Here is a 72089-nt window from a genome sequence, read left to right on the forward strand (position 1 = left end):
ATATGCTTATAGCACTCATCATATTAACATCTCCTATGTACCTTTTTCCTAACTTTTAAGGAAGGTGTTTAACAATGAGTATTCCTAAAGAATTTCATTCTGGTAGTAACTGGAATTGTTTTATAAACAATCAAGGCAATAAGAAAAAGTTGAACATGTACCTATCATTGCACTAGAGAGAATATACTTGCCCTGAGATCTAATCTGACAAATAACTCAATACAGTCAGAATTCAGCTTAATTTCATTAATTACTCTCTGGCTATAACTGGCTTTTGTTGCAAAGAAGGAAAAAGAAACAAAATGCAAGCAACAAATTACAGATTGTTGCACCAACAATCAGTACAGAGCTAGTTTTCTACCATATTAAAAGCTACATCTGCACCATGTGTGTTATGTGTACGTGTTCCCTCCCAGCTGAGGATGTAATACCAGTGCTTCAATATGGTGCTAGACCAACATCCAGAGCCCAAACTGAGTTCAACACACAGTACAAACACAGCCCAAAGTAAATGTTTACCTTCCAGTCCCCCAAATTCACTCCCAAAGCTGTGAATTGTGTGAACATGAACTATCTCTGATATTCAGAGCATCCTGATAAAGCCTAAAGCACTGCAACCAATGGCCAGGCTACTGCCATTGCCATGTGGCCAACCTGAGAGGGCAGAGGGGCTCAGGTTTATTGAATTTGCCTATGAATTCAGACTTGCCCTTGCTGCACTTCACAAAGAAAATTCAAATTACCTAAATTGTGGCTGAGCACATTTACACAGGCAGTGGATGTAGTTCAGTTTGTTTCCAGTATTCTGAGATGGCAGTTAAGAACTCTGAATCAGGAGGTTATAAAACTTATGAGTCTTCAGTATAACAAGACAAATGCTTGTGAAGGAGACAGTGGAAGCTTCAAGCTTCCCCCTGTAAGGCTACTAACTCTTTGCAACCAGTTCAACCCAAAATTTTCCTAGGAGAGTAGCAAGTCAGATAAAATATTATAAAATGCCAATTATCACTATATAACTCATTCTTAAATGAATTCAAGTTACTGATAATATCTGGTCACAAAAAAGGACACCTGCAATGCTTCTTAGCCATTTTCTCCTCAGAAACACTCTAGAAAAGTAAAGCAAAAAACTAATGTGAAAGCTAGGATAGCTCACTGGGATTTCCATAATCCCCTTTCCTCTCCTTCCCATCTTAAAAGCATTGTTTTCGTGCTTGAAAACATCTGCTGAAGAGGATGATCCACAGAGCTTCAAGCCAATTCTCTCCAGAGGTCAGGGTGGGCTCAGCCCAGCTTCTTATTATTGTCTATATTTTAGAAATGAGATATCAGCTATATATAATAGACTAACTTAAAAAGTAGAAATATCAATATTTTGATTACAGCAATTTGATTATAATCAGGCTTTAGGCATTTTACAGCAGGGGAAATACTAAGCTTTCATTATGATAATTCTGTGGAATTTAGAGAGAAAGATCCATTCCCCAAGGACCTGTGAATTTATTCAACAAATGTTAGAGCAGCCCTCTGAACTCTAAAACCTGAGACCCTCTAAGTTTTCACATGTACTTATGATGCCTTTAATGGAATTTCACTGATGGAGGATAGCTCTTCAAAACTTCTTATTGTAGGACCAGAAGATGACAAAGGTCTTGAACTCCAGGGAAGCTATATACAAAAATGTTCATAAGTCAAACTGGAATTTCTCAGCCCTTTCCCAGTCCCACCACAAACAAAAAGTCTCACTTCTTCAACTTGTAATAACCTCTCTCATTTAGAAAACACACTTTGCAACAGATTTTGTGTATTTTAATGATTTCTAGTTCGTTTGTGTTCTACTTTCTGATCACACAAAAAAAGAGACATTCCTTCAGATTTTTAAGTTTTTGACAAAACTAATACTTGGGATGCACTGATAGACACATACAACTGGTAAGCCCTAAAAGGTGAAACCTGAGCACATTTTCCCAAGGAGGACATAATTAGATGCACAGAATGCTCTGTTCCCATGGTCCTGAAATCACAGTTACTTGATACACACCCTCCTATTTAAAGCAATTGCTCCCACTAAAAGAAAATACATACATATACAGTTAACCTACCCTTCTGCAGGCACCTGCCTCATCTTTTCTACTTCCAGCTGCATGAGTTTTCTGGGGGGAAAAGAAAGAGTTAAAAGAAAAACAGCCTAATCTCCACTCACACGTTTGTCAACTTCCCCAAAATAGCTGCAGAATTTAAGCATAGTATGCCATTTTCCTCCCTGACAGGTTAATCCATTTATTATTCATCCATTTAATGAAAATACCATGTCTCCATGCTAAGTACAAAACAAAACCTCCAACCACACTGGTTCTCTTTAAATCATATTAATAATCTTGCACAACTTGATTTGTCTTCGAATTCAGCTTCATTTTTAACTTCAAGTTAGGAGCAGGAAAAATATTTCTTCAGATTTCATATTGCTGCCTCTAGCCACATTTATGGAATGTTTTCTACAAAATTATCAGCATTTCATTACCTGCTTCTGCAACAGCCATGTATCTACTGTGAAAAGGTCACCCAAAAGTTAATGAACCTCATGCTTAGCCAAGCTGCTCTTCTCCAGTGGGACAGAAATTTTCAAGAAACTCTGCAAGGCTCATCTTGCAAAGTTTCCTGAATATGCTCTAAAAAAAAAAAAAAAAAGAATAGTTACTAAATCATGGAGCAAATCCATCTCCTTTTCACAGGCAACTGGCTCCATTAAGCTTTCTGCCAAAACATGGGGCTTGAGTTCTCAATGGCATTATTTTAAAGGGAAGCTGCACCAGGCCAGTCACAGAACTATTATGACCATTTAGCTATACAGAACAATCATGCTCCTTTTCAGGATTTAATTCTTCTGCAGGATTCCCAGTCTTGCCTGGAAACACCACTTTTAATACAACACATGTGGGGTTTTTGACAGATCAATCATATTAGAAAACTGGATTTGTGATCCATTCAGGTAGTATGCCTAGATCTTTCTCTCCCTCAGGCATTTCCTCATGATAACTGCTTCAAGTAAAGTAGAATTGAATAATATTTCATTTTGAACTTATGAAGGCCATCTCCTTTTATTCCAGTCCTCATTTCCATCCTGTATCTCAGCCTTTTCCTGTATGAACAGTGTTGCCCAACTCCAGCCAATCAGCATGGTCTCCTATGTTTCAAAGAAAGCATTAATGAAGGGAAGAAATAGGAATGGCCCCATGAACAATATGTGATTATCTCTCTGGTACTTCTTTCTCCTGCACTGATGACTGTTGCCATGGTCTCTACCTTCCAGTTCCCTCAGGCAGCCTCTACTCCAGCAGCTTTCACTTCAAGACCATACCAAAAATTTGCCTTTGTCAAGGGGTGACATGAGAGAAGTCCAGCACAATCTATTCTTTGGGACCCTCTTTTATTATACCTCACTTGTCTTTCTTAGGTCCTAATACCAGAGAAAAACCTGTGGCCATTTATTGCACATTTAGTTGGAGCTCACAACATTCTGAAACATCTTTGTGGAGCCTAACACTGTCTCAAAAATGAAATACTTCTGTGACTTAGATTTTGAATCCAAACTACTGCTTAAAAAGAACATGTGCCTGAACAAATTGCTAGGAAAAAGACAATGACAGGATGATGGTGAGGAGGATGGGGATGAGGATGAAGATTATTAAATTTTTTGAAGACAATTTCTTGTACCAAGGATTACATTTAAAAGGAAAATAAAAAATTAAGAAGAAAACAAAAAACATAAGGCAAACTGCAAAGGCAGTTGTTTTGGGATAGTTCTGCTTTGCATTACAGGCAAATTGCTCCAATAAGAAGAGGACGTTTTGTCTTTTACTCTCAGAGGAAATTATTACAGCACTAAATGTCTGTAAGCAACTACAAATAGAACAAGACTTGAGTTTAAGGACTGTTAACTCAACTGAATGCAAATTCAACTAGACTCTGCAGAGTCTGGATTTCATTCACTGATAACCAGAGTTCCCAGTTTAAGTGAACTCTGATTTCCACCTGCATCAGCCACTCAGTTCAAGCAATGTCATTTGCAAAAGAGACTATGCTGTCTAATGCTTTCAGCTCACAATTAGGAGCTGGTGTTTCCCAGCTAGATGAGTTTATAGAATTGAACAAAAGATATGTTTGATAAAAAGCCAGATTAGCAGCAAGGGAAAAATGTAATTGGACTAGACAGATAGATTGTTTGTTTGTTTTCTGTTTGTTTGCTTTTTTTAAGGAGGGAAGATGGAGAAAGCCAAATTAAGTTTGTAGAAGCTGTTAAAGCTTCTGGTGACCACCAAAAAAAGACTAGGCAAATCCAGAATATCTATAGGTCAAAAAATCCATGGTGTTTCTCATTGGCCCAGAGATGGTAACCTTGTCTATTATATGTCCTGTCAGTGCACCTCTCAGTTATTGGTTATTCCTGGATCTGAATTTACCAAAAAACAAAAAGCAAAAACAAACAAACAAAAAAATATATTAAAAAAAATTTAAAATAAAGCCTTTCTCTATGTTGTCTTTGAAACGTCCAGATTTCAGCCTAGTACAAAAAAAAAGAAATTAATCTGGAGTGGGAAAATGGTTCCTTCTCCTGCTGCTTTACCAAATCCCAGTCTCAGCCTTCGTGGAGGTTTCTCTGGGGCTTCAGCCAGGGTCACCAATTTCATGGTTTTCCCAACAGTAATATAGGATAACAGCTCCCAAAACAACTGAAAGCTAAGTGCTGTCTGAAGCACAACCTGGCTAGCACCTGCAGACATCTTAGGGCCAGGACTCATAGAGGAACAGTAGGGCTTGGCCAGGTTCAAGGCTTGAGGCACTGCAGAGGTGTGTGTGCATGACCACCACAACTCAGGCTGGAAGGGACCTCAGCAGCCCCCAACCTCCTTATCAAAGCTGGGTCAGCTGTGAGATCAGACCAGGCTGCTCAGGGATTCAGCTACTTGGGTCTTGAAAGCCTCCAAGGACAGAGACTTGTAGAACCTCTCTAGTCAAAATGTGCATTTAAAACATCTGTTGTTCAAGTGCTGCCTCAGAACAGCAGTTATGCCAGGGCTGAATATCCCACTGGTTTTAAGTCAGCAACCCTTCCTACTTATCTGTCTTGACAGGAGTCGTCACCATGGCATCCAAGCACCTGAAACAACTACCTAAGGAACAATACCAAAATTGCAAGGCAGCTCCCAGCACAGCTGTGAGAACTCAAGGACAACACAATACCCAGTGCATTTGCAGGCTGCCAAGGGCTAACAGGATGCTCTTATTTCTCTCTAAACATGGGTGATCCTGCTCCTGCATGAAACCTCCAGCTGCCTGCCTGTGGTGAAAGCCAGCAGCACTTCCCAGGCTGCCAGCAGATGCTCATGCATCATCACAAGCAGCACAGACATACCCAAGTGTAGGTGGAGCAATCAGGCAGGTCATAAACAAATCAGGTGGAGTTCCTAAATAAACCAAATCTCTTTGAGAAGTTACAATAGAAAATGTAATGACCTGCAGTTTTTCCTTATCTGCTGCTGTAACTACAAACTGCATAAAGCTCTGACTATATGTCTTTACTGGACAAAACTAATGTTTCACACTCTGCTTTTGACCACCAGACAGAATGAATCTGTGCAGGTTCATTTGTTCAGGTGGACTGCATGCCCCCAGCATAATTATTTAACTTAACTGTAACTTAATTTCCTAATAATCATCATCAAATTTCCTCAAGCTGCCAGAACACAGACTGTATTTAAATAGCAAATTCTAGGTATTAATAGTCCAGAGAAAATGGCAGTTAAACAATGAAAAACCTATTTTTCTCTTGACACAGCCAATAGACAAGCAATCACGGCATTTTAGCTTGCTCATGTATCTCAGACAGAAAGGCTAAGATCAAAATACCAGTCATGAAACGACTTTTACATATGTCCCTCTCAATTTCAAAAAGAAAGTCAAATATTCCACAAAGCTAAGGCAAAAAAAAAAAAAAAAGTAAAATTAGTATTCATTCATTTTCATATGAAACTGACTGCTGTAACATTTTGGTATGCAAAAGAGGTCTCAGAATGGGGCAGGGAGAGGGAATGTCAGTACTGAAAGAACCTTAGAGCTGCTTTGCAGCACTGCACTTACACAGCAGAGAGCTCAAGGACTTGCTGACCTTGGGTACAGTTACTGGCCAATTTTACCTCAAGGGAAGGACATTACATTGCTTGGACCTAATAGGTGAAGCAGACAATTAACAACAGGCATGGAAAATACCTGCTTCTTTTTTTCTCACTCCATTACCTGTTTACAAGATTAATTTAAAATATTAATAAGTAGCATTAAGTCTGGATGTTTGAACATGAAGTTTATGAGGTTTGAGTGCTGGCATATTAATTAATGTCTGTGGTTCACAGTACAAGATATGGTACACACAACTTGATTTACACAGCTGAGTTTTGAATTGTAGGAGTTTCTGTCTGTAACTGAGAGTTGGGAATAGGCAAGGAACAACTATGACTTATAAAGCAACAGGCTTTCTAAGTTCTGCTTTTAGAAAAACTTTGATGACTAAGTAAGCGTCCAAATGTTAAGAGAGATTTGGAATGAGATCTCTCCCGCTGCCAGCCACAACACGAGACGCAGAGCAGAGGCAGCTCTTTGAACACAGAGTTGGTGCTGCTGGGGCACAACTTTCCCAAAGTCTGCACAGAAAGTAGAGATTGCCACCTCCTGGCCGAGCCCAGGGCAGCGCCGGGGACTCGCAGAAACATCCAGGCTCCGTCGAAATTATGTATGGGGAACTTATAAATGCCTCAATCACAGAGGCAAGCTTCGAACCAGAGCTCTTAAATACCAAAGCTAATCACTGATGGATAATCTGGAGGAAATCAAGCTACATCAGAGCAGTGCCTCATACTTTAACAGGGAGACCAGGCAGCATTATATCATGCTGCTAATTCCTTTCCATGCTGTCAAAAGAATATATACTCAAGGAAAAACTTGTTTTGTTTTCTTTCTGAAACAAAACAGCCTATTCTAACAAGAGATGCATTGTACACAGTACTACAAGCATGAAAAAATTTAAAACCTGAAATATAAATTTTAATATTCTCTTTTCTTTTTTTTTTTTTCCCTTTTTTTCCCCCAGTTTTGGGTTTGGGGTTTTTTCATTCAGGGTTGAATTGAAAGAAAAATGTCGCATTTTTCCAGTCTGAAAAGGCAGTCTGATGTGCTCAGGGGCAATTGCAAGAGGCCACTGGACACTGCACCTGGCCTCATTTGGGTCTGAGAACACAGTCAAATCACACAAGGAAAATTAAAGCACATCTTTAGAGAGATTATTTTCATATTGCCCCAAAAGACCTTGTGTGGACTAGCACCATGTCAGCAGCACCCAACCTCTCATTAAACCATAGTGCAGGAGCCATGCTGAATTCCCCACTGCCCTAAGGAATCCCTCCCTTTCTCCCACAGGTCAGGAGCAGCTGGAGCCCAGCCCTGCAGGAAGGCTCTGGGGTGCTGTGTGCCCCCCAGCCCCTCAGTGAGAGCCAGCAGGGTGCCCTGGCAGCCCCAGGGCAAAGCCCACCCTGGGGAGCATCCAGCCCAGCCCAGCAGCCGGGCAGAGCAGGGACTGTCCTGCCGTGCCCAGCCTGCCCTGCCTCCCCTGGAGAGCTGCTGGGAGCAAGGCCAGGATGCTCAGGCCTCTGAGTGCATCCAGAGGGTGACAAAGCTGGGGAAAGGGCTGGAGGAATGTCCTGTGAGGAGTGGCTGAGGACTCAGGGCTTCTCTGGTTTGAGAAAAGGACACGGGGGGGGACCTCGTTGCTCTCTGCAGCTTCCTGAGGAGGGGAGATGGGGAGGGAAATGCCAATCTCTTCTCCCTGGGATCCAGTGACAGGACATGTGGGAATGGCTCAAAGTTGAGCCAGGGGAGGTTCAGACTGGACATTAGCCAGCATTTCTTTACCAAGAGAGTGACTGAACAGTGGAACAGGCTTCCCAGAGTGGTGGACAATGCCAGAAGCCTGTCAGGGTTTAAATGGCCTTTGGACAGGGCCCTAAACATGTTTAAAAACTTTTGTTCAGCCCTGAACTGGTAAGACAGTTGGAGAACAGATTTTTTGTTGGTCCCTTCCAACTGTTGTATTCTATTCTAGTCTAGACTATTCTGTTCAAAACTGTATTTTAAGCAAAACCAGGAGTTTCCAAATTGTCAGAAAATAATATATTATTGTGAAAAATATGTTGCTGCAATAATGCTCAAAGTGAAAAGAACTTTTCTGTGCTTCAAGCATAAGCATACATACTGAACCTGCTGGTTTCTAGCTGCTAAATTGTATTTATGATTTCTAAGCTAGTTACTTATTTTTTAAGTACATTATTTCCTACAGGTATGTATTGGCCATTCACTCAACTACTCTTGCACCCTCCTGCCCTCCTTCCTAGACAACAGACCCACAAAAGAAGCTGTTGATGTTTGTCTCAGAGTTGCCATTTTGCAGCAAGTGGCACACAAATCCCAAACTGGCTATTTTATATGTTGTTGATGAGGGCATAAGAATGCTGCCTGCTTCTTACAGAGAATGTGGGAACACTTTCCTCAACAACAAATTTAAATTTTCTGTACATTGGAGGGAATGTGCCCCTTTGTATAAATGTTGGAGAGCTTCTTTCACTAAAAACGAGGTTCAATCATATGTAGCTCTTGAGTTAAACAGGTGTCCTCAAAGGAAGACTTTGACATGGCATCTTGGGAAAGACACAAGGAGAAAAATCTAACAGACCTGTCATCCTGCAAAAAAAAAAAAAAAAGTGATGACCATTCTTATGGACTGGAAGAAATGGAATTATGTGGTCCTTGTTTGGGAAATAAAGACACTAGGCTGGAAAAAAAAAAAATCAACAGAACCAAGCCTGTACATCAGTAGAAAAAATAAAAATTGGCAATATATAGATCTGCAAATACTTTTGGTAGAGATAGTAGTATGCCTGAACAGTTTAAATTTTGTTACTTTATGTCAAACTGCAGGAACTGTGAAAAGAGAGTTAAATGAGAAAGCACAAGGAAATAAACAATTGGAAAATTTTAATGAGTTTTTCAGTCCTTTAAAAAACATGAAAGACTGCTGGAGATTTACAAATGAACAAAGGCAAGATAGAAAAGGAAATCAGGTGCATGTTAGTGGAGATAAGAGCAGCATGCAGCCAAATAGCAAATACTTAATGAAAATTTTCACCTCATTATGTTTAAACCTCGAAGAGAAACTTTGCTCTTTTACACTATCACAATATGAAGGCTAAAAGTAAAATTGTGCTTTTAGACTTTAAATAGATCATGACTCCCTACCAATTTTAATTAGGATGTTTCTGTTTATACAAATGTGTCTTTAGGGAGCTCGTATGAAGAATAGAATAAGCCTAGATGAATATATGGAATAATTTTGGTATCCATAACTTATGTTTTCCTTTGTCTGCCCAGGAGCAAAAGGAGCCAAAAATGCATAAAATTAATATTTTTAAATTACCAGAATCCCTGTTCATTTAATACACTATTTGCATTTTCCTAGCTTGCTCATATGCTAGTACAAATAGCCATCTTAAATAGCATTGCAAGTACACAGAGCAGTATCTCAACAATGTAATTGTGAGAAGCAAATTCTAGCTGCAGTTAAACTGGAGTTTAAAAAGATAGGGTGTGGGGAGAGAGAGAGGAAAAAGGAGAGGGAGGGAGGGAGGGAGGGAGGGAGGGAGGGAGGGAGGGAGGGAGGGAGGGAGGGAAGGAGGGAAGGAAGGTTGGTTCCATGAAATTCTTAGCAGGCTCTCTTTGCAATTTTGTAAAAGAATGAGAATCTGAGATTAGCTTTATAGAGGAAATAGATATTAGAGGCCCTCCCTTCCCTATTCACTCTGCCTGGTTTAACAGCAGAAGAGTAATCTATAATATACAATCCCAGGAGAATCTAGAAATACTTTCACTTGTCCCAGAGTTTTGTATTACTTGTCTAATAAATTATTTTAATCCTTCCCTCAGGCCAAGTGAGAAATTTGGCATATGGCAACTCTGTCTTTCCCTCCTCTACTACATTAAGGTAAAATCTCACTCTGACTTACATGCAGTACTCTACCACCACAACTAATGAAACTGTGTCAGGAAAAGTCAAGGCATAATCTAATGCTACAGATGTTTTTCAGGAATGGTAGATTTCCCAAACTTTCACTATTACCAGCTTTTATTGAGTTCTGAAAGTTCATGTATCTTTCCCCTGACTCTCCTTCTCTCTCGAGATACTTTATTGCAGGCTTGTAAAGAAAGTTCTGTTACACTGCATAGGATTTTAGTTTATGGGGAGTGATCATATTTTTTATTATCTTATCTCTTCAGACTCTTCAACAAGAGGTAAATCACAAATTTGGCTAAAACAAGCATGTACAGAAGGACATTTTAAATAGGGAAAATAAAAATCCAAATTTTGCCAGGGTGATCATTGTATCAGTTCTTAAATAAAACTGATATTAACAATTACTCAACTGAAAAAAATACCTTCCAAGCTCATGCCAGAAGAGGCACAAAACCAGGATATAGATGGTTATTCTATTCATATGATTAGGCTGATTTTGGGACAATCTAACAGACTGGTTTGGAGGCAGCAGTCCTGAGAAGCTCCTTTCCTCTTTAGCTTTCTCAGTGTCTACATAGCTTCATGTTCTCACTTCTTTTTACTTTAGAAATCAAGAAAGGAAGACTATCCTTGTCTAATGTAGGCAATTGCTCATTCTGTCTCCATGGAGGAAGAGTTGGAAGCTAGTGCTTTTTTCATTAATGGACTGAAGTAAATACAATCAAAACTCTGGAAAATTTCAGACTGTTTTCTCACAAGATAAATCAAACAGTCCTGGGAAAGGAATTCAGACTTATGGAGAGTCAAAGAAACAATTTTTCATCTATTCTCAACACTCAGAATGAGAAAACTGTCACCACTTTAGATCATTTCCTTTGATGCCAGGAGCCCTGGCAGGACTGGAATATTTTGTTACCAGTGATAAACACTGCAAAACATCCCGCTGTGTGTATCACCTGAGGGTAGCAGAGCAGTCTGAGGTCCAATGAGAGTTGTCCTCGTTTCTCAGGTTAGACACAGCTACCAGCCTCTGAACCTGACACCCATGTTTTCAGCAAGCCAAAAACCACCTTGTCTCCCTGCAGCATGCAGAAGCATTCCCTTCCCTCTACCAAAGCACCTACATTTCTAACTACAAAATAAATCCACTGAAATGCAATACTCTTAAGTATGCTTTTATTAAACAAGCTCTGTGACATTAACAAAGCCAGTCAGGTGATGACCACTAACACACAGCAGCAAAGATGAAAAATATATAGAGGACTGTTTGTGATGCCCAAGGCACAGAAAAGGCTGCACACAGAGCAGCCATGCCCTCTCCTCCCAGAAGGGGCTACAGCCAGGCTGGCTGGATCCAGCAGAGCTGTTTCGGCCACCCATCCTCCTGCCAGCCAGCATATCCTTAAAACAGGAAAAAAAGGCTCTTGCAAAGTTGTCTTCTTCCTTTAAAGCCTCATCAGCTCCTTTTTACTGAGCACAAATGTGTTTTTACTAATCCCATTGCTGAAGCAAACATGACACTTCTCCATTTCAGGAAGGTTTAAAACCTTGCTAAGAGCAAATAAAAGCTAACTAAAACCCCAAGACATTCGTGAGAATAAATTTTAAAAATGCTCTCTTCCTACTGTAGGATCCAAATTGGGAAGCGTGAATGTTGGGGCTTAGCATTGGTAATATTGTTAATACTTTTTCTTGACTTTCCATTCTCCTCTGGTTAAACAAATTAAATAGAAAACCTTGCATTTCTCACACTCCCCAGTGTGAGTCTGGGATTGTTTCCCCTTGCCTGACTCCTATATCAGTTCCTATTCAGAAAGCAGCTGGTCTCTGAATAGATTCAGAGCTGGTTATCTCCACACACAATATATCATAGTCGATCCAGGCTTCAATTTTTTTTTTTTTTCCCCAGGAAACAATTATTTCACTATTTGTCAGTCTTTCTCCAACCCCTGCCCCATAACTTTTGAAACGGTTGGCCAATTTTAATGAAATCTGGCAAAAAAGTACAAATCTTAAAGACATTCATATCATCTTTGTGCCAATCAATAGGTGAGGAGGGAAGATTTTGAGCAGCATTATTATTTCTGCTGTTTCATTAAAGATTGATGCTGAGGCATCCAGTGGGATCTGCAACAGACTGGCAACGGGTGCACCTTGACTGCACCTGAGCCGCTGCCTCAACTTGCAGCCAGACCCAACAGGGTGGGGTTCCACCTATGACACCTTCACACAGCCCCTTCTACACAGCCCCACCTTAGCAGTGACTTCAGACAGTGTTCTCTGAATGCCCAGCAGTACCAGGAACCAAGCATGGATGGTAAGTCAACGGCAATAAAATGACCCATCCCCTTCTCTCCCTCCACCGCACCTCCCCTAAAAGAATGAAATGTGACTCACCACTCCTATTCCTCCAGTCCTTTGGCACCCCCAACACAAGAGAACAAGACAAAGGCCCAAATAATAATTATTTAATTTTGTTATTTTCCTAAATGACACTTTACAATTTTTCCACAGAAAATACTATTTTTGAGCTAGATACAATAACTCTCATTTTTACTTGAGAATTACAACTAAGGTTATAGAAATGATGGCATGAGCAATTTTGAGCACCCTATTATTTAGTAGCAAAGTCCTGCTTTGATCCATCTCCCTGCTGACTTCAATGGAACTACACTAGGTATAAATTAAAGCAAAATTCAGTCCATCAGCTCTACTTTAAGCCTCATGCATTCCATTTAAGCAATGCCTCCACCTTGATTTCACCTTGCTGTAGTCAGCAAAAAATGCTGATATAAAATGTGTCATGCTTTGTGTATCCACTCACTCTGCTTTCATGTTTAAGCTGTACTATTTTACATTACCATTAAAATTACATTTAGGCAAAAGTGAAAGAGTGTAGAAAGAACGTATAATCTCTTGTGCTCTCTCTGGAGAACAAGCTTCCATTAAGTATTTCTCTGTCTCCCTGTACACAAATAGCAAAAACATGTATTTTCAGGTCAAAAACAAATACCAAAGTAAAATCTCCATTAAAAGGAACACAATAACTCATTCTAACATTTTTCTCCAGAATGAAGAAATAAAGTGGTATTTCTCCAGCATGCAGGAATCTATACTTCAAAAAAAGGAAAAAAAAAAAGAAAAAAAGAAAAAAATATATATACTGAGATCATCAATCACATTAGCAGGAATTAGATGTCCAACTCCCTAGATGCCAATAACAATTCCAACAATATTACATTCATTAGTCATTGTTTGCTTGTGAAGAGGTAAAAAGGCTGTACTGTGCCTGTCCCTTATCTCATTGCCATGAAAGGGAATAGCACAAACATTGTGTCACCAGGTACAGCCACAGCCACATGGATGGGTTTTCCTCTCACAGGCAGGTTAAAGCTCCATCTGCCCTTGAAGATTCCTTTCTTGGTTACAACAACAACAAAAAATAAACTCCAACAAATCATGTAACACTGTGTATTAAACATATTTGTGACAGTAATCTTTTTTTGCTCTCAAATATCACCCTCTAAACAGGCTCTATTCATCTCACAAAACTTGGGCATCCAGAAACTCAATTTCTTGGCCTTGACAGAGACATAAAATTAAAAAAAAAATAAAATTAAAAAAAAAAAAAAAAAAAAAGGAGAAGCAGCATAGCTGTACCTTCAAAATAATGTACCTTAACAAGCATTATGTACAAGTTTGGTGTCACACTGAAGTTCTGAAATTGGAAAAAATATCAATAAAAAAGTATTTTAGAATGCAGACTGATGAAATGTGATTTAGAAGACTTCACAACTTTTTCTTAAACTTTAGTCAGACAATCTTCCCAAATACAGCAAATACAACCAGTTATATTAGCTACTGAACATGAAAACTTTAGTATTTTTACAAAGCACTTCAGTCTATCTATTTAACTGGCCAATTTGAGGAGCCACCAAATGTCCATCTCAACTTAAGCATCATTGACAACAATTATCGTGCTCATTTTCAGTGGGAGAACCAGGGGCTCATGGTACTTTCAGTTTTGCTCAAGAAAACTCTTCAAAAGTGACCAAAAACCTTTAGAGGTTTCAGTGCAAGGTCATGACAGCCTGCTCCAAATAAAGGCTTTCCTTTCATCACTTTAAAACATGTTGTCTAGTCACTGTTTTCATTTCTGCACTTGCCAAAGGCTTGCCTCTGGAAAACACTTAGGACAGGCAGCCTCCCATTGAAGCAAAATACATTTGCTGTTCTACAGATAATTCACTTAAGCCACCAAGCTTCACATTTTACACAGGGCCTACCTGCCAGCAAAATAAAAAAATATAAATACATGTAGATACCTGTTTGAACAAATAAAAACACTTACTGACACCTGAAAGGAAACATGGTTATGAAGCCAGAAAGAGCACTTCAAGCATGCACTATTAAACAACAGTTTATCCAAATGTTCTTACTTACATACCAAAATAAAGGATGACAGAATCACATCTTCCATTTATGGCAGTCCAATTACATTTTATCTACTGCAACTATTCCCATGAAAGGATACAGACATCACTCCAGTCACATCACAGCTGAAGGTACAGTCCGTGCCTTGGCTACATTTTGGTCCTGCAACTACAGCATTTCATGCTGCAGCTTAGCTGAAGCCACATATGCTGTTATTGATGAAGCATAAAACCTCTGCAATGCTGGCACCATTTCTCTGCTGCTCCAAAACAGAGTGGACTGGATTGTGATTACTAGTGCTGCTCCTAGGCAAAATAATTTTGCCTTTTTTAGAAAAATCCCATAACAGTAAGCACCAGAAAATCTGAGGCTTTCTCCAACTACAGACAATATAAGTATACTGTTTATGCACAGGGAGAAACAAAAATGAAATATGCATCAGGCAATGCACATTCATACCACAAATCAATTCAGCATCCACAGTTCTGGGGTTTATTGTGCCATAATAAACAGCATATCAATAAGCTACACACTAAAAGATAATAAACCTCAGAGAATGGAGCCACAGCCATAACACAGATGGTGCAAGGCACAGACATGTTAACACACATGTAGAGGAAGAAGTGAGCAATTCATCCAGGACAGATCTCTTGTTGATGTTGGGCAACTTTAGAGCTTTTCCTATCCAGGAATCTGCTCAGGCATTTCAGTTATTACCAGCAAGAAGTCTTAATTTTTACTAGAAAACTCAAAATGTTACTAAAGAACTCCTTTTCTCTATACCCTTGTCTGTAAAAGACTACAGAGTTTAAAGAGGAGCGTCACCTTTGTAACCTCAATACTGACAGCAATACTTTTTCTTTGAGAGCATCGAATTTTGCAACAGAGTTCATCACAGAGGAAGGGCATCTCCTATCACGACCAAACTTGCTCAGATTAATCCTTGACTCCCATGCAAAGAGGACTTCTATTTTCTGTTTTACTTTCTTAACCCAGCTGTCACCTGGATTTCAGATACTTCATAAATTCAGATTCATTATCAGCATACATAGCATGAACAAAGTTTTTGAGGAATAAACTACACAAAATAAAAGCCAGAAAACATCAACTAACCTGTCAAGTTCAGTTACTGCTTTTATCAATTATGGTATGAACTGAACTCAAGAGAGTTTAAGTCTATGAACACTCATAGAATCAGTTGGGCATGTTGGCCACTCTGAATTTGATGCCTGTGGCAGGCATCCATGGAATAAGATTTCTGCATTTTTGTCTAAAAAAGAAAGAGCAAGCTTTTGCCAGTGCTTTATTTTTACTTATGCTACTACTAATAACAGCATTTCCAAGTACATCAGAGTATTTTATTCCTATTAAGGGACAGAATTTCTGCTTCAGGTGTGGCATAATCATGCCGTTTATGGCCCCAGTTAGTCAAAAATGAGACAAAACCTGAGACAAAAAAAAAAATCTGAAATCACAAGTTGCGTGGCTTGCTGACATGACAGCAATGGCTGAAATGGGTCTGCCCAACCTTAAGAGTCGATCTCATATTCAGGGACAAAAAGCAAACCTAGAGATAGAAAGAGAAAAAAACGCTTTCCGAGTCCCCAGCAGCCCACAGAGCACCCACATTCTGGGCCAAGGGCACCTTTCCTGAATTTTGTGACTTGTACTTCTATGTGTTTGTCCAGCCTGCAGCCATGTAATAATTTCTTCCCATAATATCATATATATCTCTGCTGGGGGTTAGTCTCTATTTCAAAGAAAAACTTCTGCCTTTATCGGCAGACACCTGTCCTTCAAACCAGGAATATCTCGTTTCTGTTTGTCTCATCTCTTGGAATTTCCTGTGCAATTTAAATATTGCTTGAAGTTTAGGAACAGCAGCCGAAACTACATTTGCTGTCTACCTTATTTACAAGATATCAGGAAACTTGCTAAGACTTCTTGTCGGTTAAAAAAATGTAAAATATATTTTTAAAAGATATATAAAAGTTAGACATTCTTGGGAAGAACCGGGTTGTCCACAGCTGAACAGCACTATAGGGGGGGCTGCAGCACCAGGTTGGGTGAACGAGGGGGCAGCAGTACCAGATTTGTCCAAAAGGGAGCAGCACTACTGCAGGGGGTGGCTTCAGTACCATTTTTTCCAGGAGCAGGCAGCAGTACTGGAATGACCAGCAGTGCCATTATTATCCACAACTCCGTAGCATGACTAAGGGACCTACAGTACCTGTTTTATAAACAAGGGGACAGCACTACTGGTGGGGGGGCTACAGTACTGGTTTTGTCCACAAAGGGGCAGCATTACTGGGGCAGGGTTGCAGTACCAGTTTTTTCCACAACAGGGCAGCTTTACTGGAGGGGCTGCAGTACCAGATTTGTATTCAAGGAGGCAGCAGTACTGGGTGAGAGGGTGCATTCCTGCTTTTGTCCACAAGCGGGCAGCAGGACTTGGGGCAGGTGCAGCACCGGTTTTGCCCACAAGGGGGCAGCACTACTGGGGTGGGTGCAGCACTGATTTTTGTCTACAAAGGGGCAGCACTACTGGGTGCTGTGCAGCACTGGTTTTGTCCACAAGGGGGCAGCACTTCTGAGAAGGGCTGCAGTAACTGTTTTGCCCACAAGGGGCCAGAACTTTTCGGGGGGGGTGCAGTACTGGTTTTGTCCACATGGGGGCAGCACTACTCAGGGTGGGTGCAGAATCGGCTTTGTCCACAAGGGGGCAGCAAACTTGGGAAAGGTGCAGTGCTGGTTTTGTCCACAAGGGAGCAGCACTAGTGCAGGGAGGGGCCTGCAGTACCAGTTTGGTCCACAAGGTGGCAGCACTGCTGGTGGGGTGCAGTAACAGTTTTGTCCACAAGAGGACAGCAATTCTGACAAGGGCTGCAGTACCAGTTTTATCCACAAGTGGGCAGCAGTACTGGCGGAAGCCGTAGTACAGGTTTTGTCCACAAGGGGTCAGCACAAGCAAAAGGGCTGCAGTACCGATTTCATCCAAAAGGGGGCAGCACTACTGGGGGGGGGCCGGTGTTGGCCCTGCAGTACATGTAATTACATGTAGATATCTGTTTGAACAAATAAAAACACTTACTGACACCTGAAAGGAAACATGGTTACGAAGCCAGAAAGAGCGCTTCAAGCATGCACTATTAAACAACAGTTTATCCAAATGTTCTTACTTACATACCAAAATAAAGGATGACAGAATCACATCTTCCATTTATGGCAGTCCAATTACATTTTATCTACTGCAACTATTCCCATGAAAGGATACAGACATCACTCCAGTCACATCACAGCTGAAGATACAGTCCGTGCCTTGGCTACATTTTGGTCTTGCAACTACAGCATTTCATGCTGCAGCTTAGCTGAAGCCACATATGCTGTTATTGATGAAGCATAAAACCTCTGCAATGCTGGCACCATTTCTCTGCTGCTCCAAAACAGAGTGGACTGGATTGTGATTACTAGTGCTGCTCCTAGGCAAAATAATTTTGCCTTTTTTAGAAAAATCCCATAACAGTAAGCACCAGAAAATCTGAGGCTTTCTCCAGCTACAGACAATATAAGTATACTGTTTATGCACAGGGAGAAACAAAAATGAAATATGCATCAGGCAATGCACATTCATACCACAAATCAATTCAGCATCCACAGTTCTGGGGTTTATTGTGCCATAATAAACAGCATATCAATAAGCTACACACTAAAACATAATAAACCCCAGAGAATGGAGCCACAGCCATAACACAGATGGTGCAAGGCACAGACATGTTAACACACATGTAGAGGAAGAAGTGAGCAATTCATCCAGGACAGATCTCTTGTTGATGTTGGGCAACTTTAGAGCTTTTCCTAACCAGGAATCTGCTCAGGCATTTCAGTTATTACCAGTGAGAAGTCTTAATTTTTACTAGAAAACTCAAAATGTTACTAAAGAGCTCCCCTTTCTCTATACCCTTGTCTATAAAAGACTACAGAGTTTAAAGAGGAGTGTCACCTTTGTAACCTCAATACTGACAGCAATACTTTTTCTTTGAGAGCATCGAATTTTGCAACAGAGTTCATCACAGAGGAAGGGCATCTCCTATCATGACCAAACTTGCTCAGATTAATCCTTGACTCCCATGCAAAGAGGACTTCTATTTTCTGTTTTACTTCTTAACCCAGCTGTCACCTGGATTTCAGATACTTCATAAATTCAGATTCATTATCAGCATACATAGCATGAACAAAGTTTTTGAGGAAAAACCTACACAGTGTTTCACTGAAAAACAAAAGCCAGAAAACATCAACTAACCTGTCAAGTTCAGTTACTGTTTTATCAATTATGGCATGAACTGAGCTCAAGAGAGTTTAAGTCTATGAATACTCATAGAATCAGTTGGGCATGTTGGCCACTCTGAATTTGATGCCTGTGGTAGGTGAGCTGGTTTTGCATGAAAAGTCTCCTGAGAGGAGGAGCACAGTGCACACAGACACACGGGGCCTGTCTCCTCTATAACATCTTCCTCTGTGAGTTCCTGGGACCAAACGGAGGGCTGATTTAATGATTGACAGCCTGGGTAACCAATTAAAAAGTTAATTAACTTCATGAATCACATTGGTAACATGAAACTCGATTTTTTTTTTTTTTTTTTTTTTTTTGTCTTGCAGCCTCCAGAGAGGTAAGGTCGGCTGGGCAGGGATGGGGGAGCCACCAAGGACCCCCAGCCCTGTTTTCACCAGGGGGCCCTGATGGCCAGGGGAAAGAGAAGTGGGAGCCAAGCTTCCAGATGGGAAGAGACTGAGGAGATGCCATGAAAATACTGGCTGAAAATAACCTTTTTTGTAAGCTACGGGGGACTGGACTACAAATTGTGGAGAACTACTTGGCGGGGGCGGGGGGTTGAAGTGCTTGACAAGAAAGATCCTTTGCCCCAATGGAATGGGGGTCTCTGTTCTGGAGACTGGAGAAATGAACAGAGACATTTGATGGAAAAAAAAATGATGGGGACTTTTTGCCTTTAAACAGCTTGGCCTTACAAGTAATACCCCAGGAGTTTTTTTACATGACCCATAACACAGCTCTGGAAGGACTGTGAGGATGGGAGGAGTTCCACGATTTGCAGATTTTCCCAGGCGGATGCAAATTATGAAAGTGAAGGCAAACCCTATGGCTAAACTAAGAAAGAGCTTTTCTCTCTAGTGAACTGAAATGATTATTTAGTGAATGACTGAAGTGTTCTCTGCATGTTGTTGCTAAGAAATATGGAAGGTGGGGGGGAAGAGGGAGTGATCTGGAAATCTTATTCCGAATTTTTTATTTTCTCTGTGTTATTAATAAATTTCTTCTTCGTACTCTTTTAAGTTTTAGACCTGCCTTGTTTTTGCTCTTAAATCCTATCTCCAAGAAAAAATGAGTATATTAAAATTGGCAAGCCCAATCCAAACCGAGACAGTAGGCATCCATAGAATAAGATTTCTGCAATATTGTCTAAAAAAGAAAGAGTAAGCTTTTGCCAGTGCTTTATTTTTACTTATGCTACTACTAATAACAGCATTTCCAAGTACATCAGAGTATTTTATTCCTATTAAGGGACAGAATTTCTGCTTCAGGTGTGGCATAATCATGCCGTTCATGGCCCCAGTTAGTCAAAAATGAGACAAAATCTGAGACAAGTTGCGTGGCTTGCTGACATGACAGCAATGGCTGAAATGGGTCTGCCCAACCTTAAGAGTCAATCTCATATTCAGGGACAAAAAGCAAACCTAGAGCTAGAAAGAGAAAAAAACACTTTCCCAGTCCCCAGCATCCCACAGAGCACCCACATTCTGGGTCACAAGCACCTTTCCTGAATTTTGTGACTTGTACTTTCATGCATTTGTCCAGCCTGCAGCCATGTAATAATTTGTTCCCACAATATCATATATATCTCGTTTCTGTTTGTCTCATACCCTAGTATCTCCTTTGCAATTTAAATATTCCTTGAAGATTAGGAACTGCCGCTGGAACTGCATCTGTTATGTGCTTTACTTAGAAGATATTAGGAAACTTGCTGAGACTTCTTGTATTAAATATATGTAAAAGAATATTTAAAAATCAGACTGTCCTAAAAGAGAACACAAAAGCAGCTGTAGTCAAAACCAGTTTGTAAACATATATAGCAGGGGCTACAGATTAAATTTTATCACACAGCACCAGGTCCAGACACCTCAAATAACTCCAGGGATGGTGACTCCACCACTTCACTGGGCAACCCACTGCCATGCCTGACCACCAAACAGTGGAAAGTTTGTTTTCTAATAGATAATCTGAATCGTCCTTGCCTCAGCACATTGGACAGTTATGACCGTAACGCTGACACATGAAAAGAAACGGCTAACAAGATATGGGTTGAAAACATTTCTTTTAAAAGAGCACATGACAATGCACTGATATGTAAAGCTGGCAAGGTTAAATTCAAATAATTTAATTATCATCTTCCAGACGCCTCCTCCAGGGGTGCGGCGGCAGCAGCCCATGAGGCCGGACGGGGCGGGAGGGGAGGCAGCGCCCGTTATCAGCCAGGAGCAGGCCACGGCCGTCGCGACGGCGCCCGCCCGATCCTGATCCTGATCCCGATCCCGATCCCCATCCCCATCCCGATCCTGATCCTGATCCCGATCCCGACCCGTTGCCGGTGACCCCGCGCGGCCCCGCCCCGCGCCGGCCCCGCCCCGCGCCTGAGGGAGGAAGCGCGCGGCGCCGCCCGCACCGTGATGGCGGCGGGCGCAGGAAGGGGCGGGCCGCAGGGCGGGGCCGCGGGTCGCCGCCGGGAGCGCAGCAGCGGCGCAGGGCGGCCGGGCAGAGGGGCGCGCCCGCGGTGCCCGCAGCGCCCGGCGGCGGCCGCGCCGCGCAGGGGAACGTGGGCGCGGCGGGCGGGGGCCGAGCGCCGTCGCGGCCGCTGCTTTCCCCCCTCGGCCCGGCGGATCTGGGCCGCACCGGCCCGGGGGCCGCGAGCGGCTCCGCCCCCTCCGCCCCTGTGCAGGGCCCGCGGCGGCTGCGCCCGGCCCCGCCAGTGCCCGTCCCGCGCCGATGGCGCCGCTGTCGGCGGCGGCGCCTCCGCCCCCCCCGCGCCGCGCGCCGCTTCCTCCCGCCGTCCCCTTCCGCTTCCGGGGTCAGCGCCGCCGCTGCTCGCTGAGCAGCCCCGTCCCGGGGCCCGGCCGGCACCGCCGGCAGCAGCCGCCGCCCCGCCGCCCCCATGGCCACCAACCCCCAGCCCCCGCCGCCCCCGCCGCCGCCCCCTCAGCAGCCGCCGCCGCTGCCGGGGGCCGGGGCCGGTGCGGGGGGCGGCACGGCCGAGCCCGAGCTGGTCTCCATGATCGTTAACCACCTCAAGAGCCAGGGGCTCTTCGACCAGTTCCGCCGCGACTGCTTGGCCGACGTGGACACCAAGGTGCGGGCGGGCGGGACCGGCGGCTCGGGGGGGTCCCAGCGCTCCGGGCTGTGGCGGGTCAGGGACGGGACGGGCCCGGCCCGGGCAGCGCGCTCGGCGGAGCGGAGCGGAGCGGCCGCCGGGCCCCGCTGCGCTCGCAGCCGCGGGGCGAAGCCGGAGCGCCGCGTTCGGCGGCAGCGCGGCCGGCCGTGCGCGCACGGTCACAGCACCCGGTTCGCGCAGGGTCTGGCGGGGCAGCGTTTAACGCGCTGCCATGGCCGCAGGACAGCGGCTGCGCCTGCAGGGCACCGGCGGGTCCGACAGGGCTCCAGCTGTACCAGCCTGGTCTCCGGGAGGAGAGCCATCCACTTAGACGATCCTTCCAGTCCAACCTCTCTGCTGTTGCTTTCCAGCCTGCCTACCAGAATTTGAGACAGCGCGTTGACAACTTTGTTTCCAATCATTTGGCCACTCATACCTGGAGTCCTCATCTCAACAAGAACCAGCTGAGAAATAACATTAGACAGCAGGTTCTCAAGTAAGTGACAGCTCTGGGATTTCTCTGAACATGCTTGTGTACTGTGATAGGTGATAAAGGCTGTGGGTCAGTGTAAAATGGGCTTCTTTCTTCAAAGAAACTTCTAAAGAAGCTGGGTTGTTTTCCCCTCTCAGTATTTAAAATGTGCTGTTATTTGAGGCAGTAAGTCGCCATCAATATTAGTCAGAATTGGACTGCAGATTCTTTTTGATCTGGTCCAGGTTTATGCAGGGGTGGAAACCTTGATTTTGTCTTGAGATATAACCCCATAGCTAAAGGCTACCTTTACTTTTTCTTTTAAGGGAGATATTAATAAAGTTGCAATTATTATTTTTAGAGCTAAGAAGCAGCATTTTGTAAACTAAACTCTGCAGAGTATAAAGCTAAAGTCACAAAATAGAAAAATGGATTTAAATCTAGTTGGACAGAGAAGAGGTTTTAAGAACTGCTGTTATATTAAAATTATGTGAGACACTTTAACCTAATATTACATTATTTCATTAAAGTTTCTCCAGTCTTTCTTCTCAAATCTTAGACTCACAAGAAACATTAGGAAATTTCTTCGAAGTACCGTATATTTGGCCATTAATTTGGGTCAAACCAATTAGTCTGTTTGGGAGCAAACTTAATCAGTTGTGTTATGGTGGTACCATTGATAACTTGTACTGAGGAATGTTTGGTTTGTAGCAGGGGGAGCAGTTATTCTTTCTTGTTAAAGAAGCAATGAGGACAAGAGGTATGGCCAACAAAAAACTACAGGGGTCTAAAGGCATAAGCTGTGGGTTTTCTATTTTATTTTACTGAAGATTAAGTGTGTTCTATAAAGCTGCAGAACTTGCCACCTTTTACTGGGCAGAAAGTAGCTTAGAATAGTGATGAGTGGTTTAGTAGTTATTTATGCCACATGCCTTCTATAATTCATCTCTTTTCTGATATGATGATTGATAATACAAGGTTTCTTCTGAATATTTTTCCAAAATATGTTTTTTGCAGTTAGATAACACTTGTAAGTGTAACCACTAATGGTGTAACAACAGGTTGCTTGTATTAATTCCATGTGCTTTGATTGTTCTGTTTCTCTAGCACATTTTTTCTTACAGGTAAGGCACATAAATTCATAACTGTGGGAACGTTCAGAAAACATTGATGCTTCATTGGAGCACGTCTAAATGGTCATATTTCATTAATACATTCTTGAAAACTAATTCTTCATGCTAATTCATGTAACTTTGTTCCAGGTCTGGAATGTTGGAATCGGGAATTGACAGAATTATTTCTCAGGTTGTGGACCCAAAGATCAACCACACATTCAGACCTCAGGTGGAAAAAGCTGTCCATGAATTTTTAGCAACATTGAATCACAAAGAGGAGGCAGGACCCAGTACATCTCCAAGTGAGGAGAAAGCAGATGCTTCTGTTACTGTACAAGGTATTCTACCATTTCTCTGAGCAGTCTATTAACAAAAGAATGGGATTTGAGAGAGCAGAATCATGGACTAGATTGTCTGCTACCATAACTGTGTTAGTGTCAGTATTAGCAAGCTTCAGGCAGCATGCCAGAATAGTTGTCTCTTACTCTAGGTATAAAGGTAGAAAGCAAAAGAGATGTCATGCTGTTAGGACTATGTCACTCTTTCACTTCTGTTTGTGATTGAGGGATCAGTTTACTGTGGGGAGAAAAGTTGGTCTCAGTGTTATAGAATCAGATAAGACATAGCTGTAAGGGAAGGATGATGCAACTTTTTGTCTGCCAGTAGAGATGGAAGAAATTACTTAAGAGACAGTTCTCTTTGCAGTTGCTGTGTGCCATAAAATTTGGATGGCTAAGGTCCTAATATTACCTGTATCAACTTCTAAACACTCCTGCAGGTAATTGTCTGTTCTTTCCTGTTCTAAGATCTCCACAGCCATCCATCTGTTTGTAACCTTTATTTAAATCCAAGCCTTTTTCCCCTGAGGCCCATTTTCTTTAAAATGAGTTAACAAGCCAGCTGCAGTTCTTAGTGCTAGTCCAGTTAACTCCATCTTTAGAGCTGGTTCTAAAATGATGGAAAAGTGATAAGGTATTTGTGATAGTCCTGTTGTTACATAGTCAGTATGCTGAGTCAATTTTCCATGCCATTTATGGAGATGCTAGAAGTGTGAGCTACCACTCTTCTCCTGCAGTATATGCATATTGTATGTTCTATATGTACATATTTTATTCAGAGTCATCACCCTACTTAGGATTTGGTAAAGGTGAACAAGGGCTGTGTTCAGATGTGTTTTCCATTGACAATCCTCAGTTTCTCTAGGCAGACCTCAGGAACAGTGGTGCAAAGCAAAATTAATCTCTTAATTTGCTTGCTGCAGGAAGACAACATCTTTGAGATTTTTTTTGTTCAGTTCTTTTTCTTAACCAAAATCTCTTAAGGCAAAAATTAGTCAAATATTTTAGTTAACTGTACATATTTTGTAGAGAGTGCTTATTCTGTTTCTTTTCACTTGTTTAGCCTTCTATCTGAACAGAATTATGAAAACTAGGCTTAAGTAAAACTCTGTTCTTTCTTACTATTCAAGGTGTCTCTTCTACAACTCCAAGTGCTAATGTAGCTAGTGATGCAATGTCAATTTTGGAAACAATAACTTCTCTTAACCAAGAAGCAAGTGCTGCCAGGGCTTCAACAGAGACCTCAAATCCCAAGAACAATGATAAAGCTGCAAAAAAACTTTCATCTCAGCAGAGTGTGGATGGTAGCACTGAAAAAGAGAGAAATGCTGAGGACTTGCCAGACAGAGAGAAAGCAATTTGTGACCTTTCTGGAGAAGGGGGTGACACACATGCAAAATCTGAAGATTTAAATGAGCTTTCCTGCCAAAGTGAAGAAATGAAAAATTCAGCAAGGGATGCTAATACTTTGACTTTTACAAGTAAAGATATTCAACAGGAAAGTGAAGATATAAAGAGTAAATTATTGGATAAATCTGACAAGAAATCAGAGAGCAGTGAAAGAAGAAAAGAAAAGAAGGAAAAGCCTGACAAGAAGTCTGATCATTCAAAGAAAAGCGATGATACTATGAAGTCAAAAGAAGAAAAGCAAGCAAAAGAGTCGGAACCAATGAAACAGTTAGTTTCAGAAAAAAATAGCAATAAACATAAAACTGCTGAAAGCACTAAAGAAGGTATGGTGTGGGCAATGCTCTTTCTCAAAATATGCATAAGGAGTAAGGTCTTTAAGTTTATTCAGGACTTGAATCAGTATATTTGGAACGTAAGTTTTCCGCTAGCAAACTGGTTTGCTAGTGAAAAATGGACTTGATCCATCTCTCTTAACTGAGGTACCTGAATTAGGGGTCAGAAGGCCTTTGTTTCCTCAGGTGTGTGATGGGTTATCTTAATCTGGCAAGTTCTCTCAACAGTTTCAGTGCTCATTTAAAATTTATAGTTCTACCTCAGAGTGATATTTATTTTTTTTAATAAACCAGAGTTAGCCATATTTCATTATGGTGTTATAATTTTGTTTTCTTACTTCTAATTCTTAATGTAGTTTTGTTCTCACTGACAATATCGATGTTTTGGTAGGAAAAGTTTCACAAAGTCAGTATACTGCCTTACAGCTCTTTGTTTTTACTTTTTCCTTTGCAAGAAAATATGTTAATAGATTCAGATATGGATGTACTCAGTGACATCACGGTCAGCTCTGTCCATACCAGTGACCTGTCTTCCTTTGAAGAGGAAAGCGAAGAGGAGCCTGTAATTTCTGACAGTACTGAAGAGGGGGAGATCACATCAGGTGATAAAATAATTACATTGTTAACTGGCAATAAGGAGTATGTAATGCGTTTGTTGAGTGTACCGAGTCATAAATCTGAGAGTTTGCAATATTGTACCTACCTATGAGAGAGACTTTGAATGTGAACTGGATAGTATTTGTGCAGTTGCAAAAGATGAGTAGTGGATATTTTGAATATTTGTATTCGTATAATATAGTTTGGTATGTTCTAAATAAGAATATTTTTATGCACCAGTATTACATAGATGACAGAAGCCCTCAATGATGAATGTCACTGTTCTGTGAGGTTTTTTTCCCTCCTGCTGCCATGAACTTGGTATAACACTGGAGTGCTTTATGATCCCAGGGTAGTGGTTTTAGCTGGCTTTGTAGATCAGATTTGGTTTGGAGCTTTAAGATTCAGGAACTTGGCCACAGTAGAAAGCACAGGAATGGATGTAGCTTTAAAAGTTCAGAAACACCAAGTCGTTTCATTTTGACTGCGTTGCCTTTTTGTGTTCTCCCTGTCTAGTACAGACTTCAGATTGTGATTTCTGCAGTTAAAACTTTCCACTTTATAATGCAGGATTCCTCAGTACCTGAATGAGTTCTCTCTAGTATGCTCACATCTTACCTTTTCTGCTCTAAAAATATAATTTAGAAGCACTGAATCACTTGTGTATTCTCTGGCTTTCATCTTACCTTTGAAACATGACAGATTGTGTTCAGTTATGACTAAGTATTTATGAAATGAAAGCAAGCCTTAAGTATGTTTCAGGAATAAAAAATAATTTGTACAGTATTGCACTATTTCTAGTAAATCCTGACAAAATTGAAATAGATTTATTTATTTTTATTTGATTAGTACTTAAATATATGTAACTAACAGTGTGTTTTGTGTATGTATTTCAGTAAACCAGCTAGTTTTTATGTACTCAAATACTGTACCAATATTTTTGATGTGGGGAGAATTATAATTTAATACATAGCAGAAATTATATTGACTTCTCATGCATAGCTAGCTACTAAATACTGTATGTAAAGGGGCAGTGGGATTACAGGCAAAAAGGGTAAGCCTAGTTTTTGTGTCCTGGTTTATTACCAAGTTTTGTGTCATGTAATTTTTTGGCTGAATGGCGTACACAAACACATCAATGCACTTTTGATTTTTTTTTCAGAATCTAGTGATATTTTGATGCTGAAAGGGTTTAATTTTTTTAAACTGTTTATGCTTTTAGAGTAAATAATTGTTGATACATTTTGAGTGGCTTTGTCTTCTCGAAAGTTATGATGAAAGCACTGCCCTAATGTATCAATATATGTCTACACTCTCCAACCTTCCTGTAGATGAAGAGGAGAAAAGCAGTCAAAGTAAGACAAAGCCCCATGGGAATGAGCTGAGCGATGGCAAAGCCAAGCCTGTTCGTCATGCCTACGTCCGCAAGCCTTTCCTGTACTCCAAATACTTCAGCGATTCTGACGACGAACGAACTGTGGAGCAGCGCCGTCAGTCCATTGTAAGTGAGGGCTTGGTACTGCTCATCTTCTGGCCCCAAAACTTTTCAGAGCAGAAATTCCACTCCTGGTTTGGTGGTGGTTTGTGCAAGTGAGAGTCTTCAGTTTCTTCTGCCTTCTGGGTTTTTTTTCCCTTTGTACGACAGCTGCCCTTTCTTCAGGTTTCCATTGGTGTGGCGTGATCTGCTCTCACAGCAGTCTGTTGTGCTGGTTATTGTTTGAAGGCTTCTATCAGTGAAAACAATGACATTTTTCTTCCCTTTCCCCCAAAATGCAGCAACAATTTGGATGAAAAAAGTAGCCTGTATCTACCTGCAGCTTTCCTTCAGTGGGGTTTTTAGTAGATCAGGCTCATGTTGAGTACTGAAGACTACTTCATTACCCCAACTGTTTACAAATGTAGTCCTTGCTGACCTTGAAATCAGTAGTTTGTAGCAAGTCTGCAGCCACTGAGAATGGAAACAGAGTTTTAAGCATGTACACACTGTTCTGTGGCAGAAGGGCCAGCACAGAGAAGAGGGAGCAGCAGTTCTTCTAGATTTTCTCTGTTGGCCAGATGTATACTTTTATAGTTATACACATAATAAATATGTTATGTATATATTGTATATATATATACAAATAAACATGCATTTTTTGAGAAGGTTGCATAGCTTCCATCTTTAGTGTTAAGCAGCAAGGAAATTCTAGAACTCAGCTAATTTAACTTCACAAAAATGTTAGAGGACTCCACTAACTTTGAAGTGATTTCTAAGGTGTAATTATGTTTTAGTTCGCCATAAGCTACCGTTTTCTGTTTTCTATGGGGTTTAGACATATATTTATAGTCAAAGAATGCTCTTTGACCTAATAATAAATTGTTTTCCTTGGTTTTGTATCTCTAGGCCAAAGAAAAAGAAGAGAGACTCCTTAGAAGACGAATTAACAGAGAGAGACTTGAAGAAAAACGTAAACAGAAGGCTGCAGAAAAGACAAAATCTCTAAAAACTGGAAATCAGAATGCTAAAGGTATGAGAAGAAAAGCTGTGAGTAGCCCACACCACCCTTCTCTTGCTTACTCTAAACAGAATAAAGCATTCAGATTTGAATAGTAGCCATATAGGTCTGTAATTGCTTCCTTCCCTTAATAACCCAACGTCTCAACAGTGATGTAACAGAAAAAATTATAATGTGAAATATTGACACAGAATTTCTTCCTCACTTTTTCCTATATCCATTGCACTGCTTAAGCTCTATTAACACCTAACTGCTGTTCTCTGCTACTTCTTAGTACTGTCTGTACTGCTTTGTCATGTTTATAGCTGAAACACTAATATAATGATGTCAGTGTATCTCATCATTTGTGTATTATTTTAGGAAAAAGTGGCTTGCAATTAGAAGAACCTTCATCAAAAAGTCTAGAGTCAAAAACTGCTGGTACTAGCATTAAGGATGTGCTTAAAGAACAGAAATTTTTGGAAAAAAAAGTGGCCCTGAGCAGAAAAAGAAAAAGAGATTCAAGGTATTTATGTGTTTGCTCAATGTTTTTAATATTCATTTTTGCAGATTGGAAAGGTTCTTTCCAACTTTGTACGTAGCCTTATCCATTTAAACAGTTTTCTGTTAAAATATTTGCAGAATATTGTTACTAATGAACATGAAATTCAGGCAGAAAAGTTAAAGCTGATTAAATGTATTGCAGCTCAAACTCAGTAGCAGTGTTTTTATCACATAGTGTAACAAAGACTTGAGAATGGAGAGCTTTTACATGTTTGTGCACCTAATAGGCAAGTCAAGTTGCCTACATCTTTCAATAGATACTGTGTGTAGATACATACCTGTCTACACAACTGTCTACATGTAGATAAAAATGGGACAAGGAAAACTCCTACCCATTTTACAGGGACAGCAATAGTATTAATGTCATACTAATACTGCTTAAAAGCACTGGTATTCACAGTATTTTTGAAGCTGATATATATAATTTTACAAGAGAAAAAGCCTGGGCGAATTGTTTAGTCAGAAGTTTGGTGGTCATATTCTGTTTCTGTATTTTTAGTGGGCGTTTCAGTCTTGCATTCAGCTTTGAAAGCAGAAAGTTTTCAAGGTAATGTTAGCCTGGGACCAATTGTTCTTTGTTAATTTGTCCAAATACCTGTTTCAGGCATGCTGAAGATAGCTGCAGAAAGAAAAATGAGCCATCTGAAGAAGATTCTAAAGACATGCAAAAGATAAATGAGGTAGGTGTCTCTTAAGTATAAATCTTATGATCTTCTTTTTAATTCTGATACTGTTCTCATATGTCCACACCAAACTGCATGTAATTGCATTCTTTCTCACTCATAAGTTTTTCCCTGCCTGTTCCTTTCAGTTGTATTAGTGATCTGACATCACTGTAGTAATGTTTTCTGAATTCTAATGCCCACTGAAATATGGTCTGTGATTCAGTGCTGATGCATGTCGTAGTGGTACCTGAGATACAGTTTGAACCCTAATCTGTGAAGCATGCTGGGTTTTTAAAAAGAGCATTTTGTATGTAAAGACTTGAGCTTGATCTGTTTAAACTTCTCACTGGAAAGTTAAAGAAAAACTGACTGTGCTCCAAAAAAAAAAGAAAAAAGTACTTACGGCGAGAATTTTATGAATAACATTGTTTAAATTAAAAAAGGTGGGAGTGGAAGTTTAAGTAGAAGTCTGTATGTATCTTTTTTAGCTTTTAGTGTGTTGTTTAGTTTTGGATTTTTAGTTACAGTTTTGTTTTACCAGATGCATAATAGCTATTTAAAGTAGCTTACAAAGTACTTGAAATTGTGATTGCCTATTCAAAACCCTTTTAAAGTCATTTTAGAAAAACTAGCTTATGAAGAAGAGATAATGGACAGCTTAAGGATGACTTCTGCTTTAGATTTTTCCACTACAGCAGATAGCTGAAATGAAAATGCCAGTTATAATTTCCTGACTGACTGTATTTTAGATGATTTTTATCACAATGTTAAGTTCATTCCCTAGTGTAGTGGTGGTTTTTTTTAAGAATTTGTGGTTGCCGGTTTTATTCAGGCATAGAAGTGAAGGAACTGTGTAATATGTACTTACATATATTTTAAAAATCTCTTTTGTAGACTTGTGAAAAAAATTCTTCCAAAGAATTGAAGCACAATCATGGAAGAAATGAAATCTCTAAACAGCTTAGAAGACTTTCAGAATGCGGGCATTCAGCTGAGGAAAGCAAAAGTGATTTTAGAGCAGAAAAAGAACATAAAAGAAAAACCTCCACTTCTCTTCAGGCTGAAGGAGCTCAGCAGGACAGCGAAACAAGGGATCTAAAAAAACAGCTGGATAAAGGAGAAGTCAATACTGAAGAACCACAGAAGCAGAAATCCATTTCTAAGAATGAAAAACACCCCAAAAGAGATACTGACACAGAAATTCAACATATGAGAAATTCTGCCAAAAAAGAAGCCAAGTCTTACAGAGATAAAAATGAAAAGGAAAAAGCTGCTTTAGAAGATAAACTTTCATTAAAGCACAAATATAAAGGAGATGGTATTCACAAGTCAGGTGAAGATGTTGAACTTCATTCATTTGAGCGAAGTTTGAAAGGAGAGGATGGTGGCCAGAAACATAATCAACAAATAAAGGTTTCCTCAGATGACAAATGTGAAAGAAAAAGTAAACACCGAAGTGAACGGAAAGTATCAGTAACAGGAAAAGATGGAAAAAACTCTTCTGAGTCAACCTTAAAAGCTGAAGAATTGCTGCAGAAAGAAAACAAAAAAGACAGACATCTCTCAACAGACAAACCAAGAGCAGAATGCAAGACCAAGAGATCCTTGAGTGATTCTAAGCCACAGAAGGATTCCCTAAGTGCCTCAAAGCAGCCTGGTTCAGCATCACACAGAAGGAGTGAAAGCTACTCAGAAGATAAACGTGAAATAGAATCAACTAACTCTGATAGTAATGTAAAACTTGAAGATGGTGTTCATAAAGATAGACGAAGATCTAAGAGCCTTGCAGAGGACAAGATTTTGTTAAAGTCCAAGTCAAAGAGTCATAGTAAACAGTTCAAAGCATCTGAAACAGAATTACAGGAATTAACAAAACAAGATACTGGACAGAAACTAGACAAGGATAAGAGCCTGGAAGACAATGATTCAGATAAACAGCACAAATCCAGGAATGAAGATAAAGGTTTGGAGGAGAGTGGTGCTGAGTTTCAGCTTGCAAGTGGCTCACAGTCAACTCAGGGATCACAAAAAGACTTAAGTCACAGAGTTAAGCTACATTCTGGAGAAAAAGGGACTGTAAAAGAGAAACACCGAGGTGAGAAAGATTTAAGTAATTCCAAACTAGAAAGAAGATTCTCTGCTGAAGGTCATAAAAGCAGAAACTTAAAACACAGCAATAAGGAAATAAAGAAGAAGGAAGAGAGCACCAAATTGGAAGATAAAGATACTAAAGAAATGGATAGTGGGCATGAAAGATTATCTAATGTCACAATGGCAGTGGATAAAAAAAGCAAGAAGGTATCCTGTGAAAACAGAAAAGGCAGTATATCAAACCAAGATTTACTTAAGGAGGAAAAACAATCAGCTAGCACAAGTGAAAGCAGCCAGGTTCCAGCCCCTCAAAAGGCAACTATGAATAATGATGACTTGCATGCTGGTCATGAGGAAGAGCTGATGGAACTTGATTTGAAAAAAACAAAAGCACAGGAAGCATCTAACATTGATCGAAAAAACATTCAAAACTCTCTCCAAGCCACAGATGCCAAGTGTGCAGTAAAACAAAAAGGATCTCGTTCTACTTCAAATAAGGCGTTAAAACACAGCTTGGTAGATCCTGAGGCCTGTGAAAAAACTGTTGAACAAGAAGAAAGTTCTAATAAACAAGTTGGTGCCTTAGACCCTTTGTCCAAAAAACCTTCCATGGCTCAAGGACCCAGTAAACAAGTGACTTATAAAACTAGTGCTGTGTATGAAACAAGTGGTAGAACTGTAAAGAATGTGTCCAGTAAGGATCAGGCTTCAAAAGATAGCAGAAGACCAAAGAATTTAAAAACTGTGATAAATTCTAATTCAGATGATGTTCCTTTAGCAATTAATTCTTCAAGAGAAGGTGCTGCTGATGCAAAATCCATGAATACGGATAGCTCGGATTTTACAGATTCTTTAGGTACCATGTCTAAAGAATGCCACAATTCAGATGGGACTTCCTTATTGAAAGATGCTTTCCTTTTGAATAATGATGCAGCACAGGTTGTATACATGGAGCAAGAGAGTGCAGTGCCGAGTTCTGTCATGAAGGTTGGTGGTGACGTCACCATCATGGCAAACAGTATGGGAAAAGTTAATGAGGTGTCCCAGCCTGATGAACAGGCAATGGAAGGCACTACAGCTGGTTTATCTAGGCGAGAAGATTACAATGAAACAGCAAAGTCAGAAAGTTCTCAAGATAGGGAGTTAAAAAGAAAAGAGGAAAACTTGATGTCTGATAAAACTGAAGATCATGGAGATGTAACATCAAAAGAACTTCCCCTAAGAAGAAAAGGAAGAGAGTGCTTGAATATAGATCATTCCACAAAGGGAGAAAGAAGCACAGTAGTGGATAGTGTAGAAAACAGCAAGGCGCATGACACTGATGATATGATCCAGTCTTCCTCTGTTGCAGTGCCTGAAGGGGTTCCTGAGGAAGGTTTCAAAGGCTCTGTTATAGCTAATGGGCAAGACGGGACTGATGTGGTTGGCATGGAAGACAAAAATGGAAGTAATGCTGTAGGTACTAGTGCAGGAAGTAGTAAACTTAGTTCATTGTACAGCAGCCTACAAAAAACTCCGGCCAGTGTGATAGGAACTAGCACAGAAAAGATCATTGAGAGCACTTCAATGGCATCTAGTACAGGAGGAGAAAGAGCTGAGGGTTCATCACATTCTGGAAAGGACAGTGATGCTACTACCACTTGCTCAGAAGAAGAAAGTGAGGTGACAGTAATCTGTACAAGCATAGAAGCTGATGAAGGTTTCACAACAGGCGTGTGGGTAAAGCGCAGTGACGGCTGCAGTTCTGTTACAGGAGCAGATACTGGTGACTGTACTGTTGCAGCAGCTGAAGAAGGTGGTGGCAGTGTTGTCACTGAAGGATTAGCAGAAAGTGAAAGCTTCCTAACCAGTACAGAAGGAGAAGAAAATGGTGACTGTAGCATGGTTGATGCAGAAGGTGGCAAGGATTCTGTGAACCCAAGTGGAGTAGAAGTTGAAGACAGTGTGAATAGTGCTGGGACAGAAGAAAAAGATGATGCCGTGACTAGTGCAGGCTCCGAAGAAAAGCAAAAGACCTCAACTTGTGTAGATACAGGCAAATTTGCAAGTTCTGTGTCCTGCTTAGGTGAAATGGAGAGTGATGGAGCTGTAACTAGTGCAGGGACAGAAACAGGTGAAGGGTCAACCAGTGGTGACAGTTCAGGTGAGTTTAGGGGCAACGTGACAGCTGGCCAAGCAAAAGAACACGAAGGTACTGTAACTTGCACAGGTGCAGAAGAAAGAGGTCACAACTTCATCATCTGCTCTGTGACTGGTACAGATACCCAAGGAGAAAGTACTGTAACTGGTGCATGTATTGCAGCAGTCACAAACAACAGTGCCACGGCTGGAACTAGTGGTGACAAGTCTGAGGATACTGTCAATGGTGAAAGTGCAGTGACCAGCACAGGCATAACCCCAGAAGATGATGCTGAAATTTCAGCAGTGTGTGCAGGGCTAGAAGATAGCAATGAGGGATTTGTAGTTTGTTTAGAAGCTGAAAAATGTGAAAGTCTAATGGACAGTACAAGGGCAAAAGAAGAAGCCAGTATCACTACAGTCAGTGTAGGTCTGTGTGATGATGAAGGTTTTGTGACTAGTACAGGCTCAAAAGAAGAGGATGAAGAAGGTGAGGACATTGTTACCAGTACAGGAAGAGGAAATGAAGAAAATGAGCATGCTTCTACTTGTACAGGAGTGGAAAGTGAAAGTGCACTAATTTGTATAGGTGCAGAAGAAGGTGAAAGTTCCATTATCTGCATAGTTGCTGAACAAATGGAAGCTGAGTCAGGAGTGGCTGGCACAGATACAAATAAGCTTACTGTTGACAGCATGACAAGTGCAGAGAAAGAAGCTAATTGTGGCACAGACTGCAAAAATGATAAAGGCATTGTTGAAAGCAGTGTGACCAGTGCAAGTGCTGCAGATGAGGGTGCCTTAACTACACAGACAGGAAATCATGAAGGTACCTTGCTTCCCGCAGATGCTGAGGAATGTGAGGGTCCCATGACCAGTGCTATGGCAGTGCAAGATAAGACACAGTTTGGTGCTGAAGACAAACATGAGAATGCCATGACTTCCTTTAACAGCAGAGAACTTGATGCCTCTATAAGTAGTGCAGTTCCAAAGAAAGATGAGACTTCTCTTACCCCTGCTGGCAGAGAAGTAAAAGGTGATGTCATCTCTACCAGCACAGTGGAAGATGCTGCTTTACATTCAGCCACAGATGCTGAAGAAGGTCCATTTGCTGTTGCAAGAGTAAATGAAAGTGGGGAAAGCTCTATGATCTTAATAGACACTGAAGATACAGTGCCTATGCCCAGCACAGCTACAGAGTTTAAGGAGTGTGTGAATACTTCTAGCAGTAAGCAGGAGAAAGATGAGTGCACTATGATCTCCACCAGTATTGTGGAGGAATTTGAGGCTCCTATGTCAAGTGCAGCTATTGAATGTGATGGTCAGCTCCCCTCTGTAAAAACAGAAGATACAAATGAGAATGCTGTGGTCTCCGTAGATATGGAAGTATATGAGGTTCCCATGCCTAGTGAATCCAGCACAGGAGGAGATGATAATGGTGATGATGAAAGTCACCCAACTGCCAGTGGTAAGGAAGAAAAGGATGAGTGTGCTATGATTTCCACAAGTGTCATGGAAGAACAAGTAATCCTAATGTCAAGTGAAGTTACAGAAGAGGTGATTCAACATATCTCAGACACTGAGTCAAAGAATGAGACTCTAATGATCTCTACAAGTACAGCAGAATGTTTTGAAGCTCCTATGTCTAGTGTAGCTATGCAAGATGAAAACAAACTCACTGCTTCAGAAACAGAAGGAGGATATGAGGCTGCTATGATCACTACAAGCATGACAGAAGAATGTGAGATAGTCCTGATCAGTGCAGCACCACAAGCTGAAAGTCAGCTCATTGTAGCAGGAGATGAAGGTGCCATTCTCTCTCCAAATGCATCAGAAGAATGTAGGGTGGTGGAGACCACTGCAACTGTAGATGAACAGTTTGGACTAACTGCTTTCAATGCAGATGGGAAAAGCAAAGGTTCTGTGATTTTTGTGGGAGAATGTGGGGCTCCTGTGCTAAGAGTTGCGGCTGACAATGAAGATCAACACTCTGCTTCAAATATAGAGCATAAGGAGGAGGAGGCAGTGATCACTCTGAGCACAATGGAAGAATGTGATAGTCTCTTCACTTTTACAGTCATAGAAGAAAGTCAACTTGCTGCTGAGAGTACAGAAGTAAAAGACAAAAGTGAAGAAATTTTTAATACTGCTGACCAGATTGAATGCATCCTTTCAACTACAAGCCCAGAAAAAAGTGGGAATTCTTTGCTTGTTATTGGTAGAGAGAGTGAGACAAACGAGAGTAGGGTGAGGACAGAATCAGCAGCATCTCAGGCCACAGTAGACAGTGAAATCACAGAAACAGGTGAAAATGCAGTGAACCTCATGAGTGTAGATGAGGCCCTTTGCGTGGAGATTAGTACGGAGGCTGCTGAGAGTCCTTCCCCAGAGGCAGGTGAGGATGATGAACAAGCTGAAGATGTTTTGCATGAGGATGTTACATCAGAACTCTCAAGTACGGTTTCAGAAGCAGTGACAGAGCGTGAAGCTGTAAAGAATGTTAATGATAAATTAAATTCAAACATGCTTTTAGAAAGTGACTTTTCTGAAATAAGGACTCCCCTGCCTAAGACTCAGGCTCTTTCCTTAGTTTCTGCAAATGAAGTGACTGTAAACACCAACCATGGTGAGTTAACAGGAGCAGGACTAGGGAAAAAAAGGGACCTCACTTTGTTGCATGTAGAAAAGCTATATGACAGTGATGGCAAAACCAGCTTGGTCAAAACAGATGATACTGGCACTGAAGTTACCTTTCAGAAAAGTAATGCAGCCTTTAATTCAGGTGAGGATTTCTCTTTTTTTTTTTAAATTATTCAGTTTATAAGTTGTTATAAACAGATGCATTTTACCATTATAGTTAGAAATAACTTGTACTGTTCAGACATACCTCACTTCTTTCTTAGGATATTAAAGGATTAAAGGATTATTAAAAGGATACTAATACACCTAAGAATTGGTGGCAAAAAAATAAGCATGTGATTCTGGGTGAAGAAGACCAACTCAGCACAATTACTGGAGTTGTGTTGGAAAACAAATATTAGAGTGCAGAAAAAATATTAAAATGCATTGACTTAAAGTCTTCAGCTAACATATAAAGTTATTTGCAAGGGGTAATTATTGTGATGGTACACATGGGTTTTGTAATTAATGTGTTACAAAATTCAAAAAGTTTTTTTATGAAATAGGATGCATTTCTTTGACATATGTTCATCATTTTAGAAAGAAACTTCAAGTAATCTTGAAGGTTAAGATAGGCCATCCTTAATCATGAGTGCAGATTTTCTCTGGGTCATTATTCATTGGTCATGTTCAGATTCACTCTGTTGCATTTAATTTTGTCTTGAAATGGTTCTGCTTTGTGTTACAAAGGAATCAGCCAGTTATCCTAAATAAGTATTTTAAGTGAGCAGTAGATGTCTATTTTAAATAGAAAATGATGGTATAAGGCATTAAGGATATCATACTCCATACCCAGATCTATTTTTCTATGCTAACATTTGAAGTGAATCTGCATGGTTGCTGGTTCCTAAAATACAGTGTAATAAACATCCTACTATTTTTGACCTTGGATCTCTTTGACCTTCTGAAGTAGCTGAAGCCTCTTTTTTTTTTTTTTTTTTTTTTTTTTTTTGTTAATTAATGTATTGTGTGGATGCTGTAATGAAAACAAGGTTGTGACTTCATTATGAATTTTGGAGAATTTAAACTGTAGAAAAATATGCTTATATCACAGGAAGTGGAATGATGCTGATCAAGTACTATTTTTTAAATCTTTTTCTTCTCATGTCGATCTTAGCTATAATTTAAAATACATTTTATTATGTGGGTTTAGGTCCAGTTTCTCAAAGACTGGCTTTATTCTCCAGTTTTATTGACATTTGGGTTGAGAAACCTGTCTGCAGATTTTGGGATTTTAGGATTTTTTCTAGGAGAGATGCTGGTTTAGTAAGCTTAAAAAATATTATTTGTAGTTTATACAAGAGGCAAATGAGGCATGACAGTGTAAAATGCTACACAGTAAACTATTCCTATCTCAGTGCTTGCCTTAATTCTTGTTATCCATTGATGCAGCTTTTGTAATGGTAGTGGTACTTAGTCTGTGAACTGCAACCATAATTTAATCACTTCACATGCATCATTGGTGAATTATCATGTTGTAGTTATTTCTTTTTGTTTTGGAAAAGCTGTTTAAATAGGTTTCCAAAAATGCTGTAGAGGTCACATGACTATGCTGTTGCCGTGGCCTGTTTTTAGGATGTTATAAGCATGCAGTTGTTCCCCTGGAAAATGAAATGGAAAGGGTTTTTATGATTTTCTGAAACCACACTGGTGCTAACGGGAACTATGGAGTTTTCAGTCTGAAAAATTGGACATTTTCAGTGATTATGATTCTAGAGCTGACATATTTAGATCTAATTGTCACTTAAAGCAAAATATATCCTTAGTATTAACTCTTAGTTCTGCATTTATTAATACAGAGGTAGTTTGCTGTTTCTAATTTGGTCTAAAAAGCTCCTGATGGTCCTTTTTGAAGGAAAAGTAGGAAGAAAAAAACAAAGTTAGAATTCATAAACAAGCAAGAAAAAAAAGCCAAAGTCAGAATTATTAAGTAAGCTGTGATAAATCCTGGTACCCCATATTTTCCAAGTCTTTTGTATTTAAGGAAAATGTGACAGTACCTGTGTTCTTGCAGATGCCAGGTTTGGGTTTTATTGAGATGGTTTGCTGTAAACAGACTGGCTATTGTTTCTCTTGTCCACAGGGTTTAAATTAATGTGCTGTATTCATGAGGTACTACTAAGAAATAACATTCTACTGTAGCATGAGATAAATGCATAGTGTAATCTGATAATTTCCACATATTTGTTTTTCATTAGGCAATAATGCAGCCTTACCAAAGTTGGCAGAAGAACTACAAAGTACTTTGAGAACTGACAAGGTATTTATGTTATTTAGAAAATTTTAACTGCACTGTTTCTTGCTTATTCATACATCTTGCTAGGGTTTCTTCCTGTGTCTTTTGATTTTTGTGCATCAAAAATGGAGCTTTAAAAATTTAAGCTGGATGACGTTGAAAGAGTTATTTTTCAGATTATTGAGCTGTAATTTTCTGTAAGCAGCTGACTTTTAAGTTGTTGGCTGTCCATGTTATTTTTGTTAGGAATAATTCCCTCCTTCAGCCATATTTCTTCTGTGACTGAAACATGGAAGTTTGTTTTCTGAATAATTAATCATACTGTGTGCATGTTGCTTGATAGTGCTTGTAAAAAACCACCCCAGCTCTTAGAGCTGGTAAGTGTTGGTAAACAAACCTACACTGCTGTTCATTGCATTGCATCCCTTCCTGGCCAGTCTGCAGAGTTTGAGCTGTGCTCGCTGCTGTTGTGTCCTGATAAGTACAGCCCATTATCTGCTGTCACAGAAGAGTGGGGCAGCCTGGATAATGCAGGGTGTTTGGGCTCATGGTCACCTATAGCTTGTGTAAGACCAAAGCTGAGTCTGTGTGTCTGGGCTGTGTTCCATAGTAGGCAGGGTTCTACATGGTTTAATTCTTCCTTCAGATGCAGGAGTGATTCATGTGTCTTGCCAAGCTCTGAGAGTAAGTTTTTGAGGGATAACATGGTTCAGAGGTTCAAGCATCTATGAAAGGGTGGACTTCAGAAAAGAGGAAGTCAGCTTCAGTTCTGGTGGGAATTGATAATTTCACCTGCAGACAGCTGCACCAGCATAACATGGTTCTAGAGTCAGTATAGCCATAATGTGGAACTGTAGCTGAGTGTACTATGTTCAGATCAGACTTAATATACTTAGCTCCTTATAGCATTATTTATGCAATGGTAACTTTGAGCTGCTCTGCAGCTTCTTTTATTTAAAGCAAGCAAACCTAAAAAATTCACCCAAAACACAAATTCAAGGGAGATCATTGAATCGTTATACATAGCAGATCCTGTTTTTCCTTTTATAGATGAACATTTCTAGGCCATTGCTTGTATTAGGAACTCAGAGTAGGTGTTGCACCCTGAATTCCTGAAATCTGCTTTTTTGAGTTAATCTCTGGTACTAATGTTAACTCTAAGGTCAAATCTAAATACTGTTGAACTTAGCTCTGACTGTTCCTTACCAATGAGAAAGCTGTTGAAGACTTTCATAGTTCATGATAAGACAATGTTCATCATGACCCAAAGGAGTAGAATGTGACACACTTGTCTAAATATCTGCAATATTTGTTTCTTTTGATTTTATGTTTAGTCACAACAGCCTGAAAGTGCAAGAAGTGAAGAAGGAAACGTGGACCTTCAGACTAAAGAATTGCAAAAAGGTGATTTTTATAATGACAGTAACTTGCTTTCATGCTGAAGGGACTATTACTTATGATGGGAGGGTTGAGAGATTTGTTATATATGACATATAAAGGAATTGAAGAAAGACTTCAGAAATCTTTAAATATATCTAGGAGTTCAGGGGGTCTTGAATTGGATTTGTGGGAAAGGAGGGTCAGATATGCTGAAAGTAGGAAAGGATTTTTTAAAAAAGTAGACTGCTAGTATTCTACTTAAAATCAGTAAAAAAAGAAAAATATTTGTCCAGGAAAGACAGAGAAACTTTCCCAAGGAATGTCTTTCTTCCTTATAGATTTAGAACATCCTGGTTTTAGGGTGCTGTGACAGGCCTTGTGAGGATATGAAAATAGTAAGTACTATATGACAAGTCACAGATACTTTACAGAGAATTTCTGGGGTTTTTTTTCTTCTTACTCTCCAAAAAATTAAAGTAATTGTGGCCGTCCACTCAAATTTGAAAAGCAGTTTTAAGTAGGTAATCATCTAGTTAGAAACCTCAATTAGTCAACTTGGCTCTGTGCTCAGTAATTCATTTTCCATGTGCTTAAACTAATCTTCAGTCAGACCAAAACTAAAATCCATTCTTCCCAAGCCCAAATTATGCATTGCAATTGTTTGGCTTTCCTGTTAAAGCAGAAACAAATGTCTCCTTTTTGCCCATCTTGATGGATTTTGTGCTCCAGATGCATTACAAATATGTTTACAACACTACCAGATGAGAGTTAATCCTCAGTTATTGGAATAACAAGCAGAACTAAAATGAATCCCAAGAGGTATCAGTGTTACTGCTGCTTATATTGCCCAGGGAGGTTAAAGATGCATTTCCTCTAACAGAGAGTTTCAGCTGAGAGCCTATATGCTATGAAGGGACACACTGTTAAACTCACTTTTAATTTTTAGACATACCAAATAGAAAACAAAAACAGCTGTAAGGTGAGATATGAGCATTGGTATAAAACATTGGTATTCTTTTTTTATTCTCAGGGTAGGTCACATTCATACACCTGGTTACAGGGTGGTGTATATTCTCAGCTGAGTGTAATAGATATACTCTGCTCACAAGAAAGCAAATGTAAACCCTGAGGATTGGTTAGAAGAATGTAGACTTCAGAATGGCAGATCTAAAATATGAACAGGTTTTTCTGTACTGTGAGGTTTCTTTAAAGTGCCTTTAAAACTCTGCCACTTCCCATCATTCAGTTACCCACACAGATAGTACTTAAAATTTTAAATGTGCAGATTGATCTGGATAATCTTGTTTCTTGTAAAATGTTTAACAAAAGTCCATTTGTTGTGTAAATCATGTTGGATATGACATACTGAAGACTAATGCTTTGTAGATCTTGGTAGAGAGGTTTTTTCTCCCCCACAATGATCTCTTGTATGTGTATACGCATGCATGTATACATACAACTCAACATACGTAAAAGGAAGTTGTTTAAAAGACAGATGTGTGTCCTGTCATGAATATGAACAGCAGACACAGTAGTTTAGTAGTCCAAGATTCTTTGGAATGTAAACAAATCATTGCTGTTTGAGTGGGTAGGAACTAGCTCTTCATTTGACACTGCTTTAAAAATTGAAAGATGTGCAACTCAGCAGTACAGCTGTGAAAGAATCATTGCTAAAACATGGAGATTTAAGAAAGGAGCTACAAAATACATAAAACTCTATTTTAAAAAAGTGGTTATATTTGATTTTGTTTGTTTTTACTGTAGCTGGATGTAAAGTTGCTTGGAATGTTTTACCAGCGTTTTTAATCAAGGTATTAATTTGGTGCTTTTATGAATCAGATTTTAAGAACAATTGATAAGGCACCTTCTTTATAATTCTCTTTGTGTATTGAAAGTTATGGAATTCTTTCAAAACTCCAGACCACTCATCAGCTCTCATAGTTATTTTCCCTGTTTTTGTGATATGGAAGGCTGAGGCTCTATTTCATCAGAGTTACAGTAGAGTTTAGCAACTGCACAATTTCCTTACGTACATTCTATCAGCTACAGGTCTCAGTGGTACAGTTATGCAAACTTTAGTTCTCTGGAAGCATAATGTAGCTTAATCACATTTTGTTTCTTCCCATGATTCAGTATCTAATTTATTGATGCATGAAATTCTGATTCAAATGGTAGAACTATGTTTGAAATTTCAAAGTCACCATAAATTTCCAAGATGACAGCCCCCTCATTGCCTGTATTTCAGCCATAAAGTGATTCTCAGTTATCCTGTGCTCAGAAATTCATATTCTTGTTTTATTTTGTGGGTATATTGTTAAAGAGAAGATTGGATGTCTTTTACTGCAGACACTGTGGAAGTAAGTTAAACATAGTTTCAGGTTCCCTGGAATCCTTTCAGGGAGGTGAAGTAGAGGATACTCTGGTATTTTGTGCTTGCTTAGCTTTTCTGATTGTGTTAAAATTATTTTTAACAGATATGCTGCAAAGAAATGTTCCTTTAGAAAGAGAAACTCCTCATGTAAGTACTTGCTTTTCAAATTCATTTCTAAATCCGTGCTGCTTTTCTCATACTTGAATTTACTTCTATTTACATTAAATATTCTGTAAAGGAAAATATTATTTTTATATATGCAGAGCCTATATTTATTGAGACTCTGCAGCTGTGTAGGTTGATGTCTAATTATTCTTTTAAATCTGCCAGTAAATAAATCTTGTATTGTTGTTCCATAGTCTATGACTATTTCAAGACTGTTAACTGGCAGAAAAGGGAAGCTTGATCTCCATGAGAGTAGAGGAAAAAAAATAGGGATTATTGTTGGGGGTTTTGTTCACAATTACAGACCTATTTTAGTGCAGTCTGCTGTCTTCCACAAGAACTTATAGGAGGCATAACTGGGAAGCTTGCAAATGTAAAGTGTATCTTATGAAGCAAAAAGAAGACCTTTAGTATAGGTAGGAGGCTGAAGTTGTGTTTGTGGTTGCTTAAACTTGGGTAGTAAATTTATTTATTACTATATTGAAATGCTGGTTGGCCACTTTTCTGATGCTAATGAGATCATTCTATTGTTCCTGCATGTCCTTTAAATCCACAAATATTCTGTGTGATTTACTGTGATGGACCACTTTTAAAACATGTAGTAGGGAGCTTAATTCTGTGACTTGTTTCAATAAAAGTGTCAGTCAAATTCTGAACATGCTGCAAGTTTGAAGTTTTTTGATCATACTGTTCAGTAGTAGAGATGTTACTTGACTTCTAGGAATAAATTCCTTTTGTAACAGCTGCTTTTCATTTAAATGTGTGTTGTACTTGGAAGTAAAAAGTAGGAAAAAGTTTCTCTCTTCTGTGTTTATAAACTTCATGTAAAAAAATAAATTCTCTTTGTGTTTTGTGTGTAGGTGGAAAACTTGGCTACCCAGATAACTGAAGAACATAGATCTAGAAGAGTGCAGTGTAAATCTTCAGAAACAATGGACAAAGAAAAATGTAAGTGATACAGAAGTACACGAATTTGTGCAAAGCTTTCCTGTGGCAAAATCGTATTCTACTGTGGTGAGACCATAAAATAGTATTTTTGAGAAAAGAATGGAATAGGGGAAATTCCAAACTCCAAAGCAATTTATATTCCAAAAAGCACTTCTAATATTACAGTTAATATATTTTATAAAAATATTGTAACTAATTTAATTGCTGCACAGAAGAGCATTATAATAGTTTTTTCAATCATAAGTTAAGAAACATTTTTTTTTTAGTCTGTAAAATAATTACTAATTTTATCCTTTTAAAATAAAAGATGAGAAATCTGATCATCAGGAGAATCTAAACTTTCAATAGACTTTGTGGGGATGGATACTTCCTTAGATTGGAAAGAAATACATTTTAGTGTAGCCTTTTATTTGTCTGGAAGCAAGAAGCAAGAAGGAATAAAGTCCATTGAATGGCACAAAAATTGAATTTAGATGCAGTTAACATCTAAATAAGTTGGGCATTTTATTGATAGAGTAATTACAAGCCTGACAGTGTAATATATCTCATCTCTTCAAGCTTTGTATTCAACTTCTTCTGTCTTTTCAGCATCAGAACAATTTAGGAAAAAAGTTAGTATCATTATTATTGGCATTTTTTATAAGAGCTTTTATTCCTCTTCTAAGAATTTCAGTTTGATAAAGTGAGTGATTAAAAGTCATATTTATTAGTGTCCCACACAGTATTAACTTCTTTCCCTGTCTCTAGGTGAGTTGAAGTTGTGGTGGGTATTCTATTTCTTGATGTGTTGCCTACCAGATTTCAATTTTGAGCTTATATTTAAAAACAAACAAGCAAACAAAACAAACCACACCTGTAATGTACAAGAAACATGTAATTCTCTTTTTGTTATTGTGTTGTCTTCCCTTTTCAGAGTGGTTAGAGTAAGTTTCTATTTGTGTTTTGGAAAGTCAGATGCTGCTTTTCAGATTTATGAATTTCAGTAATAGTGAGCTGGTATAAAAGTGACATGAAAATATGACAAATGTAGAAGACACTTTTTTAATATTGCAATTGTCACTTGCTTTTGCAGGTAGCCAGCTGCTTGCTCAGGATGTACTAAAAGATGAACAAAATCAGTGTTCCAAAATGAAACTTGGTAACGTCAAGGTATTTTCAAGGACTCTTTTATGTTCTGCAATTGTAAATTAGATTCAAATCTTACTCATTATTTCTTCCACAATGAAGCTACTTTTGTATTGTCTTGAATACTGACTGACAGATGATACTTTTCAGTAGTGGACACCAAAAAAAAAAAAAAAACACAAGGGTCTGTGTTGAATGTCTTCGAGGTGTGGAAGACTGAGAGGACTGAGTTGCACAATAATTAGGAGCTTGGGATCTCGTTGGATGCCAGCTTTCCAGTCAGTTCAGTGTCTTCAGGGACATACTGATCTGAGATCTTCAAGAGGGTATATTGCACTTTTACCTGAGTTCTGACTTTGTACTGATTCCTGCTAAATCAAAACAGGAGTTAGGACAAAATAGATGTATAGATGTTCTTTTTAGGAGTACATGCAGTATATATCACTGATTTGTGATGAAGCTTCTCAGCATCAGAGTTTTTACGAGACAGTACAAAATCTTGATGAGTAAAATAACTACTTATGTATTGGGGTGGGGTGTTTTTTTAGTGTAACTGGCAGTGATTTTTAATGTAGTAAAACATCTTTCCTCTCTTGTTTCAAAATAATGCAGGAAGTTATTTCAGGTGATGCAGCAGAAGTGTCCAAAGAAACTGATATAACACAAACACCTCCCAGAAGTACTGTAGAAGTAAAAGGTAATTAAACTGCTTGTTATGGCAGATTTTCTAAACCCATGCTGAATATTCATTTCATTTGGATCATTTTTGAGAGAAATTGGAAACTTGATCCCAGCAAATATACTTGAATGTATTTTCTACTGCTATCAAATAATGCATTAATCTTAGTTTCTTTAATGGTAAGAAAAGTTTTGATGTTTTTGCTATTACCACCCATTTACTCCATTGTTGCTTCAGTATATATCTTGGGTAGGAAACCTAGTGGGAAGTGAACAGGTATGTGGGGAAAATAGAATGATCAGCATTATGTGATAAGAACATCCCCTAACTCTGACCACAAGCAAGAGCTGTCCTATGTAGAAGTCCATTAATATAACCATCAAATCAGTTTTGTTTATTTTTGTAGAGTAACCAACCAGAAAAGAGTGCAAGTTGCACTGTTGTAATTGACTTGATTATACTAAAATAAATAATAAAAGATGGTGTGTCCATATTATTAATGTGGCTTTGATGTTATTTCAGTCTCTCTTTGTGGGAACAGTCTGAGAATGTTCCCTGATGTTAGTTTGACCTATTAGTAGTTTTGTTTTTTGTGCAAGCAAGTTGACAAGTCTCAATCTGTTCTGCAGTGTGCTTGTATCCTCAGCTTCCTGTTTCATGGAACATGTGAGAAAAGGGAATAGGGGCTTGTATTTGTCCTACCATTTTATAGTATGTCACAATTGTGAGCTTTTGTTTTTACCTTAAAGTAGAAGACCTCCCTAACTCATCTCGTGTTTGGGGGAGAAGCATTTTGGCAGACCAATACACTGTTGCTACAAGACCAACAGTGTTGATTTCTTATGGGTGTTTTTAGGGAATTTTGGGCTAAAGAATGAAATAACATTTTCAGTGTGGAGGTTGTGGCTTTCACTATTTATTTTGCCTAATAAAACAAAGGTATACAATTTCTTCTTTTTTTTTCTTTTCTATATGTGAAGATGAATTTGACATTGAACAGGAAATGTCTGAAAAGAAAAAGCACAGTCTAGAATCAAATGAAAATTCTCCAGAGGTGAGTGGTCTTATTCCTTTTAACTCACTGAGATAGTGCAGGTTCACAGTACTGTCTTTGCAGTACATAACTACTTTGTATTTTGTTGACAGCAATATTAAAATTGGCTTACCTACAAAGAAATTGGTACTATAAAGTGCCAAGGACTTACGTAGCTCTGTCACAAAGTAAAAACTCACAGACCATAGACATCAATGTCCCATTATCAAAGTAGTACTAACTCCTTTCCTAGGCTTAATAGTGCTTATAAAATGTCTAGAAAGCAATTATATAGAGCTGTGTTGTATAGAAATCATGTTTTCTGAAAATTTTGTAATTGATGTGGACAGTTTAGTCATTAACAAATACAACCTGCCTTTAAAAAATACTATCTTTCAACTATGTTGAAGTCTTTTTATTATCTCCTAGACACATACTTGAGATATTCTGCAGTATGGGTTATAAACAAATGTCTGAACCCTCAAGATTAAAATTGATGCTGGCCCCTAGAAACAGACACTGATCTCAGAAAGGTGTTGGGTTTCATCATATGGGGGTTTTTGCCTCAAATTTGGAAGTAGAAGAAAATTGAAAGAATACATTTTTATATTTGTTCACTCAAGACTTGAGTCTCTAAGAACCATTCCTGGGGAGATACTGCTAAACTTCATTAAATGCCTCGTTCAGCATTTACTCTTTCCCTGTATATAAGAGAAAGTCTGTTATTAGAGATTTTGCAATCTGAGCATCTTGACCGTATTTGTTATTTAAAAGTTCTCTTTAAAAGCTTAGAACTTCAAAGGACAGGGCCTTTATTTGCTGAAGGTGCTGTTTATATAAAGAATACAAGCAATCTGTGTATTGGATAATTAGGATATTAACTGTTTGAAGCACTTGCTCAGCCTGCAGGATGTAGCCTGTTCTATATGGCACTAGGAAAAGGGGCTCATGGGATGTAAAGTTTGGAGTTCTTTTATTTCATAAGCCAGCAGTATGTGTAGGACCAAGTGACAGATTTTGGGGCTGAGGGAGCAGAAGGCACTGCATTCTCAGACATGCTTTGTACCTGAGTCAAACCACCAAGAATTTTGTGTAATTGTGAGTTGTCTTATTTCTTTTCACCTGTATTAGTTGATTTCATAAGACTGTCTCTTGCTGTTAAACTTGCCTCATCTTTTTTTAACTGAAAAGTACTACTTTTGCCACTGTCACATTATGCATTCAGTTAACAATCTTTGTGTTGCATTGTATTACTCAAATTCCAAATGTCACTTACAGTAAGTACAATATTTTTGTCTTTTATTTTTGATAGGAAAATCAGCCTGTAGTAGTGAAACGCAAAAGGGGACGGCCTCGTAAATACCCTCTTGAAGCAGTGCAACCTGGTGGTAAGTAGTTCATAATATTTGTGTGGAAAAACAAGGATAATAGTGACATTCAAGTTCTGAACTCATATTTCTTCCCTCAGGTGGGGAGTCAAAAGCTGATATGAGCACTGGGAATGTAAGTGCCTTTATTTTGTTTGGGTGCATTTAAACACAGTATTTCAAGAGCCATTTATCTGTTTAACAGTTAACAGCATTTCATTTGTTTCAGAAACTTCTTGTGGAAAACTTGATAATTGAGTTCAGTCTAAGCAAATGAATATTATTAATAGTATCTCTTAATGAAACTGAACTTTTTAAGCAAAATATAGTGTTAAGTCAGACTGCCTATCAGCTTCACACTCAGTTCATTGAATACAAATCTAAGTGTTACACTAGCTAGCAGTAGTACATACCTGTGTGTAGGATGAATTTCTGGTGGTGTGCATGTATGTATTTTAGTTTGTGCTGAGAGAAATTTTGGTCTGAAGAGCAGGGGTGACTTTATTTCAAAATGAATTTTTTTCCCCTCTACTGAATGTATCGAAATAATAGCACATAGAATCTTCTCATAGCTGTAAAATAAAATATTATGTAAAGTAGTTTTATTACATATATATTGCAGCATTAAAGTTCATGGAAGAGATAGAGGCATATTGATGAGTAACTAGGAGCTGTCTGTCTTTTAAAGCTCAGTGGCAGTTTTATTTCTTTACCCCTGAAGGATATTCACAGCTAAGAAAGTGGTCTGGTGGTATTGTTTCTGCAATCAAGCTGGATTACAGCACAGGGCAATGATGGGTCAGGCATGTTTGTGGAGTACAGACAGTTGGATTTATTCTGGTTAAAGTCTTCTCTATATGGAATTCCTCTATTTCAGAATCAACATTATTGCATAGAAAAGGGGGGATTTTAAAAATGAAGTTGTGTTGAAACTCAGGTTTTCTTCTTGCTTGCCTAGTGAGGCACCAGCTGGGATTGCAGTTGGAAATCTTGGGAATTTACCCAGTTTATGGATAAAAGGAATTATTGTCTCTGCTTGTTCTGTACTCATATTTCAGGCATCCCTTTGTATCCTGTTCCTTCTTACAGGTTGGCTGGGATTCTGTTTCAGAATTCCTAGTCTTTCCTAATTGATTTTTTTTTTCAATATTATTTAATGAAATGTAATTGGAACTGGTGTAGATTTTGGTATTTGGTTTTTCTCTTTTGGTTTTGTCGGTTGGTTTTTGTTTGGTTGTTCTTTGGGGTGCTTTTTTTGTCCAACTAAGGATTAAAATTAATTTTCAAATCACTCTCAGAAATAGATGTATCTTGGTACCCTCAGTACTGGAACAGAATCACCTTGTTCTGGTTGAAGTGTTTAAAGGTCTTGTAGTGAAGAGTGAGTGCTTGGTGTCAGCTGCAGGCTGGCTCAAGGAGGAGTGATACCTGTCCTCCATCTGAGACAGGGGCTCTCTAAGGTGAGATGCTCTCCATGACAGTTTCCCCAGGGCTGCCTTGGGAGCACGCTGCTGTAGAGGAGCCATAGGCATCCTGGTGTAGTCATTCAGTGGTGTAACACTGAAGTTTTTGGACAGTCATCATAGGACATTGTGTAATTATATATAGTTTTTTCTGCATTCTGAGTAAATAAACAATTCCTGGTGACTTATAGTTCTGTAAATCTGTATGTGGGATTACATAAAGTGACCATAGTAAATTTCTTTGATGATAATTAAATACTCAGAAATGTGTTTGACTGAAACTGCTTTTATCTTTTGTGTCTTTTATTGCAATGATGTTAGTGTCAGTTTACTGAAAGTGCTGTGTTTTGTTTATGGGCTGATTTTACTTGTTTCAGTCATTTATCAAAATGGAAAAATGCATCCTACTCTTAAACTCAGTACAAACTTTGTGTGCTCATTAGTGTTCGCGTTTTCTAGATTTGCAGATTCTTTCTACAATGAATATGAGCAAGTTTCTGTGATGATGTAACACAGTGCAGAGTTTTTCTTTAAATTAAAAAAAAAAACCTTTTTTAATTTCAGCTGCAGTCTCCTACCCTTGCAAGTAGAGGGAAAACACCTCAAACAGGTAAGCAAATGATACCTGCCTCAACATATAAGAAAAAAGATAGAAGAGGGTTTTCACAAAAATCACATGGGTCCTTCTTCATCCTGACATCATCTCAGGCAATGTTATTCATGAATGAAAACATCTGAAGAAAGAGATGAAGTGAAGACTTGTCCCTAATTGCTACCAAGTTTTTCTTTTTAAAAAAGAGCAGCTTAGTTCAAAGATGCAGCAGCACCACTTAGTACTGAATAATGCATTGCAGAATATACAAAATAATTGAGTGGGGCTAAGTACATGTCAGAGCTTCAAAGGAAGGTAGGTACCCCATCAGACTGGCTCTTCGTGACTGTTTTCCATTTCTGTGTGTTTTCTTTCATACACTGCCTATCAATCACACTTACTACATTACATTTCAAATTTTGTTCAATTTTGTTGATTGTTTTATCTGTGGATATGTATTCAGAGATCTTAGGGGTATCTTGAGGGGATGTTTCTTTCCCTTTTCACAACTCCTGTAAGATCTTTGGAACGTGGTTGCTTATCTTGACTCAAAAATGTACTTTAAGTGGTTCAAACTAAAATAGAATTAAGTGAAATACCTTTCTATTTCTCTTTCCTAATTTTTCTTATGTATAGAGTCTGAACTGTACTTGTTGTTTAAATGTGTCTTTTTAATTATAGCTATTCATAAAAAAATCTTTCAAAACCCATTGTAGGAAGCAGGTGAACTGAAAAGTAGGTTAAAGTGTTTTGTAACAAATGCAAACAAACATGCAAAAAATCTGAGAAGCCAGATCTTCAAAACAATTCTTCTGCAGTTTCCAAAAGCCTAGGTTTCTACAGATATACTAACACGGCTGCACTGCACATATGGACTGTTTTCTATTTTCTCCACATTTGTTAAAATGTCAGCTTTAATCCATATGCTTTAGAATTGTCTCTGGATGGTTAGCTTTTTGTGTGATACTTGACTTCTGTGAACTGCAAAGAGAACAGACAGGAATGTGAGAATGAAATAAAAGTGCATTCTGCTTTGCTTTTTATTCAAAAGGACAGACACCTAACTGTGTACTTTGAGTGTGTTACGTAACAGTTCTGGGCAAAAGGCTGTTGATGTCACAGCAGTGTTAGAGGAGTGTATAAAGTGGAATGTACTGTTCAATTTTTCATCCTGTATTAGCATTCCTGGGCATAAAGGGGTTTGAGGGCCCCTGGCAATGAAAAGGAAACCAAGTCAAATCTGTCGGTGCAGTTCACTTACTCTGGTGGTTTCTGGGTGTTCTGCATAAGGGTTTGCAATAGGGACAGACATCCTGTGGAGTGGGATGCAGAGTTTTATTTTTGGTCACTACAGCACATCCAGTTAAGGGACACATATTTTCTTAAGGTGTCATCCTCCTATAACACTGACACTGAACTTAAAACTAATTACTTAGCACTAATCAACAGTTTTACTATTTTTATACTTTGCTTCAGGCAAAAGTACTAAATTTTCATATCTTACAGAGGGTTATTTGTTAAAGGCATGTCATGGATCTAGATGGGATTAATCTTCAGTCAAAAAACCCTTTGCTACAAATTCGCCAAAATGTGCTAGAATTATGAAGTCTCTCTTGAACACAAAGAACTAATACAAGCTGGTTATATTATGTATGTGCTTATGTTGTGTGAAGAGCTTAACACAGTGGACAGTCCTATGTTTCACTTATTTTTTGAATACTTAAATATATTTTTGTTTAAATTCATTTACTTTGTATAAAAGTTTTCCCCCATAACCTTACAAAGGAGTGCCAGAAAGCTTGTGTGTGGATTTTGGAATATGTTTCTGCTCTTGAACATCTATTATAGATCCTTTTCATTGACATTCTTTTGTTTGTTCTCTTATTGGTGAGGTTTTGAGAGTTTGTGTCCTCTTTTATTTAGATTTCAGAAATTAGATAGCAATTTTATGGTAGGGGAAAAAGGTTATAAAAACTTTTATTTAGATTGCTTCTCTTTTCTATTGCTAAGGATTTTTATCTCTTAACATTCTGACAGTGTTAAGAGATAATTCTGTTTGACAGAGTTCAAAAGCTTTATAAAATAATCTCTCATCACAGAGTTAGGGTAGAAGTGGTAACCATGGAAAGAAGCCAAGTTGAGACATGGGATGTAGAGCTAAAAATCTGTTTTAACATAATGAGGCTAGCCTGTAAAAATCACTGAGTTGGAAGTAAAAAAGTATTTCAGCAGAGGAAGTCACATAATTCACATATGGGAGGTTTTAAGTACTGTCTTTTTGAGCTTCATCTCAGTCATCTTGGTGCTTTAGCATGAGCACAGGCACTAGAACAGATCACCTGGAGGTGTCATGTTCTCGGAGACTTTCAGAATTGGACTGAACAAGATCTTGTGCAGTATGATTAACTAGCCGTGCTTTGAACAGGAGATTGGACTAGGTGACCTCTAGAAGCCTTTTCTATGCCAAATTTTTCTGTGATTCTTTAATTGGTTGACAGTAGTTAAAGGAGCTAAGTAACTTCTGCTTTTCCATTGAAACAAAACAGCATATTCAACAAAGCAATAAAGACTGTCTGTCATATAAAGCCTTAGTACGTAAAAAAAAATATTGTCCCAGTCTCTGTATATAACCAAGTGCAACAAAGCTATTTTCTAAATTAGAAAGAGACTTGAAATGTTTTTTGAGCTACTGTGATGTTTATGCAAGGTTGAGACAGTATAAAATAACCTCCTTTTAAATTGATTGGTGAAAGATTTGAAGTTCAGGATCAAGTTTTGTTCTTTCCTTTCTTTTTAGGTGCAGACATATCTAATAAGAAAGAAACAACAAATGTAAGTGCAATTTGTAAATTTACAAGCAGTATGTAATGAAAAATGTCTGTCTTCTATGTAAAGTAAACAGTTCTTGACTTACATGGTTCCATTTTGTTTTTTCAGGAAGATGAAGCTGAGAAAGCAGAAGTGGTTGTGCGTAAAAGGGGAAGAAAGCCCAAGCGCTCTGTGGTTCAATCAGACGAAACGGGTAAAGCATGAGAAACTGTGCTGCTCCTAACAGAATAAGAAATTACTGCTGTGCCTTTCTGTTTACTAATAGCATAAAGATAAGCTTTATTCAATTTTCCTTTCTTGAGGAAAAATCATTGAGTTACAGCTAGTGTAAATATTATGTAAATATGTGTAAATTGCTGTAATCTCATGTCAGAATTGCTACATCCCAGATGCTTTTATAAAGCCTCATGAATTTTCTATGAATTCTGGCTATGAGCTGTATAAGTAAACTGTTGTGAATGTGTTAGCAAGATTAAGTCAAACAAGTGTGAACTAAAAATGTTGAAATATGAAGGAAATGGAAAATTACTTACTGAAAATGGGACTTGTGGCTAGAATGCCTTTTCTAAATTATGTGTTCGTGGCCTTTTGGAAAATTATAGCATATGTGTAAAATTTTAAATGGACAGAAACACTGGAGCCAGAGAGGAAACGTCGGAAGTTAACGTCTTCTGAAGATGAGCTAAAAGAGCAAGAGGAAGGTGAGGAAGAGGATGGTGAGGAAGATGATGATGCACATTCTGGGGCCACAACTAGATCAGCCACAAGATTAGAGGCTCAAAGGTAACTGTGTAGAGACTCCAATAACAAGCTTTTTTCTGCGTTGTTCTCAGTTGTTGTGGGGTTTGCAGGGAGGAGATTGTTGCTTCCTCTTTTTGCCTTTTTCTGTTTGTTTGTTTTAAATTGATAAGAGCTTCCCAAATTATTCTAATTCTAGTACCACTCTTCTAGGAATGAAGAGGTAAAAGGTGAGGTTAAGGGAAACTGTTAGGATCTCAAAAGGCATACTTGAGTATGTAACAAAGTAAGAATTGATCCTGTTGGCACTCTTCATCCTAGTGATGCCTCAGAATTTGAGTCAAAGGACACTTGGTTCTGAATTGTACAGTTGACTGTGCAATTCACCATTTGGTATTTGATGTTGGAACAAGGTGAAAATGTAATTACCTCTGTCTCTTTCTTCAAGTACTGTCCAAGTTAAATACATTAATCTGACATATTGGAGGGTTTAATTTCTAGTATGGTGATCTGCAAGCTTGGAGAGCAATCTTGCTGGAAAAGACAAGTGTGGATAGCAAGAGTTCTGTTTCCAGGAAGCTGTTCTTCATCTGCCTTAGCACTGGTCTGCCTCTTTGTAGGCATGCTGAACTCCAGCAGAGCTCATCCTCTTGTTCTTTTTGTGGAAACAATGAAACATAGCAGCTTTGGGAAATTTGGATTTGTGTTGCTCTTTTAGAAAATAATTGGGAGTCCAGGCTTTTTTTTTATGTTGGTGGCAGGACGACTTTCAATTGACAATATCTACTTCCCACTAAGGGTATTATATGTTATATTGTATATATTATATGTTAGCCTGTGGGCAGTACTTGAAACACAGTTGCCACAGTGCTCTTGAACTGATAATTTTTGAACTGAATCTGAAAATAGTTACATGATTCTTCATTTACATAAAAACTGAAGGTTTATCACTGCCACTTAGTAAACAGTAGTTTTGCTTTGGTAAAGGCAAAGGGCCTTCCTTTAGTCTCATATAATTGAGACTCTAAACTTGTAATAAAAATTTAGGTGTTTGTGGATTTATTCTGCTTGCTTGTGGAAACATCTACTTTTTTATAGATTTGAGGTTGTGTCTCAGATTTCCAGTGCTACCTTTCTAGCTCTAATTACAGCAAAGCATTGCCACCTTAAGGTGCAGCATACAGTCTGCTTTTTATAAGTAGCATTTGGGAATCATTCTGTGGAAAAGGATGCTTCCTCATATTCAGCATTTCTAGATTTCTCTGACTCAAGTAATTTATTTTTGAAACCATGAAATTAATCGCCAGTAGCCAGTTTTTCATGTTTCTGAACTTGTGGATACCAAAGCTTATACGACTGAGTCCAGACTACAAGATACTTTTTAGACATAGACACTTATGTACAAAAGTTATTGCAAGATTTGGAATGGATTGATTTGTTTGGGTTCTTTTTTCTTTTCTTTTTTTTTGTAAATACCAAATATTGTCAGTAAAGCAGCCTTTTGATTCTACATTTAATAAAAAATACATAGCTTGGCATGCTAGTGTGTCTTGAAGCAGGCAAATATGTTTTTTTCACTGTTTCTTTTGGCAACTTTGATTTACTTGTTGCAAATACTGTGCAGTCTTAATTATCTGCACTTGGAATGCAAGAAGAAATTGACTTGGTAAAAGTATTTTGTTATATATAAATTCATCATTCTTTTGTGTTACAGAAAACAGTCCAGCAAGCCAACCACACGTGCAACTTCTAAAGGCAGCAGTCCAAGTTCAGTTTCTCCTAGAAAACGACAGAAACTAGCAGCTAAAAAAAGATCTCCAAGTGATACAAAAATTAATAAATCTCCTCCATTGACACAGTAAGTATTAAAGTTGAATCTACTTGGAGTATTTGTTTTGGAAGGCACTACAGTGATCCTTTCCTTATATGTAACATGCCGCTTGAAAATCTGAACAGCAGACTAGTTTTGTTCTGTTCTCGTGTGATATATAAAAGCTTTTAAAGGATTTTCTTCTGTTTACATTTTTTCTTTTTCTTCCTTTACTTGACATTTGGAAGACTAGATTTTTTTTCTTTATATCCTTGGAAACCTCTTGGGAGAATCTGAAAATGCTGTTTATGTAGTATTTTAACTTCAGCTGTGAATCTTTCCTGAGTGGGGGGTGAGAGCATCCATAGTTCAGGTTCAAGGTAAATATGATGGGATGATTCTAAGATCAGCTGATGAAAAGAGGAGAAACTCTGAGAGCCCTTATACCAAGTTTTGAATCTATTTCCCTTTCCTTCCTTTCCTGTTACATTTTTTAATTTGTAAATCTGAGATCACAGTGCAGAATCCCAAGGGAATAAATAACAAATGTGATGCACACTGGCTCTGCATCTTGTAGTTTACCTGTGAGATGTGTTGTAGCTGAACCTGGAGAACATGTGCATTGATGGCTGTTGCAGTTCACCTCAGCTCCATTATTTTGTGTGGTTATGAATGGCCAAGAGTTTAAGCCCATTCACAGTTAGTTGCAGCTGAAATATGGTGAGCATATAGATGGGTGTGTGAATGCACAGGCTGAGGATACCTGATGTCTGCCCTGTATTCCCTCTTGCAGGGCTTGAGACACTATTGCTGCTATTCTATCATTGTGAGATGGGGACAGGGTAAGAAGAGTATCTGTTACAAATGTACAGATCTTTCCAGAGGAAGAGAAAGAAAAATTCTAGCTCCAAATTCTACATAGGGAGCACTCTCCAACATACAGAATTAGTACCCCATATCCTATTAAGAAGTGTGTTTTAGTAGTAAGCTTTTATATAATGTATCAGAGATGGACAGTTCATCAGTGATGGACAATTTAGTTCAGCCCTCTGAACAGAATTGTGCCTGACCACTTTTTTTACAGGCTCCACCATTGTGAAAATAATTATTAAAATGCTTTTCAGGTTAAAGGTGCAGTCTGCCAAACGTAAAAGGGAGGACAGCCCAACAGTGGTACGGAGAAAAGGCCAGCAGAAAGCAGAGGAGACACCATTGAAGAAAACAAAACGATAATTACCAGCCAGTACTGTTCTTGGAAGAGTCAAAAGGAAAACAAACATCTGTGCTTCTATTTTTTTTAAAGCAAAGGGATTTGCACGTGCTTGTTTCAGAGCTCTAAGTTAAACAATGCAGTACTTTTAAGTTACATTTTAAACAGCTTTATAAACTATTGTTTATACAGAATATTATGTACATTTATTTCAGATGAAAAATAAGTTTACTTTGTATCTGAATGAAAAACAAAGTAGTTATATATTTTATCACTGACTTGGAAAGTTGGAGTTTCCCAATGTGACATGCTAATGCAGATGCTTCCAACCCATGAGGCACTCATGTGCCAACTAATACACTTTGTACATAAACTTGTAAAAATAGGTTGTATTTTACTCAGTGTATGAATTTAATCAATGATGGACATTTTATTTATTATATGGAAAGCATTGGTCTGTAAACTTTAGTATATACCTTAGGGTTTTTTAATTATATATTTTACATTCTATGCAGATGTCAGTAGGAAACTTCCCCTCTGCTCCCCCAGGGCTGTCTAAAATCTGAAGTTCTCCAAAATATGCTCAGACAGTTGGTAAAATATTTTTCTCGCATGCATTAAAGTAGTATAGCATAGTGAAAGGGACTTGGCTCCTTTCTGTTCACATTTGTGAGGAAGTATGACATTTAAAATGTAATCTTACTAGATTATATTTTCACTTGTAAATTTATTACCAACTTCAAGAAATATATAGTACTAGGTTAGATTTATTCACAGTCAACCAATACCACCCTAAAATGAAACAGTTTTATTTTGCAACTAAATGCTTGTTCTTTCAGTATTTATCTTTTTCAACAAAGAGGGACCCATCGAAATCAAATGTCACTTCTCCTAACTATAGAGCTTCAGCATTTTATGTTACATTTTATACACAGGTATTAAAAATAGAAGCTGGTATTATTGCCAGAATCTTTTTTTAATGTATATTAACTCTGGTAAGAGCAAATGTTCAAGTGAAGTTGTATATAAAGTTAAACTTTTCTTATGATCAAATGTGTCTCTTGTTATGATGTGAAGAATTGCCAAACAATCTGAGATTATTTTAAGTGTTTTGTTGATATTCTGATTTATAATTAAAAAATATTTTGGGGGTTGGAATTTTACTTTTTTTTCTTTATTTCTCTTTTTTTTGTGAGTTTTTTTTTGAACTTGTTGTAAGGCAGATGTTTCGGTCAGATATTCTGCTAGGTTTCTTACTGAGATTTTTATATAAAAAATATAAAATGTTTGCCAAAAATCTGAGTTGCCATATTTTATTTTCCTTTAATTGTTTTATGTGGAACTTGTCTTTACAAATGTGTCTGGTTGGAGTCATGTGTATAAGCTTTACCTGGTTAATGTCTTTAAAAAATGTTCACAGGTGCTTATGTTTTCGACATGTAAAGAGTAGGGAAAGTGTGTAACTGTTTGCCTGCCTTAACACACTATAAAAGAACTCCTATAATAGTTTTCTAAGCAAATTAGTCTGAAAGAAGAAAATAGCACTGAAAATTGATTCATTTTACTTTCTACCTTAATTCTGCTGCCATATTACTACATACCTTGCTAGCATACTGATTGATACATTCCTGTATGTTTCTAATACTGATGTTCATGCAGAGTCATAGAAAAAGTTAAATCTTTCCATTTTTCCCCTTTGCCCCCTGCAGTATGCATAGGCCAAAGTTGTGTATTTTGTCTCAGCCTTTGTTCTGTAAGGCTAAACAGGCCGAGCTGCTCGTTTTCCTATGGGTGCCTTCCAGACCTTGTAGGATTCCAGACCTGCACCTGCTCCATTTGTTCCCTTACACCTGAATTCAGTAGTGAGGTTGCTCAGGAGGTTCCTAAGGACACCTTGCCACTGGACTATCTATTACATTATTATCATTTTTTCTCTCTGCTGGTAGTACCTGTCCTGCCTTGGGACAGTTCATATTTGCCTGTTTCACAGGCAGAGCTCTTCTGATGGATTATAATGATTGGCAAAGCTCTGACTTGTGTCAGAACCTTTTGACTGGCTCTTGTCTGATATCTCAGTAGATAAACAGGGCTCTCAGGATCAGTGTCAGTCTCTCAAAGATAAGCTCCTAGGAGGTGGCCTAGTGATGGATAATATTTAGGAATAACATTTGGGAGCATCTTGTCTATGGAATGTGTCTTGGAGATCTTTTCCAGCCTTCATGATTCTATGACTGAATGTTCACAGCTGCCAATTCTTTTGTACCTTCTGTCCCCCAGAGCCCTTCTGAGCACAAGACAGGGAGGGGAAGAAGAATCAATTTTATTTAAGTGCAGCAGGAGTCACATTACAGCAGGGTAGTAGAGAGAAGACTCAGGCACAAGAATTCTGACACTGGTTATGTGGATGGTTATGATTGGATTTATTGCTGATACAATATGCAAATATTGCCCATGCCTAGACAAGCAGGTCTAAAGTGTTTATGTATAAGCAGGAAGAGCTGGAAGAGCTTTTTGCAGTCTTTGGTTTTGCAGAATGCACAATTACAATACAACAAGCTCCTCTGGAGCTACTTTAGGACTTTATCTCTTTATGTGACAGTTCCTCTTGCAATTCTCACCTGGTTTTCATCTTGGGACAAATCATAAAGACACTTGCAAAGTGGGAGAGGGAGAAAGTGAGGAAGGCTATCTTTTGCCACAGTCACACACACCCATCTTCTTCAAAAGTTAGGTTTGTACTTCAGCTTGAATCTTCAGATACGTATAAAGCAATGATATCTTCCCAGCCCATGCAAATTTAGAGAGGTCAGGAGAAAATACTGTCCTACACTGTGATGAAACAGAATGTCCTGAAAATGTTTTGTGGTGAGATTTGCTCAGGGCCATTTGGTGCAATAACATGGCTAGGCTTCAATCCCAGTAAATTTCTAAACCACTTGGCTGGTTTTTATGGTTTAGTGGCTGTTTGTTCTTCCAGTTCCTTCTCTTGGAACAACTTCATTTCTCTGAATATTAAAATACTGAGTGTGCAGAGATGTGCTAGTGGAAGACTGAGTTCAACTCCTCCCAGAGTTTTACAGGACAGGACCTTGAGTCCTGCTTGCCATACCTCAGCTGCCCGTTGGCTGCTTCTCAGGATCTGTTTGTATTTCTAATGCATTCTACTTAAAGGCTATTTACACCTCTTAACTGTCTTCAGATTTTAAATCACATTAATAGATTCTTTTCAGTTGTTTTTTTTTTTTGTGGTGGTTTTTTAAACCAGCTAGAGGCTCACCAGTTACAAGATTGCAGTTTTCGTTTTTAGGTGGGGTCTGGCAAGCTTGCAAGTCTTTAGTTGGTGAAATTTCCCTCTAGAGTGTGATCCAAAGTCAGTAGGTGCACTCAGCAGCTGGGGTAAGGTTTTTGCTGATGTTGGCAGATCTCTGAGTGCCTCAGTTTTCTATTCCAACAGCTTCTCCAGTAACACATCTACTTCTCTCCTCAGGGAGGCGGGGGTTAATCTGTGACATCCATCCCCAATACACATCTACAGTTTCTTCTCTCTCAACCAACGTTCCAAGACTATCCTATACAGAACAATCTCTGGCCCCAGTCCTTCAGAGACTGCATAAGATCCTGAGCTGCTTTAATCTCTCCAGAAACTCAGTAAAAATTTGTTCCATAACACTTGGCAACAAGAGCTGCAGGTGCCCCTGGTCCTAGTGACAATCAGCAGATGTCCACTGTGATGCAAGTCCAACACCAGCTTGGGTGTTGACACCTAAAAGTGGCCTAAGTCTGATAAATGTATCAGGTTCTGCATAGGAAAAGATCATTTGCCACCACAGACACTTCTGCTTCTCCCTTACTTTTGGAAGGGCACCTCTGCAGCACTGAGCATCACTGGTCTGAAAAGAGACAGTTGCTGTCCTGAATCTGGGATGCACTGAGTGCCTTTACAGATCCTTCCAAAGCAGCATTTGATTTCCTTGAAACTGTATTTGTTTATATTGTAAAGAGTGAAAGTAACTGGTATACTTTTATTCTCTTCCCATTAAAATTTTCAGTTTTAAGATTTAATAGGACCTTGACAAAGGTGACTGCAAATTCATACAGCACACACCTCCTCCAAACTTGGTAACTCCGGTATCCTCATAATTGCCTGCTCATTCATTTTGTATAGAGCTCAGAAGACTCATACCTTCAATTTCAACAGCCTTCCATTGACTTCATTTGCTTGTAGCTTCAGTTTGGAGGAAATTGCCCATGTCAGCCTTCTGCAGGACTTGGCAACTTCTTAAAGATAGCTCACTTCTTCCAGTATATTCCTTGTCCCAGCTATGTATGTCACACTCCATTACTTCCATAATCTCCTCAAAAATCTGGGGCCTGTTTCAAACAGGGTGGGTTTTTTTCTTCTAAAACATGAAAGTTTAAACACCAAGGAAATTCTATCTTCATTCTAGTCTCTGCTTCAAGGTATTTCATAAAAATTCCTTGAAAGGGTATTTGTCATTTAAACCCCCATCCACTTTCAAATCTCAGCTTTTTAGTTATCTTTGCTGGTTTTGTGAATAAAGTCCAAAAGAAAAACATAATGAAAATAAATGTCTTGCTGGGAGTCCCTGGATAGCTGTATTTAAAGCTAGGAACATAACACTCTTGCCAAACAACTGGGGAAGAAAAATATTATTTGAAATGGCCGTAACTTGGGCTGCAATAGATTTTTGGCGCTGACTGTCAAAGGGGTGGAGTTGCATGGTCAGGCTGTGACTGCAAGGCACTTTTCACCTTCCCTTGTCTGCCCCTTGGCTAGTGCCTTTCTCCATGCCAGTGTTCAGTTGTACAGTCACAGACTGCTGCATCAGGGAGCTTGAAATTACCTCTACAAAAGCAAAACTGCAGATCAGTTTTTTATGTGATCATTTTATTAAACCAGCTGTTGATGAAACTGGATAAATACTGCTGCCTGCACAAAGATGTCCATGTGGCAGAGAGGGGCTGTGAAATCAGTTTCCCATTGTACCATGGGTTTGAGTGCCTTTGATCAACCAGGCTCACCATTACATTCCATTACATAAATGCCACACATTTATGGTCCCTCTATATCAATAATCAGTGTCTAAATGAACAGTGGGGTAATTTGGGGTTTATCCTTTCGAGTGACAAAACAAAGATGCTTCTGGAAAGGATGGATTATGCATCACCAAGGATGAGGTTTTATTTTTTATTTTGTGTATTTGTTTAGGGTTGACAACAAATTATACTGGCAACTGAAAGGCATGCATTCCTGCCCTCACCGTCAACATCTCAGCAAGCTCAGGTCCCCTGAAATGTAAGAGAGCTGTCTCGGAGCCCTGATGACACCAAATACACTGAAAATAACTATGCTTTCCACTGTGGAAACATAAACCTTTCTGTCAGTTCAGTTTAGAGATCAGGTACCTGCTGCAGTCCTGGTGAGCTCCATTTGGGGAAGGACAATGTTTACATGTGGCTCCAGCTAAGCCATACAAAAAGTGCATCTCTTATCCAGCTTAAAGAGCTGGTGGCAATACAGCTAAAGTAGAAAAATCTGTATAACATATTTCAAAATAATGTGAACCCTTACAAACCACATTAATAGACCAAAACTGAGCTGTGTTTTTAAACACAGCCCCTTTGCTGATCACACAGCCAGACAGCACAGGCACTGGCTGTACCTCTGAACGTGTGCTGAGGATGTAACTGAGAATGAATAACAGAAGAGTATCAAAGCTATCAGTCCTACTGTCAGCTGGAGAACTCAGCCCTCCAATGATGTCTTTTTCTTTTCTAGATTTCATTGTAACATATTACACATGCTGTGCAATGATTTATATAAGTCAACATACATTAAAATGAATGAATAAAGAGGAATACATGAAAGAAAAATGCTCTGTGATCACATTCATGATACTCCAGCATCAGTTCCAGTATATAAACTTGAAAATGTTAAAATTAAATAGTCATTCCCGCTTTGGTGCCCAAAGCAAGCAGAGATTTGGAATGTGACTTTCCTTTCAGACAATGATAGGTTCACTCCACTCTTTTTATATAAACAAGAGCTAAGAATTGCTCAGTAATATAGTGCTTATTTAATTCTATTTATCCAGGGTTTTTCAGGCTAAGTAAATAGGCAATATAAGGCCGCTTAAAAAAAAAAAAAAAAAGAATTATGATAAAACTGCTTTCAACTAATTTTGAACTTAGAACTCTATGTGGCCCATCATTCACTCCCAGTAAGTTGCCACCTCCTTTTCTGGATCAGAGAAGGGCCTGGGGACAGAGACTGGTATGAAAGTGGGGAAGAGGAGCCACCAGATATAAACATGAAGGATCACTGAGCCCAGGGAGGCTCTGGAGGTTGTGCCCTTTCCACAGCCTGCTGCCAGTGCTGGGTGGAACAGGACCCCCAGAGAGGGCTGGAGGCTGTGAGAACTTGGTCCATTTCTTTATGAAGGTTTGGCACCAGCACCTCTGGAAGTCAGCCACAGGACAGCCACTCTCATGGGGGGAGGAAAAGACTGGGCAGGTTGCTCCAGGTGTTCCAAGCATGGGATGTCAAACCAGATCCCACAGATACCAGTGATGGCAAAACACACACTGCCCCCATGTCGCTCAACTCTTGCTACTGATTCAGTTTCAAGTATTTTTTTCTAACCTGAAATTCTCTGTTGCAATTTTTGGCTTTTATCCCAGCATGACCATACCTCTTTGTAGAAGGGTCCCACCCCCTTAAGAGCTTCATTTTGCTTGATCATTTTGCTTGTTACTTTTCTGTTTTCAAGAATCAAAGCTGTATTTGTTCTCAGCTTTCAGCGGCTCATATATTTTCCTTACCTGTTCTCCACTGGGTAGAGGGGGAAGACAGCAGAACACCATGAAACTTTCAATTCCATTTAGGCAGAAGCATAAAGCAAGGTTTCTTCTGTTTTGAAATAAAAGTATTAAAGGACGGAGTCCTGCATTAAAAAAAAAAAAAAAAAAAAAAAAGAAGAAGGTGGGGAGTTTTTTTCATTATAAAACATCTATGATGGGGGGAGGTTCATACAACAGCTTCAGATTTTTACCCTGCAGTAATGCTTTGCAGGAATACATTGGTTTGCTTAGCCTGGAGCTGGCAGACACAAGGATCCTCTTCAAGTGCATCCAAGAAAGAAGGACAGCTGTGCTGTGTAACACATGCTCAAAGCTTTGCTGTTACAGACATATTGTGAGCTTCATTTTCCTTGCATGAACAAAACACTGTCCAAAATGCTGTCATGATGGATGTTCATACAGTTTTGTTGTATTTCCAGAACTGGGGAAGTTTTTCTTCTTGAAACAACAATAGGCTCAGTGTGTAAGTGATAAGCACTTAAAGTACAATTGGTTATTATTTGCTATGATGATTATACACCACTGTGGCAATAACCCAAAACTGAATAATCCATCACAAGTGAACACAAAGACACGTAGATGCTACCACAGTAAAGGATGTGGGTATGCTCTATATTGATGCACTCTATGAGACAGAGAAGGAAAATTCTTCCATTCCTTCATAGTGGTCTCCCTTTCAAGAAAGTAGTATAATAGGCAAGGGAGGTACTCCACTTTTCCAAGTCAGTTCTCCTAATAATTTTCTTAAGATTTTTCCTCTTGATCTCTTGAGATAATGGGATTGTTTAAAGACACTAGTGAATAGAGGGCGTGCTTCACAGATCTCATTCCTTTTCTCCCTCTTTTTTTCACCTTTCTCAGCTTTTATCATCTCTTTCCTTCAGGGAAAAAAAAAAAAAAAAAGGAAAGTGACTGGCAGTTTTAAAAGGAAAAGAGGTCCAATTACTTTTGTTTTTACTCAAGGGCATCAGTCCTAAACTGTCCATCTGCATCATGTCTTCAATCCTCAGGGACCAGGGGAGAGGAGTGGTCTGGAGCCAGGGCAACATACCCATTGAACCAATATATGCTTTGTGCTGGCCCAACTGCTAGAATATTGTGTCTTGGTCAGTTGGGATCTAGCAAGGGTAAAAATACTAAAATATACTGACAAAAAACTTCCAGCCTATCCCAATAATGTGTCCAGAATCATCAAAAGTGAGAGGTGAAGACCCTGGCCCTGCTGAGCTTCCATTTGCCAGTAAGGGAGCCAGCCCAGCAGGGCTGTGATCTCTTTCAGCTGCTTTTGAGATTTTCCCAGCCTTCTCCTTCTGTAAAATGCTCACCTAGAAGGCAGGTGAATAACCTGTCTAATTGCAAAGTAAGGCCAAACTCTGGGTGCTACAGAAAGGGACGCCCACTCACCACTCCAAACATCAGACCCTGTGCTTCTGAGCAAGTCACTCAGGAGCTTCTGGCAAGTCACTCAGGAGCTTCTGGGGGCAAATCGTGCGAATCTTCTCTAGAAAAACAATCCCTGGGATACAATTTGGTTGGAAAAAAGACTGTTTTCCAGACACGGAGAGTCCTACAATAGCCACTAGATGGCAACGGGAGCCTGCCAGGTACACGGCGGGCACGGTGCACACGGGCAGGCACAGGCAGCATCCCTCATCCCTCATCCTTCATCCCTCATCCTATTCCTCATCCTATCCCTCATCCTATTCCTCATCCTATTCCTCATCCTATTCCTCATCCCTCATCCCTCATCCCTCATCCCTCATCCCGCATCCCTCATCCCTCTCTGCCGCTGCAGCTCCCAGAGCCTGGGCAGGTTACAGGACACCCACGAGTGCTCGAGGGAGGAGCAAGGCAGGGCTGCTGTGCCCTGGTCCTGGGGCCACCACTCCTGAATATCCTGAGCCACCCGTCCACCAGCTCCTCCTGAGCTGCTGCTCTGCACAGACAGGCAGGATTCACCACTTCCAGCAGAAACACTTTTCTTCAACTCTGCACCCATGAGAATGCTATGCAGCATACCGTGCATAGTGTTTGGATTCCAGATGCAATATTAAATTCCATATAACTTGGGTCTATCTTTATAGGCACATCAAACTTCTTCAGGAACAGTGCATTTAACTTTTTTTTTCCTCAAGTGTAATGAGCTAGATTTGGTGTTTTAATAGAAGCCATCAATTCCATTCCATTCCATTCCCTTTCCCCTCCCCTCACCAGTTTGTTGCAAACCCTTGAATTACATATAGTGTGACCTCTCCCTTTGCCATTGTCCACATTTTGTTTCTTAAAAAGTCCTTTCTTCAGCCCCAGTCTTGCCTCCTCTCAGCCTTCTTGGCATGACTAAGGACTTTTGTGGATGGAGAAAGTACATGGATGTACTGACATTGAACCAGGTTAGCTTTTATCTAGGTGGCCTTTACCTTATTTGTACTAGCTTCTGCAAGTCAATATGATGAGAGAAGTTGTGCAAATATCAAGTAAAGCTATCATAATCCCCTTTTCCTTAGTCATCCTTATTCCTCATTTCTTTCAGTTAACTCTCATGTGACTGGAATCACCTTTTGGGCTTCCAGGATGCAGAAAAAAAGAACTGGGACAGGCTCAACACCAAAAAGCAGCTGAACCAGAAGATGGGGAGAAAAAGCCTGTTCTTCAAGGAAATTATTGAACCTTCTCTGCCTCTTGGAGAAAATGCACAGGGGATTCTTCTGTCAGCTGGGGCCCAGATGCTGGGGCACATGACAAGGGATAAGCATCTAAGTGAGCTACAGCCAGTAACAACTCATATTCATCAGTTGGTCTTGTCATGAGTCTCAGAATCAACAGTTTCTGCAAAACCAGTTTATTAAATGCAAGAGCATGGCAGTACAGTGCTCACAAGTACCACTACCACAAAGGGCTGGGGCTATTGGAACAAAACAAGGCACAGATCCCTGCCATGACATTGACTTGTCTTTTCAGCTCCACAGCTGTAAACTTGCCTCCTCCTCACTGAAAGGATGTCACTATCTCATTATCCAGGTGTTCTGTTATTTAATATATCCTCTGTAAAAGCAGCTGTTATCTTATACCAAAGCAGGTACCTGAGCTGCCCAGACCTGCTTCATGAAGAGAGCAGCCCCAGGAGCTGCAGTGGTGCACCTGGCTGTCTGCAGGCCAAGGAAGAAGGCATTTGGGCTGGAAGGTGGAAGTTCTCCTGCAGGGTGTCCACTCTTCCCTCCAGCATGCTGCTGCTCTTCCAGAGCCTGCCAGCAGCTCACAGGGATTCAGGCTCAACATTCAGATCTTCTGCTTGCAGAGGGTTGTTAGGAGACACTAAAACAGATAAATTAAACCCTGTGAAAGAAATATTATTGTGTGTAAATGTCCTTTCCCTGTGGGAGATTTTTATTCCCTGCATGATAATTATGGGTTAAATCAGAGGTAGGGATATCCATAGACATAAATACCATCTGTGTTTGGAATGTTCAGTCAGCCAGACCAAATCATCACAACAGAACAAAGATCTTGGACTACAACAGCTTTGTTGCTTGTTTTGCAGAAGACTATACTGCAGACACCTTTTTGGAGCTATGAAGCATAACAATTCATTTTATTGAGTTGTATTTCCTGGTGAGGGAGCATACCTGGTGCAAAAGACAGAGGTGTTGCACAAAGAGGTGTGTGAAAGGAATACAGACACATCTGAAGTCCTCCAGAGAGTTAATAGCATTATTTTTGACCAAAACCTGTGTTTTAATGCTTCCTACAGGCAGCAGTTTCCTATGTCCTGTACAGGGTTGGAAACTTAAGAGTACATGGACAAAAGCGTGGGGCTGTTAATCAGCTCTCATAAAATACAGATGATACTATAAAGCACCAGAAGGTCACACCACAGACTATCCTCCTTCCAAAACAGGGAGAGCAGAAAGATCTCATTTGTCCTGCCAAAAATAACCTCCTCTACAGTGCAGGATATCACAGTTTGCCATCTTGGAAATATTCCTTCCAGACAGCACTCCTCTACTCTGTTTCACTTGCAGGCATTTTTCTGTATCCTTTAGTTGTGACAAACCTGGAGAAACAAAAGGATTTTCTTGGTTTTCCAAGGAATCATAACTGAGGTTTTGTCCATCTACATTTCTGTCCATCTCCCATCACAACAGTTTTTCACTAAGTCACAGGAATCCTTTAGTACTGGATACTTTTCCAACCATCTCACTTACACTTGGCCATGTAATGGGTAGGGTACAAACTGCTTTTGTCATATTACACTGGGTTTTTTGTCATCTGTTACCTGCCTTAATATTTTTTTTTATGTTGGGTAAATCCCAAAGCATGTCTAGAATAAATTCTAGAAATAGCTACTTCTATGACAGGAATACCCTGAGAGCCTACTCAGGAGACAACCTAAAATTCAGAATATCTTAAGTTAGGCAAAAAAAATATTAAGGAAGAAAGAAATTCTGAGAGGACAGAATTTAGCATCATAAGGAAAAGACTGGGTGCTTATTTGTAGTCATCCAACATGTTCAAAGTCATTTTCCTTTAAGAAACACTCAGAAAATACAAACAATACCTGTATTGCCTGCAGACAACTTGTGTCATGTTTGATTTTTTGACTTGTAATTTTCAGGCAGCCAATTAAATCTGCAGGTGTACTGAACAAAACAGAGCCACTAATTTATTTGTGAAGTTTGTGTAAGTATTTGCATTCTCCCTGAGCAAGCCAAAAGAATTAGTGATTTAATGTAGAGGCTGTTTTCAGATGAAATGTACAGTCACTGTACATACAAAATCATTGCCAGTGGAAACAACTCACACAGTGAACCTGCTAATTGCCCCAACTTCATAAACTCAGCCCTGGATCCAAGCTCTCCATGCTCAAACTGCTTGGCTTGGCTGCTCCACCACAGGTTATTGGGCAGGCCAGCACTGTGAGCTTGCAAGGCAGCTGCAGGCATGGACCCCCATCACACACACTCAGAGCTGGGGCTTTCTCTCCACCAGAGGTGTCACAGTGCTCTCGAGGAGGCAGGGGTCCTCTCAAAGAACAGTCTCACATGGAGTGAAACTTGGTCTAAACTGCCTGGCTTCCTTCTCTGTGGGCAGCACAATGGGCACTGCTGGCACCAGACCCAGCGCTCATGCAGCTGCTGGTGCTCTCACACCTCTGCCTGCCCTTCCAGCACAGCAAGGCAGCCACATAGGCCTGGGTCCAAAATGGATATTCCACAGTTCTCATCTCCACAACACACTGTGTTTGAGACACTTGAGCTCCTGAGGCAGGCCTGCTCCTCAAAGCAGCATCCCAATGGCAGCACTGCATGCAGGAGACTGCCCAAAACACACACAAGGGCCACATCCTATCTCCACAGTTTAGGCTTCCTATTCAGTGTGAGGAGGATGGGAAACAAACCAGCCCTTGGTCTCAAATTCTGAAATTTTTCAGTAATTGGTGATGAAAAAGGCACCCAGATTTTACCTTTGGTGATGGCCACTCCTGATATGAATAATAAAGATATAGAAACATTCATATAAAATGACTATTGACTTGCTATCAATAAAGAGGTGACTCTTAGACAAAGAGGTAAAATCACTTTAGAAATGTAAGCAGTGCCAGTATCCTGAGAGGCTCACTTGATTTACCTAAGCATCAGGAACAATAAAAATATTTAAATGTTGCTCCAATGCAGCCATTGATTTAGTTATCAAGTTAGTCTACCATATGTGAAAAGTGAGCTCAGCTACTCCAAGTGAAAAGTAGGAAAGGTTATTATTTCTATATAGGTGGAAGAGCTGTGGTAAAGGAAACCTGGACTTCATATGATGTTGTACCAAATAAACATCAAATGATTAATCTGTGTTCTTAAAAGCCTAGGGACTTGCATACAGCACATGCACCTACTGTAATATGGTGAATAGTCATTAGAATGTTCTACTAAATAATAAGGAAAAATTCAGAACAAGTAGATATACTATATGGATGACTCACACACACATGATGTTTCTACTTCAATTTTTCTATCAGGGCAAATAAAACAGATTAAAAGCTAAATACAGGGTCTACAAAAGCTTTACTTAATGACTGTGAGAAGTACCTGGCCATTTGTATGTGCTGATTTGGTTTTTGTTAGTAAAACAAGTTAGTCTTATCCAGATTGTATTGGTATCCTACAGGTAACTATGTCAGAAAAAAAAGGAACATGTAGCCATTTACTTCTTTAGTAGGAAACCTAGCATAGAAATAAGGAGACAGTCGAAGAGAAGATTTATTTCAAAAGCTGGTGGTGCCTGAAGTCAATTGTGGGACAGGACTCTCTCAGTGTGTACAGAACTTGTTGCCTCCTGGCACCAAGCACCAGACACAACCATGCAGCTTCACTCCTTCCTGAGAGCATGATGTGGTTAGACAGCCCACATGTCTTTTCCTATTCAAGGTCTTGCAAGACGGACTAATTCAGGAGAAACCACCATGCAGTGAAATAAAATGTTGGTAGGTTTATTTTCATGCTTGGTAATCTGCATGCCAAGACTTCACTTGTTAGTGTAAAGATGAAGCAACAAGAGGGAGATTTGGGTTGGTTTTCCCAGAAATGACATCTCTGAGCAATAAAACTGGGAGAAATTGTGTCACTGTATATATACAACCAGCAAAATTCAAGCATTCTTTTCAGTTTGGTTGTAAATTCCTGTAGAAGTGTTTTTGTTTGAGCCTCCCAGCCCTAAAGGACATGGGTTTTACCTCATATAAGGAATTAAGGGGATTGTAAAGCAGCTATTAAAACCTACTGAGCTAATTTGCTAAAAGATTGTTAGATTAGTGAGAATAAAATTCTCATTGTCAGCATTATATTTGCACATATTCAGTTAAATTCTAAAAATCATTCAAATTTTTCTCTTAATTGTAGAAGGTAAATCCTTCTCTCACTCAAGTCCAGAAGCATCTTACAGCTGACATCTCAGCAACAACACAGGACCTTGATGTCAGCTGCAAAAAGCAATTTGAAGACTGAGTGTTGCAGCAATTACTTATATGAGGTCCCCCATGAAATGCAAGGAGAAATCTTAACAGGATGTTGTTTAGAGATGTACAGCTGTCACCTACTGTGTAGTTATAGTTACATTTGTTGGAAATAAATTGTTATTATTCGAGAAATAGAGTCATAACCTGTTCTGAAGCAGATGACCTACGATTTTCCTGCAAAATCAGCAAGCTGTCCAGGATATGTTTGTACAACTTTGTTGCACAGCCCGAAAGAAGCACAGCTGAGGAAAAAGCCATTAAAGAAATCTTCCCCATTACCAATAAAGGATTCAAATTCCTTATAGAAGTACCACTGTCATCTTCCACCTAAGTCCCTGAAAGACCCAGCAGGAGACCCAGCAAGGATTTGCATTGCTTTGAGTATATTGGGGCAAACTAGTTTGGGGAAACACCTTGAATATAGGAAAAATATCACTTCTAATAAGGTGTGACAAAAGTAATACCTTACCAGCATGCAGGCTCTGGGAGGTGCTGCCAAGAGGGCTGCAGTGTGTGGTAGCCCTTGGCCATGAAACTCCTTGGCCTGCCTCGGAGCTGAGAAGAGTTTGGGAGGCAGAAGCGGTGCTGTGCTAGCTTGGCTCTGCCCCAGAACTGGCACATGGAGATCACACCACTAATTATTTTCCCATACTGGGCAAATCCTACCCTGAAGGAAAAGTTATAACGTTTCATTTTCCCAGTGCGACGTACTCGACTCAGGGAATCATCTGGGTCTTTTTATACATTATGTATTATGCAGAAAGTCTGTACTTTTTACAAAAGCTTTTCTAAGGTTTTGCACCCACCTTTCCTTGTGCTTTCACATGTGATATAAAGGTTTCACAAGCTGCCCATGAGCAGAACATATCTTACCCCATTTCATCACCACACGTATACGCAGTGCTTCTGTGAGAGGGCTGGCAAAAAGCGGCTCAGGTGGCTGAGAGAAGCCGGGCGGGCTCTCATCGCTGTGTCCGGCTCACGTCGTGGTTTGTCACTGTTACCGGGCAGAGGGCCCGAGCCTTGGCCGTGCCCTGACCGCCCCAGCACCGCTGTCACCGCGGCCCCGACGGGCGGGACCGGGCAATGCGGGACCGAGCAGTGCGGGACGGACAGTGCGGGATGGGCAGTGCGGGACGGGCAGTGCGGGACAGGCAGTGCGGGACCGAGCAGTGCGGGACGGACAGTGCGGGACCGGGCAGTGCGGGACCGGGCAGTGCGGGACCGGGCAGTGCGGGACCGGGCAGTACTGGGCTGGGCAGTGCGGGACCGGGCAGTGCGGGACCGGGCAGTGCGGGATGGGCAGTGCGGGACAGGCAGTGCGGGACGGGCAGTACTGGACCGGCAGTGCGGGACCGGGCAGTACTGGGCCGAACAGTGCGGGACTGAGCGCGGTCCCGGGCCGGGCAGTGCGGGACGGGC

General features: G+C 39.6%; 1 protein-coding gene across 2 annotated transcripts; it reads left to right on the plus strand.

Annotated features, from left to right (window-relative positions):
• The first annotated feature begins 21676 nt into the window (after nucleotides 1-21676).
• On the plus strand, nucleotides 21677-57216 carry BOD1L1 (biorientation of chromosomes in cell division 1 like 1). Of its 2 annotated transcripts, XM_056489456.1 has the most exons (25): nucleotides 21677-21963; nucleotides 22356-22480; nucleotides 23719-23909; nucleotides 25040-25642; nucleotides 26107-26253; nucleotides 27580-27749; nucleotides 28632-28755; nucleotides 29104-29248; nucleotides 29891-29966; nucleotides 30846-36939; nucleotides 39035-39096; nucleotides 40407-40476; nucleotides 42927-42970; nucleotides 43849-43936; nucleotides 45009-45085; nucleotides 45674-45758; nucleotides 46721-46794; nucleotides 48086-48161; nucleotides 48242-48276; nucleotides 50168-50213; nucleotides 52993-53027; nucleotides 53133-53217; nucleotides 53654-53807; nucleotides 55477-55620; nucleotides 56697-57216. In XM_056489456.1, the coding sequence occupies exons 1-25, from the start codon at nucleotides 21769-21771 to the stop codon at nucleotides 56803-56805; spliced, it is 9054 nt and encodes a 3017-aa protein (XP_056345431.1). In that variant the 5' UTR covers nucleotides 21677-21768; the 3' UTR covers nucleotides 56806-57216. The 2 variants fall into 2 exon arrangements, 1 of the variants encoding a protein (XP_056345431.1); XR_008840308.1 differs by lacking the exons at nucleotides 48242-48276; nucleotides 53654-53807; nucleotides 55477-55620; nucleotides 56697-57216 and having other exon boundaries at nucleotides 53133-53185.
• Nucleotides 57217-72089: the final 14873 nt, after the last annotated feature.

This window comes from Oenanthe melanoleuca, chromosome 4, assembly GCF_029582105.1.
Source record: "Oenanthe melanoleuca isolate GR-GAL-2019-014 chromosome 4, OMel1.0, whole genome shotgun sequence".
In the NCBI taxonomy this organism is placed as follows: Eukaryota; Metazoa; Chordata; class Aves; order Passeriformes; family Muscicapidae; genus Oenanthe; species Oenanthe melanoleuca.

What these genes read in the sequence shown, in the direction of transcription:
- BOD1L1 (XM_056489456.1), top strand. Translation starts at nt 21,769, where the DNA reads ATGGCCACCAACCCCCAGCCCCCGCCGCCCCCGCCGCCGCCCCCTCAG. An exon ending in TGCTTCTGTTACTGTACAAG is followed by an intron (nt 23,910 to 25,039) that starts GTATTCTACCAT and finishes TTACTATTCAAG; the next exon opens with GTGTCTCTTCTACAACTCCA. An exon ending in TGCTGAAAGCACTAAAGAAG is followed by an intron (nt 25,643 to 26,106) that starts GTATGGTGTGGG and finishes TTCCTTTGCAAG; the next exon opens with AAAATATGTTAATAGATTCA.